At 50.0% G+C, this 72,089-nt stretch overlaps 1 protein-coding gene across 1 annotated transcript; it reads left to right on the top strand.

Moving 5' to 3' along the window:
- The first annotated feature begins 25,612 nt into the window (after positions 1 to 25,612).
- On the top strand, positions 25,613 to 67,094 carry LOC144736915 (myosin-7-like). The gene is made up of 40 exons (XM_078619600.1): positions 25,613 to 25,807; positions 25,914 to 26,057; positions 26,910 to 27,066; positions 27,630 to 27,657; positions 27,855 to 27,951; positions 28,683 to 28,775; positions 28,993 to 29,056; positions 29,304 to 29,402; positions 29,991 to 30,094; positions 30,406 to 30,544; positions 32,771 to 32,889; positions 33,374 to 33,523; positions 33,818 to 33,988; positions 34,679 to 34,988; positions 35,633 to 35,703; positions 37,137 to 37,224; positions 37,399 to 37,516; positions 37,794 to 37,917; positions 38,939 to 39,075; positions 39,416 to 39,671; positions 40,431 to 40,673; positions 41,044 to 41,220; positions 42,419 to 42,564; positions 42,823 to 42,913; positions 43,094 to 43,237; positions 43,941 to 44,186; positions 44,690 to 44,816; positions 45,675 to 45,793; positions 47,090 to 47,286; positions 50,724 to 50,907; positions 52,860 to 53,025; positions 54,696 to 54,820; positions 55,893 to 56,201; positions 57,342 to 57,545; positions 59,064 to 59,189; positions 60,163 to 60,333; positions 60,997 to 61,101; positions 61,363 to 61,458; positions 62,154 to 62,288; positions 66,993 to 67,094. Exons 1-40 carry the CDS (start codon positions 25,613 to 25,615, stop codon positions 67,002 to 67,004), a joined length of 5,787 nt encoding a protein of 1,928 aa, XP_078475726.1. The 3' UTR covers positions 67,005 to 67,094.
- The last annotated feature ends 4,995 nt before the right edge of the window (positions 67,095 to 72,089 follow it).

Here is a 72,089-nt window from a genome sequence, read left to right as displayed (position 1 = left end):
TGTTGTTGATGATGATGATGATGATCGTTGCTTGGTGTTTTCTGTGTCGGTTTGTTTCCATTGCTGGTGCCGGTGTTGGCGGTGTTTTGATAGGTTACGCGCAGAGCGCGCGCGCGTTGTATCTGTGCGTGTGTGTCTGTGTACGTGTTTGTGTGTCTGTCTGCGTGTGTGTGTACGTGTGTGTGTGTGTGTGCGTGTGTGTGTACATATGTGTGTATGTGTGTCTGTCTGCGTGTGTGTGTGTGTACGTGTGTGTGTAGGTGTGTGCGTGCGTGTCTGTGTGTGTGTACGTGTGCGTGTGTGTGTGCGTGTGTATGTGTCTTCGCCGGTTGGAAACATTGAGGCTGGCCTGCCTACGATCCATCCTGGGTTTAACCAGACTGGATTGTGTGAGGAGCTCACAAATCCTTGAAAGATCTGGACAAAGTCCCATCGGTGAGCTCCTCCGGCAGGCAAGGCTGCGTTGGCTGGGTCATGTAGCCTGCATGCCCAGCCACCGCATGCCTAAACAGCTTTTGTTCAGCCGGATCGAGGGGGCTAAGCGGGCGCGACACGGGCTAGAGAAGAGATGTAGTGATGTGGTACAGGAGGACGTGGAGCTGAGTGGACTTGCCGATGACTGGTACCAGCGGTGTCAAGATCGGCATCTGTGGAGGAGGCTCGTGAAGGACGCTACTGGGCAGTTGGAGGCAGTCGCCCTCCAGCAACAACGGAGGGCGGAGGAGCGACGCTCACAACAACGAGCACAGTAGGGGGCACAGGTGGTGCATCAGCCAGTCATCTCGGTCATCTCAGTCAGTCGACCTGTGGCACCTGCTGGGTCTGCCCCGTGACCTCCTGCCAGCGGGCGTTCGACACTTCACGTGGTGGCCTCAAGATGCACCTAGCCTGGCACAAGCGTCGTTGTGACGTCACCGCCACTTAGTGGCGAATGGCGGTTGTGTTGTTGTTGTACGTGTGTGGGTACGTGTGTGTGTATGTGTGTGCGTGTGTGGGAGCGGTGGTGTAGCGGTTAGCGCTACGCTGCGCTACGAATCTGGCGACTCGAGTTCGATTCCCGCTCACGACAAAGACCGGTGACGATTATCTGAACCGGTCCTGGGCCTTCCCTAGGTCGACTCAGCCTCAAATGAGTACCCTCTGCGGTGTGTAAAAAGCATCGCGACTGGGGAGACAAAGGCGGCCGGGCGTGGTGTTGGCAACCCACCCCCTCGTGTGCCGTTCCGGCCTTCATAGGTGCTGCTCGCTAACAGCACTTGCCCCAACAGTCTGTTAAGGCTATACGGGGGATCTTTGCCTTTTTTTGGTGTTTGTACCGCTAACTCGATGTATGGACGGGGGGTGTGGGGGGGAATGGGGGGGGTATGGGGGATGGTGTTTAATTATTTATTTCCTATGGGTCGTCATCGGTTTTTTTTTCGTTCCCCGTTCACGCGGCCGCGGTCAATCGAATTGCCCAGCGAGCGAGCGAGAGAGCGAGAGATTTGTGTTGTATTATTGGGCCCTGGCAGTGCCGGACGAAGCCACTGCGGGGCTTGTAGCATGATGTTATAAAGGGGAACTAAATAAAATAACATATAAATATTAAAACACACATTTTTTCACTCGCACTGCAAAATAATTGAATTTTTTTATTTGCTATACCGCCCAGATAATACGACAAATCGCTAACTTTAAACACCCGTCGTTCGTAAAAGTGGAAGGCGGTATCGTACTATATTGATAGAGCAAGTGCAGAATCACTGAACCGGAGTTGATAGCTTGAAAGCATTTAGCCCGGGGCTCCTTGAAAGTGCGGGGCCCGTAGCTACTACATATGTAGTAGCTTCTACTTGTGTAGCTACTACATGTGTAGCTACTACTTGTGTAGCTACTACTTGTGTAGCTACTACATGTGTAGCTACTACTTGTGTAGTAGCTACTACATGTGTAGCTACTACTTGTGTAGCTACTACATGTGTAGCTACTACTTGTGTAGCTACACATGTTGTGGTTGTGGTGGTGGTTGTGGTGGTGGTGGTTGTGGTGGTGGTTGTGGTGGTGGTTGTGGTTGTTGTGGTGGTGGTGGTTGTGGTGGTGGTGGTGGTTGTGGTAGTGGTGGTGGTTGTGGTGGTTGTGGTGGTTGTGGTAGTGGTGGTTGTGGTTGTGGTGGTTGTGGTAGTGGTTGTGGTAGTGGTTGTGGTGGTGGTTGTTGTGGTAGTGGTGGTTGTGGTGGTGGTGGTGGTTGTAAGTAAGTCGCAGGACCGCGAGAAGAAGCTCCACACGCCTGTCCGTCAATCGCTCGCTCGGGCAACAGCGTCGCCTGAATGACGGAGCTTGCTGAGAATCACCGTCAGTAACTCTCGGGGCGCGTTGCGACGATGCGATGTTTTGGGGGCGTTTTAAAAACGGTGGCAAGTTTGGTCTCGGGCCTATTATTTCGAGACGGTGACTCGGTTTCAGAGAACGCAATTAATCCCCCCGGAGATTAATGTTCCTAATTTGCGACAGTTATTTCCTTTATCTTCAAATTATAAAAATGTTTTGTGTGCGCGTGCGCGTGTGTGTGTGCGCGCGTGTGTGTGCGCGTGTGTGTGCGCGTGCGTGCGCGCGTGTGTGTGTGTGTGTGCGTGTGCGTGTGTGTGTAACTCGGCCTCCGACTGCGTTACCACTCGTGCCAAAGCGACACCACAAATAGAATCGAGGTGATGATGATGATGATTCGATGGGTTGGGGGAGCAGGATGCCCGCCCCCCCCTCCATCCCCCGCTTACCCCCCCACCTCCCCGCCCCCCCCTCCATCCCCCGCTTACCCCCCCCCACCTCCCCGCCGCCCCCCCCCCTCCACTCGGCCCCCCTCCCCTCCCTTGAAAGGAAACTGAAACATGACGCATCTGTTGTTCCACGAGACGAAATTATCACGCCGGATCAGAACAATAGCACGCGCTCACAATAGCGCGCGTCTGCGTGGGGGGCAAAGTGGGGCGAGGAGGGGGGGGGCGAAATGGGGGGGGGTGGTGGAAGTGGGGGGGGGCGAAGTGGGGGGGGGTGGTGGAAGTGGGGGGGGGTGGAAGTGGGGGGGGTGGAAGTGGGGGGGGGGTGGAAGTGGGGGGGGGGGGTGGAAGTGGGGGGGTAGCAGACGTACCCCTCGAAGCATGCATACGTCCACGTACGCACAAGACAACGATCCCCGTGTTATTGTAGCTCTAGACAAGCTGTCAGCGAGCGCCTATTAAGGCCGGAGGGGCACGCGAGACAAGGCGGTGGATGGCCGGCAGCAACCACGCCCGGCCGCCTTTGTCTCCCGAGTGACGATGTGTACTACGCACCGCACCAGGTACTCATTCGAGGCTGAGTCGACCCAGGGGGAGACCTAGGACCGGTTCAGATAACACTGGTCAACAAAAAAAAAAAATTCTGGCCTGGACTTTTGCAGCTGTTCTAGACTAATTTCAGGGTGCTGATTCCAAATCTGATCTCAGATTTGCTCTATCACATCGATTTTTATGCTATCGGCTTATCCCATTTTCATTGATTTTACCCGAAATTAACTCTGTCACTTATGATTGCAAGTTGTTGCGAGTCAGTGACTGCTTAAGTATTAAAATATGGTGCTGTATTTTTTAGGATAGTGTGTTTATAATATCATGTTATGTAGATACCCACATTTATTTAATATTTTTCTTTTGCAATTTTTTTTGAAAATGCAATATTTAACATCTCAAAAACCTGATGTGATAGACAAAAACTGATGCCAGATTTGGAATCAGCACCCCAAAATTACCTTAAAACCGTTGGAATACCTTTTGCCAGAAAAAGTGTGTTGACCAGTGCAATCGTCACCGGGTTTCTAGCGCAGCGCGCTAACCGCCCCATTCCCCGCAAAGATAAAGAGCCCCCGTGTACCCTTCACAGACTGCTGGGGCAAGTGCTGCTAGCGAGTAGCAGCTATGAAGGCCGGCACGGCACACGAGGGGGTTGGGTGGCCAGCACCACGCCCGGCCGCCTTTGTCTCCCCAGTGGCGATGTTTCTACACACCGCTCCGAGTACTCATTTAAGGCTGAGTCGACCTAGGGGACGCGCAGGAGCGGTTTAAATATTCGCAACCGTTCTTGGTCCATGTGATGTGTGCCCGCATGCACACACATGCTGGTGCATCAACCCACAACCAGCCACATGCACACGCATGCTGGTGCATCAACCCACAACCAGCCGCATGCACACGCATGCTGGTGCATCAACCCACAACCAGCCGCATGCACACGCATGCTGGTGCATCAACCCACAACCAGCCGCATGCACACGCATGCTGGTGCATCAACCCACAACCAGCCACATGCACACGCATGCTGGTGCATCAACCCACAACCAGCCGCATGCACACGCATGCTGGTGCATCAACCCACAACCAGCCACATGCACACGCATGCTGGTGCATCAACCCACAACCAGCCGCATGCACACGCATGCTGGTGCATCAACCCACAACCAGCCACATGCACACGCATGCTGGTGCATCAACCCACAACCAGCCGCATGCACACGCATGCTGGTGCATCAACCCACAACCAGCCACATGCACACGCATGCTGGTGCATCAACCCACAACCAGCCGCATGCACACGCATGCTGGTGCATCAACCCACAACCAGCCACATGCACACGCATGCTGGTGCATCAACCCACAACCAGCCGCATGCACACGCATGCTGGTGCATCAACCCACAACCAGCCGCATGCACACGCATGCTGGTGCATCAACCCACAACCAGCCGCATGCACACGCATGCTGGTGCATCAACCCACAACCAGCCGCATGCACACGCATGCTGGTGCATCAACCCACAACCAGCCGCATGCACACGCATGCTGGTGCATCAACCCACAACCAGCCGCATGCACACGCATGCTGGTGCATCAACCCACAACCAGCCACATGCACACGCATGCTGGTGCATCAACCCACAACCAGCCGCATGCACACGCATGCTGGTGCATCAACCCACAACCAGCCGCATGCACACGCATGCTGGTGCATCAACCCACAACCAGCCGCATGCACACGCATGCTGGTGCATCAACCCACAACCAGCCGCATGCACACGCATGCTGGTGCATCAACCCACAACCAGCCGCATGCACACGCATGCTGGTGCATCAACCCACAACCAGCCACATGCACACGCATGCTGGTGCATCAACCCACAACCAGCCGCATGCACACGCATGCTGGTGCATCAACCCACAACCAGCCACATGCACACGCATGCTGGTGCATCAACCCACAACCAGCCGCATGCACACGCATGCTGGTGCATCAACCCACAACCAGCCACATGCACACGCATGCTGGTGCATCAACCCACAACCAGCCGCATGCACACGCATGCTGGTGCATCAACCCACAACCAGCCGCATGCACACGCATGCTGGTGCATCAACCCACAACCAGCCGCATGCACACGCATGCTGGTGCATCAACCCACAACCAGCCGCATGCTACTCGTAACAAACCGCCATTCGCCACCAGCTGGCTTTGCCACGGCGTTAGTGCCAGGCTAGGTGCACTTTGAGGCTCACTGCTGGCAGGAAGAGGTCACGGGACAGACCAAGGCGCCGTGGGTTTTGCTGACCGAGATGACTTGCTGCGTTTTATACCGCCCGGCGGTCCGCTCGTTGTTGTGAGCGTGGCTGCCTCTGCCCTCCGTTGTTGTTGGAGGGCGACTGCCTCCAACTGCCCAGCAGCAGCAGCAGCAGCGTCCTTCGCGAGCCTCATTCGTCAACACACGCGCAGAGAATCGATCCCGATATGTCTCGCCTCTGATGAGGATCCGTGACCGAGTGTCAACCCAGGTGACCACCTTGCCTGGTATGCATGAGGTTGTGGGTTTGAGCCTGACCCTGACGCCTGCTGTATCGTGCCGGATAAAGCAAGTGCGGAGCCTCTAGCATGATGTTATAAAGGGGCACTAAATAAAATAAAATAAAAACACCTTAAATAGTCAAACACACATTTTTTTACTTGCATAGTAAAGTAATTGTTTACGCAGATTTCCAATCGGGGGCATCAAACAACAACACAAATAACAACAACAAACAAAAACAACAAACAACAACAGACTGTGGAAAAGCTGAACCACGGCGCTCTTTCAAAACTCAGGTCTCCGTTGTCTCACGCATCCAATGCGATGAGTTCGTTGCGGTGGAGACAAAAACGACAAAGAAAAAAGGTCCCCCGTGTAGCCTGTAACAGACTGTCGGGGCAAGTGCTGTTAGCGAGTAGCGCCTATGAAGGCCGGCACAGCATAGGAGGGGGTGGGTGGACAGCACCACGCCCGGCCGCCTTTGTCTCCCCAGTGGCGATGTTTACTACACACCGCACCAGGTGCTCATTTAAGGCTAAGTCGACCTAGGGAGGAGGCCCAGGACCGGTTCAGATAATCGTCACTAATTTTGGCCGTGAGCGGGAATCGAACTCCGGTCGCCAGGTTCGTAGCTCAGAGTAGCGCTAACCGCTGCACCACCACTCCCTACCGCGGTAGAGACACACACGCACATACAGCCACACACACACAGACGCACAAACGCACACAGACACACACACAGGCACATACACACGCACACACGCACACACAGACAGACACACAGCTCACACACCCACAGACACATACACGCATACACAAACACAGACAGACACACACATACACAGACCACACACAGACACACAGAGACACACACAGACACACGTACACACACACACAAACACACACACACAGACAGACACACACACGTCACCACCCACAGACACATACACACAGACACACACACAGACACACTCACACACAGACACACACCACACAGACACACACAGACACACACACGTAGACACCACACCCACACGTAGACCGCGGTGACGACCCGGTGGTTACTGCGAGACAGGAACCACGCAGACAGCGGCGTGACGAGTCGAGACGTCTCCAGACGCCACCGATTGTTGTGGCTGCTGCCGCTATATTTAGTTGAGTGGATGTGGGGTGGTGGGGGGGTGGTGGAGGGGGGGTGGAGGGGGGGTGGTGGGGGGTGGTGGGGGTGGAGGGGGGTGGAGGGGGGGTGGAGGGGGTGGAGGGGGGGTGGTGGGGGGGTGGAGGGGGGGGGGGTGGAGGGGGGATGGAGGGGGGATGGAGGGGGGTGGAGGGGGGGGTGGAGGGGGGTGGTGGTGTGGGGGTGGTGGTGGGGGTGGAGGGGGGAGTGGTGGGGGGGTGGAGGGGGGATGGAGGGGGGTGGAGGGGGGGTGGTGGGGGGTGGAGGGGGGGGTGGAGGGGGGTGGAGGGGGGGTGGGGGGGGGTGGTGGGGGGGTGGTGGGGGGGGGTGGAGGGGGGGAGTGGTGGGGGGGTGGAGGGGGGATGGAGGGGGGGTGGTGGGGGTGGTGGGGGTGGAGGGGGGTGGAGGGGGGGGTGGTGGGGGGGTGGAGGGGGGGGGGGGGGTGGAGGGGGGTGGAGGGGGGTGGAGGGGGGATGGAGGGGGGGTGGGGGGGGGGGGGTGGAGGGGGGGTGGTGGGGGGGTGGTGGGGGGGTGGTGGGGGGGTGGAGGGGGGGTGGAGGGGGGGTGGTGGGGGGGTGGAGGGGGGGTTGAGGGAGGGTGGAGGGGGGTGGAGGGGGGGGGTGGAGGGGGGGTGGAGGGGGGGGTGGAGGGGGGTGGAGGGGGGGGTGTCACCTTGGTGGTGGTGAACGCTCTCAGGCGCGTCATGTTGGAATTTCTCACTCGAGGTCCCCTCTGCAAGACCCTTAACAGCGGGGGGGGGGGGGGGGGGTTGTAGTGGGGAGGGGGTTAGTGTGGGGGCAGTGGGGGGGGGGCAGTGGGGAGAGGGTGAACAACTCTTTGACTTCATCTGAATGTTCGTCTCCCGCTCAACGCCCCCCTCCCCCACCCTCCACTTGCCCCCCCCCTCTCACTCTCCACTCACTTGTCACTTCATAGTGGTCCATAAGTGCTATGAAGAAGGGCCATTTTCCGAAACGTCGCCGATTACATCTATTTTTGTATTTTAAGGACTCAGCGTGTGATTGACGAATTGCGTTGCGTGTTTAGCAATGAATTGGACTCACTGAATGGCCGATTGCGTGCTTGTGTTATATTTTTATTTTCCAAACGGACTGAATGGCTGAATGAATGCGTGTACGATTCATTCAGTGACTGCCTATTTAGACGAGTGACGGAGCGATCGAATCACGATCAGGTCGACCACATTGGGCCACGACCTCGCTCACGAACCGCACCGCAGATCAACAGAGACGGCGGCCACCGCATCGTCGTCATCGTCGTCGTCATCGTCATCATCGTCATCATCTTTGTCATCATCGTCATCAGTATCGTCATCATTGTCATCGTCGTCATCAGCGTCATCATCAGCGTCGTCATCATCGTCATCATCATCGTCATCATCATCGTCGTCATCATTGTCATCGTCGTCTTCATCGTCGTCGTCATCATCGTCATCATCATCGTCATCATCATCTTTGTCATCATCGTCATCAGCATCGTCATCATTGTCATCGTCGTCATCAGCGTCATCATCAGCGTCGTCATCATCGTCATCATCATCGTCATCATCATCGTCGTCATCATCGTCATCATTGTCATCGTCGTCATCATCGTCGTCGTCATCATCGTCATCATCATCGTCATCATCATCTTTGTCATCATCGTCATCAGCATCGTCATCATTGTCATCGTCGTCATCAGCGTCATCATCAGCGTCGTCATCATCGTCGTCATCATCATCGTCGTCATCGTCGTCACCATCGTCATCATCGTCATCATCATCGTCATAATCGTCATCATCATCGTCATCATCATCATCGTCATCGTCGTCATCATCGTCATCATCGTCGTCATCATCGTCATAATCGTCATCATCATCGTCATCATCATCATCGTCATCATCATCGTCATCGTCGTCATCATCGTCGTCATCGTCGTCGTCGTCGCGCGGCGCTCCCAGACGCGCTGCGTCTGCGGCCGTCTGGAACGCTCTCTCCTCCTTCACGACGTTGAGTAGGCCACTGGGAGCTGTGGCACCATCTAGAATCGAGATCGACGAACTCGTTTCTTTACAACTGATTTTCGTGTCTAGTTTGTTGTCCTTCCCCCGCACCTCCGATTAGCACGGTTGGCTACGTACGGCGCGAAAGAAGTTCAACACACGCACACACACACTGACTGGTGTCACATCTCTCCTTCACGTAGCGCATTCATTCGCGCCCGAGTCTATTCGAATATACGAGGTGGGGGGATGATGTTGGTGGTGGTGGATGGAGAGAGGCTCCCCATTCGGAATGGAGCCCCCCACTCCACTCCACGTTGCTCCAGCAGGGTCACGAGGGGGGGGGTCACGGGGGGTGGGGGGGGTCCGCGTCCTCGACAGCTTCTGCTCGCTGAAGGCGACGGATTCGTTATCGGCGGCGCGATAATCCGCCTCTGGAATACCACGTGGTGAGGGGTCGAGAGGAGGTCGAGACTGGGGTTGAGGTGGGGGGGTGATAAAGACCTCCCCCCCACCATCACACCCCCCACCACACCCCCCACCACACTCTCCCACCATCACACCCCCCACCACCATCACACCCCCCCACTACACCCCCCACCACACCCCCCCACCATCACACCCCCCCCACCACACCCCCCTCCACACCCCCCACCACACCCCCCACGACACTCCCCACCACACCCCCCCACACTATCACACCCACCACACCCCCCCCACCACACCCCCACCATCACACCCCCCCACCACACCCCGCCCCACCACACCCCGCCCCACCTGCCACTCAACCCCACCCCTGCCAGATCGCCTTCTTCACCAGACTGTTGTGGTGGGAGCGCTGTTAGAGGGTCACCTGTTGAGGCCTCGCCCAGACGGCTGTGTGGTGGTGTGGTGTTGTGGTGTGGTGTTGTGGTGGTGTGATGGTGTAGTGGTGTGGTGGTGTGGTGGTCCGAACTCACTCCGGCCCAGTCTCTATCGCCCCCATCGTCCCCCCCACCCCCCACACCCCCCTACCAGCAGCGCTGGTCAGAATCAAGACGTTGTATTTAGACTCAGAGCTGTCAACCCATCACGGTTTAGCCCCCGGATTGTTGTACAGGGAAATCTAACGCCCAGGTCCATACGGCGTAACAGCCGTGCCAATACGGGCAACAAATACATGTGTGTGTCTATTTGTTGGAGTTTCTCCCCCTTGTGATGGGACTTTGTAGGATGAACGTTGAGATTTATAAGCGGCACGGGGTGACCAGCAAGATCTGAATTGATCTGTACTAAGGTAGGGCACTGACAAGGGGTTGACAGGTATGCATACTGGAGGAATCCTATTAGCTATAAAGCTCTTTTTGGGTATATGTGTCGCTATGAGTCTCTGTGTGTTTCTATGAGTCTCTGTGTGTCTCTACGAGTCTCTGTGTATCTCTATGGGTCTCTGTGTGTCTCTACGAGTCTCTGTGTATCTCTATGGGTCTCTGTGTATCTCTATGGGTCTCTGTGTGTCGCTATGAGTCTCTGTGTGTCTCTATGAGTCTCTGTGTGTCTCTACGAGTCTCTGTGTATCTCTATGGGTCTCTGTGTATCTCTATGGGTCTCTGTGTGTCGCTATGAGTCTCTGTGCATCTCTATGATTCTCTGTGTATCTCTATGAGTCTCTGTGTGTCGCTATGAGTCTCTGTGTATCTCTATGGGTCTCTGTGTGTCGCTATGAGTCTCTGTGTATCTCTATGGGTCTCTGTGTGTCGCTATGAGTCTCTGTGTATCTCTATGGGTCTCTGTGTGTCGCTATGAGTCTCTGTGTATCTCTATGGGTATCTGTGTGTCGCTATGAGTCTCTGTGTATCTCTATGGGTCTCTGTGTGTCGCTATGAGTCTCTGTGTATCTCTATGGGTCTCTGTGTGTCGCTATGAGTCTCTGTGTGTCGCTATGAGTCTCCGTGTATCTCTATGGGTCTCTGTGTGTCGCTATGAGTCTCTGTGTATCTCTATGGGTCTCTGTGTGTCGCTATGAGTCTCTGTGTGTCGCTATGAGTCTCCGTGTATCTCTATCGGTCTCTGTGTGTCGCTATGAGTCTCTGTGTGTCGCTATGAGTCTCTGTGTATCTCTATGGGTCTCTGTGTGTCGCTATGAGTCTCTGTGTGTCGCTATGAGTCTCCGTGTATCTCTATGGGTCTCTGTGTGTCGCTATGAGTCTCTGTGTGTCGCTATGAGTCTCTGTGTATCTCTATGGGTCTCTGTGTGTCGCTATGAGTCTCTGTGTGTCACAATGGGCTGGACGGATCGAGTGTCGAGCGGATGATATTTCAAACACACATTCTGTCCTTGGGGGGGGGGGGCGGGGGGGTAAGAAGGACGGGGAGGGGGGGTCAGGATCGGGATAAAAGGGGTCCTGTGGGGAGAGGGTCAATAACTCGCGTTCCTCGCCACTGTCGCCACCCGCTCTGTCCTTTAACGGGAATTGGCCGATACAATGGAGAAGGGCACGTTATATATATTTAATTCTAATCGTATACACATGTTTCCACTGGGGGGGGGTGGGGTGGGGCGAGGGAGGGAGGGAGGGGGAGGCGGGGGAGAGAAGTTGGGGGGGGGGGCATCGGGGTGAGCGGAGAGTCGGGGAGAGGGTGGGGGTCGTGTGGGGAGAGGTGAGGGGTGGGGAGAGGGTGGGGGTCGTGTGGGGTGAGGGGTGGGGAGAGGTGGGGGTCGTGTGGGGAGAGGTGAGGTGTGGGGGAGCGCGGTGTGGGGGGGGGAGAGAGGCGAGGGGTGCAACGGCCGGTTGAGGCTGGGAAAGTGATGGGATGGCGAGGCGCGTGTGTGGGGGAGATGTGGGGTGTGTGGGTGGCGGTGAGGGATGGTGGTGGTGTGTGTGGGGGGAGGGGAGAGATGGTGGTGGTGTGTGTGGGGGAGATGTGGTGTGTGTGGCTGGCGGTGAGTGGTGTGTGTGGGGGGAAGGGCAGAGAGGTTGAGTGGTGTGTGTGGATGGCGGTGAGGGATGGTGAGTGGTGTGTGGGTGGCGGTGAGTGGTGTGTGTGGATGGCGGCGAGGGATAGTGAGTGGTGTGTGGGGGAAAGGGCAGAGATGGTGAGTGGTGTGTGTGTGTGGGTGGGGGTGAGGGATGGTGAGTGGTGTGTGTGGCTGGCGGTGAGTGGTGTGTGTGGGGGGAAGGGCAGAGATGGTGAGTGGTGTGTGTATGTGGATGGCGGTGAGGGATGGTGAGCGGTGTGTGTGGGGGAGGTTGCAGGAATCCAGCACTCATGCCGATTTGGCACGGAGTCCACGTGGCCTCGTGTTGCAGTCATACATTAATATTAGTACGACTCTACCCACCTGCTCTCGCTCGCCCCACGTCTCCCGCACCACAGAACAATTGCTCCACTCACGCCCCCTCCATCACACACCCCCCCACCACCACCACCACCAACCCCCACGCCCACGAAATACAATTGCGGCTCGGAAAATATGAACGGAACGCAGACACGAAGCTCAACACAAACACACGGAGAGTGACACGTACGGCCACACATCGACATTTACGCAAAGACAACGATCCCCCCGTGTAGCACGAACAAACCGCAGGGGCAAGTGCTGTTAGCGAGCACCTATTGAAGGTCGGCACGGCACACGAGGGGGTGGGTGGCCAGCAGCAACCACGCCCGGCCGCCTTTGTCTCCCTAGTGGCGATGTTTTTTTTTGCTACACATCGCACCAGGTACTCATTTGAGGCTGAGTCGACCAAGGGAATCGAACTCGGGTCCGCCGGGTTCGTAGCGCGGCGTAGCGCTGACCGCTGCACCACCGCTCCCCCGACATGCACAAACACCCAGAGACGGCACGGGGCATGCACACAAGACAAAGACGAGGCAGAGACGGCCCAAGTGTAGCCTTCGCAGACTGTTGGGGCAAGTGCCGCTAGCGAGCAGCACCTGCGAAGGCCGGGACAGCGCACCACGGGGTGGGTGGCCTGCACCGCACCTGCGATGAACACGATCGGCTCCGTACGGTGCAAATGAAGTTCAACATACATACGACGCCCGGCCGCCTTTGTCTCCTGAGTGGCGAAGTTTACACACTGCACCAGGTTCTATCACTGGTCAACATACTTTTTCTGGCATAAGGTATTCCAACGGTTGTAAGGTTTTTGAGATATCAAATATTTCATTTTCAATAAAAATTGCAGAAGAAAAATATTAAATAAATGTGGATATCTACATCAAATGATATTATAAACACACTATCCTAAAAATACAGCACCATATTTTAACACTAAAGCAGTCACTGACTCGCAACAACTTGCAATCATAAGTGACAGAGTTAATTTCGGGTAAAATCAATGAAAATGGGGTATGCCGATAGCATAAAAATGAGATGTGATAGAACAAATCTGAGATCAGATTTGGAATCAGCACCCTGAAATTAGTCTAAAACAGCTGCAAAAGTCCAGGCCAGATAAAAAGCTTTTTTTTTGTTGACCAGTGTATTTAGCACGAGTCGACCTCGTTAGTGGAGACACGTGACCGGTTCAGATAAATCGTCGGGCCGCTGAAGTTCGTAACTCAGCGCGCTGATACACACAACCCAACCCAACCGCTCGCCGCAATGCACACACGCATATCCTCACAGAGACACACACACATACAGGCGAGCACGGCGAGGCATGCGGGAATGACCGATAACGTTCCAAAAGGAGCGCGTGAAGATAACGCGGCAAAAAGGGTCTCCTTCAATGGATGTGGCGGTGACCGGCACATCACCACGAAGACGACCACATCCGGCTCGAGCGAGTGTTTCTCCCGCACGGGTCCCGTGAGCACGGTGGGCTACGTGCGGTGCGAAAGAAGTTTGACGTGTGCGTAGAGAGCTCTGTGGCGGTGAGCGGGGCTCGATTAAGACCGCTCTTACGCAGGCGCGCACGCAGATTATCGCCTTGTCAAGGGGCCGCGCTCGCTGACCCTGTTTATGACATCGCCCCACGAAGGGTAATGGCCATGGATGGTAATGGTAAGGAACGCGCATGAAGACTTGCGTATGATGATGCACCCAGAGACATGATGATGATGATGATGATGATACATCCTGATACATGATGAGCATACGTCCAGAGAGATAATGATGATACATCCTGATACACGATGATGATACATCCAGGGATGATTACAATGATGATACACCCAGAGGCATGATAATGCACCCAGAGATGATGTTACATCCCTGTATATGATACACACCCAGATATATGATGAAGCCAGACATGGTACATCTAGAGAGATGATGATGATGCACCCAGGGATATGATGGTTTTACTGGTAGGAACCTCCTGGTTACACCAGCCCACAGGGGATTATTGTGTCCGTCCGTCCTGCAGGGATGGGCTGGGTAGGGGGAGAGGGGCTGGGTGGGGAGGGTGGGGAGGGGCTCGGTGGGGAGGTGAGGGGCTGGGTGGGGAGGGTTGGGGCTGGGTGGGAAGGGGCTGGTCACCCCGTGGTGCCCTTATAAAACTCAACGTTTAACCTACTCACGCCGGCTTGCGCCCGCCCTCACAGTCGGACATATTTGCGGAATACACCACGCCACCGTTGACCCTGGCCATTGACTGAGCAACCCAACGTTCCTACCAGCTCCCTCCGCAGGAATGTGTACAGTAACTGGACACAGGGGGGCCCAAAGACCCAAGAGGCCAAGCAGCCAGCAACGAACAGCACTATTGAGCGTGTAATACACGGGTTAATGCGTTCCTTGATTCGAGCGAGGTCGTGAGGAAACCGAACGAGAAGCGTTGTGACCAGGGCCCGAGTAACCCTTAGGCCCCCGATGTTTTGGAGGCCCTCCTTTAGGCCCCGCGTTTCCTTGTTGAAGTAAACAGCTGAGCGACGCGAGCAAAACCACGTGGACATTTATTTCGTCTTTGAATTACGATGACATCGATCGGGACTCCGCCGCAGCTGAATATAGGAACAAAACACGTTTGAATGAATGGAGTGTTGCGAGTTATTTAACGTTTGATGAATGTTATCTTGAGTGGAATACATTTGTTCATTTTTCCATAGGTCAATACATACATATATTTGATGACTTCATGTAAAGTTTGCAGTATGTAATACATATGTAATGACGACTTGATGCACTTCTCTTGAGATGGCACTTTATTGAAGACGCGTTCGCTTGACATCAGGCGGAGACCCCCACTGCAACAGCCCCGAGTCTCCCGCACATCTCCCTTTTATATACCGACACGAGGCCACGCCCCCTTTCTCGATCATTCTCGCCGACTCTGGATGCTCGCTCCACCGGCAGACTCCACCGTCCTCTTCTGTCGCCTGACCACGCCCCCTTCTCGAACATTCCCGTGGCCACCAGTCCCTTCGCACTCGCAGCTGACTCCCCTGTCATTACCTCCCGTGGCCACTAGTCCCTTCGCACTCGCAGCTGACTCCCCTGTCATTACCTCCCGTGGCCACCAGTCCCTTCACACTCACAGCTGACTCCCCTGTCATTACCTCCCGTGGCCACCAGTCCCTTCACACTCACAGCTGACTCCCCTGTCATTACCTCCCGTGGCCACCAGTCCCTTCACACTCACAGCTGACTCCCCTGTCATTACCTCCCGTGGCCACTAGTCCCTTCGCACTCGCAGCTGACTCCCCTGTCATTACCTCCCGTGGCCACTAGTCCCTTCGCACTCACAGCTGACTCCCCTGTCATTACCTCCCGTGGCCACCAGTCCCTTCACACTCACAGCTGACTCCCCTGTCATTACCTCCCGTAGCCACCATTCCCTTCACATTCACAGCTGACTCCCCTGTCATTACCTCCCGTGGCCACCAGTCCCTTCACACTCACAGCTGACTCCCCTGTCATTACCTCCCGTGGCCACCAGTCCCTTCACACTCACAGCTGACTCCACTGTCATTACCTCCCGTAGCCACCATTCCCTTCACATTCACAGCTGACTCCCCTGTCATTACCTCCCGTAGCCACCATTCCCTTCACACTCACAGCTGACTCCCCCTGTCATTACCTCCCGTGGCCACCAGTCCCTTCGCACTCACAGCTGACTCCCCTGTCATTACCTCCCGTGGCCACCAGTCCCTTCGCACTCACAACTGACTCCCTTGTCATTACCTCCCCGTAGCCACCAGTCCCTTCACACTCACAGCTGACTCCCCTGTCATTACCTCCCGTAGCCACCAGTCGCTTCGCACTCACAGCTGACTCCCCTGTCATTACCTCCCGTGGCCACCAGTCCCTTCGCACTCACAACTGACTCCCCTGTCATTACCTCCCCGTAGCCACCAGTCCCTTCACACTCACAGCTGACTCCCCTGTCATTACCTCCCGTAGCCACCATTCCCTTCACACTCACAGCTGACTCCACTGTCATTACCTCCCGTAGCCACCATTCCCTTCACACTCACAGCTGACTCCCCTGTCATTACCTCCCGTGGCCACCAGTCCCTTCGCACTCACAGCTGACTCCCCTGTCATTACCTCCCGTGGCCACCAGTCCCTTCGCACTCACAGCTGACTCCCCTGTCATTACCTCCCGTGGCCACCAGTCCCTTCGCACTCACAACTGACTCCCCTGTCATTACCTCCCGTGGCTACTGGTCCCTTCGCACTCACAGCTGACTCCCCTGCCATTACCTCCCATGGCCACTAGTCCACTCACACAGCATGTAGGTTCTATTGTCATTACTCATATGTAGGCACTTCCTTCCTATCAACCTTAATCAATGAAATGGATGTCATCAATAAAAATGTTGATCAAATGTTTAGAATGATGTCATTTGTAATATTAAATTGTTGTCTTTTTTTTCTGACTTTGGCTGATCTGATGCAACCGACCTCCTGCATAACAGAAACTGATATGCAGGAGGTCGTGGCTTCGATCCCGACCCTGACGCCTGCTGCTGTGTATTTGGAGTTTGCGTGTCTCTCTCTCCCATCATCATCACGGTGGCTAGGAGATGTTAACTACCTCGCCTGGTGTGCAGGAGGTCGTGGCTTCGATCCCGACCCTGACGCCTACTGTTGTATATTTGGAGTTTGCGTGTCTCTCTCATCATAATCATCACGGTGGCTAGGAGATGTTAACTACCTCGCCTGGTATGCAGGAGGTCGTGGCTTCGATCCCGACCCTGACGCCTGCTGTTGTATATTTGGAGTTTGCGTGTCTCTCTCATCATAATCATCACGGTGGCTAGGAGATGTTAACTACCTCGCCTGGTGTGCAGGAGGTCGTGGCTTCGATCCCGACCCTGACGCCTGCTGTTGTATATTTGGAGTTTGCGTGTCTCTCTAAGTGGTCGCATGGATTTGTTTCCCGGCCCTCCGGTTTTCCCCTTCACATTTAGAAACACGCGTTTAGATTCTTTGGCTGCTATAAAGTTCCACACGATAAGCCAATTATTTGAGCGATCATTTGCGGCCAGGTCACTTCTGAAAAAGAGCCATATGGCTCAGTGGGTCTTAACTGGTGACATAAAAATAGATGGGCATGTGGGCTCATAAATGTATTGTAATAAACGATGATAAAAGTGTTTTAATAAGCGTGTGGTAGGGTTTAGTAGCGAATTATAGATTTGAAATTTTCGTGACTGCAAGGATCCATACTCTTTGGTTCTTTCGGTTGTCCCACCTGATGATGATTGCTTGTGTTGCAATCGAAACGTAGTGATTTAATTTTATTTATTTGTATTTTTTCACCTACGTGGCTTTACCGAAAGATTCTAGATTTCAAGTTTTCGTGACTAGTTTTTTCGGTAAAGTCACGTAGATGATAAACTTTAATAAGAAAAAATAATAAAACAATTATTTTATAGAGTTATTTTCATTTTATTTATTTATATTTATTTATTTTTCACCTACGTGACTTTACCGAAAGAACCAAAGAGTGTGGTTTAGTAGCCAAATTATCTTTAAATTGCGGGTGACAATCACCTCTTAGGCAGAGAATGTAAGAGATCACACATGTCCTGGATAGCTGTAACAGGAGCCCGCGGAGGATGGTAGCAGACAGCTCAATGGAAACAGTCGTTGCATGACAGCTGGACCTTGATCATTATTATTAATTCTAAATCCTTTGGATGCGATGTGTATTTAGCCACTGAACAACTGTAATTGGGGTTAGTGTATTTCAGGATATCAACTGATGGAGTGAGCCTGTTATTTCTGAAGACGTTAAATCCATCAATTTAAATGTCATGGTCAGGATTCGTTGAAGTTCTTATTAGCCGCTGCAGAAATCCTTAGAAAGTCGGAGTTAAGCACAGACATATCTAATTCGAGTACATTTTAGGTCTCGGATTTCTTACATTTAAATGCAATATGCCGACTCCTTTACAATAAGTAAACTAATTATCATCTTAGAAATTATATTCGTGGTTCTTTCGGTAAAGTCACGTAGAAGGGAAACAATAAAATAATAAAAATATAAAACAATAAAATTCTCATGACGTTTCGACTGCAACACAAGCAATCACCATCAGCTGTAAACAAAAACCTGATGATTGAAATAGAGACTGGGTACTTCACCCCAGATATAACAGAACGTGTGCGGTGTGTGTACTAGGAAGAGGTGTTCAGTGTTAAATAATGCTTTGGTCGGGCAAAGACTGCTACTGCTAATACTGATAGTAGGAACGATACCGCTAATGATAACGGCGATGCTGCTAATGGCGACACTGATCATTACGAGCAAAGCAAAAAATGATTAAATAAGGGAGGAATGAGAGATTAGGGTGAGATTACTGATGCATCCTCCTTCTCCCACACATACATTTGACCCCTCCCCCTCGCTCATTTGTCCACATCATGAATCTTGTTTAAAATTAACAACCAATCATTCTCTCCCAGGAGGGCAGACAGGATCAGTGGAGGGGGGGGGTGAGGAATTGAGGGAGAGGGGTGGGCTCCTAATAAAATATAGACCTAGGCCAGACGCCAAACCAGGATGATTGTATTAACATGTGAAAGGCTGTGCCAAGTGTCACAGATAAACAAAGCCCTGCTCGTCAACTCATAAGGCAACAAAAGGCAGTGGAACCTCGCTTGCCCCCCACCCTCTCCCTTCCTTCATCCATCCCTTCCTCCTTCAATCCATTCCTCATTCCCTCCTTCGCTCCCTCCCTCCCTCCATGCATCCCACTCTCCTTCCCTTACTACTATCATCTAACCCTCCCTACCTCTGGGGAGCCGGAAAAGCCCTCTGTACCAGCGTGGACGGCACCCTCGTGTTCACATTCTGAAGCGCTCGCTCGTCACCGCGGCGTGCGCGATGACAACCACCACCACCACGTGACTTTTCTTCCGTGTTGTGCGCGGTGCTTTTAGCGCCACAGCGCGTGGATTTGTAGCGTTTATCTTCATTTGTTTGCTGGTGACTTTGTGTGTTTCACATCGAAATCGCCTCCAGTGCTTTTGCTGCTGGCGGCAATAAAAGTTGTTTAAAAAGTCAAAAAGTCTGTCCATCCTCCCCTCGCTCCATCCCTCCCTTCTTTCCTGCCCTCACTCCCTACCTCGAGCCCTCTCTCTCCCTACATCCATTCCTGCAACCATTCCACTCTCTCCCGTGACCTCCGCTGTTGGGAGTAAAGGTTAAGATCACTGCCGTAATGGAGATGAGTCACGTTGCCCAGAATGACTCCTGTCCAACCCCCCCCCACCACGAATACCTAACCCCCACCCAGCCGCACTCTCTACCCCGAACCTCCCACCCACCCAACACTCCCCACCCCCCCACAGCCGACAGAACGATAGAGACAACAAAAACAATGGCACTGGGAGCAGGGGCAAGGGGAGGTGACATTTGGAGGACAGTGGGAGGGGTTATTGGGTGGGAGGATGGAGGAAGGAGCATTTGGAAAGTGCCGCATGTTTACTTTTGCATGACATCTGATTTCTGAAGAGTGATACGACATTGTGCGTGCCCAAGTTTTGGTAATCAGTTCGTTGGTGGGCATCGGGCGTTCTTAGAATCTTTACTTATCTAACAATAAACTCAAAGTGTAGTGTCCGTGCCTCCAGTGTATGATGGGCATTTGGTCAGTTAGTTACGTGATGAACAGATTGCACACTTACAATAGTCGATTTAAAGCTTTCGTGACTGCAGGGATTCATCTTCTTGGTTCTTTCGGTAAAATCACGTAGAAGGGAAATAATAAAATAATATAAAATAAAACACAATAAAGTCACGTAGAAGGGAATTAATAAAATAATAAAAATAAAACATCATAAAATATTATGTTTTCTTTTTATTATTTTATTATTGTCATGCTAAAGAAAACAAAATATTATGTTTTATTTTTAATCTTTTATTATTTCCCTTCTACGTGACTTTACCGAAAGAACCAAGAAGACTCACAATAGTGTTAATCTTTAATTTCCCCATTTGCGAAGGACATATTCGGCAGCTGCTGTGCATCGTTCGAACACACGATTGAGTGCAGCCCATTCATTGGCTTCTATGCGTGCTGAAGCCGGCTCTCGTTCCTGCGTCGGAACTTGGAGGAGTTCCTTGTTCAGGACGTCGCAAGCCACCCAGTTTTGCCACCCACCGATTGCTTTATCGTCCTTATTTGCCATCAGGGGTCTTTCCACACGAGATCAGAAGGGTTTGCTGAGACTTCTTAGTCCACGAGCCCAGACCAGATGTTTAACTTCTTGGTTAACCACCACCTGGGGTGGCAAGACTTTAGCGGTTGAAAATTATCGAGATGGAGTGAGCCATCAAACAATTCAGTCTAATTAGCCGTATAAAAACATTGGTACGAGTAAAGTTATGATATTTAGGTTGTACAAATCGCTGCTCTGGCCCAGTGACTATTCATCTGGCTTGGCAGTGCAGATTGTATCTCTTGCTGCATTGGTTGGGGACAATTTGAGGAAGGGAGGGGGCATTGAGTGGAGAGCATTTGGAGGAGAGCAATGGGAAGGCAGATTGTGGTGGGGGGGGTGGGGGGCATTTGAGGACCCGCGAGAGGGCATTGGAAGAGAATTGGGAGAGCAATGCAGGCAATGGGAGGACACAGGGGAGGGGCATGGGAGGACAGGGGGGAGGGGGCATTGGGAGGCGAACAGGGGGGGAGGGTTATTGAGAGGACACGAGGGAAAGGGCATTCGAAGGAGGACACGGGGAGGGGGCATTAGTAGGAGGACACGGGGGAGGGGCATTGGGAGGAGGAAACGGGGGGGGAGGAGGAGGAGAGGGCATTAGGGTCATTGAGAGGGGAGGGGGGGGGTATTTTGCTTAAAAACCGCGCTGCAGGGAGGATCACGCATTCTCAGTTCTGCCTACCTATCAGAGTGAGCGAGTTTGTGGCGTTGTGTGTGGGCGAGTGTGGGATGGGTTGAGTGTACACGGCCGCCCAGAGGTTTCGAGGGGCCTGGGGCAATACAATGTGCCACCCCCCCCCCCCCCCCCAATTTCATTATCGACGAATACATCAACAGGCCCATTGTGGGACTCTATTTTGTGTGAGGGCCGGGACAAATTGCACCCCTTTGTCCCCCCCCGCCACACTTCCCCCCTCCCCTCCCCCCTCTGGGCGGCCCCCTGATTGTGTGTGGGGGTGTGTATTTGGTGAGTGTGTATTTGGTGAGTGTGTAGGGGGGGGGTGAGTGTGTGAGCGTGGTGCGTTTGGGCTGAGCGTGCGGGCTACATCGGTGTCGAGTGCGGTGCGTGTGATGGGGAAGAAGTTAGTGGGGTCGGGTGTGTGGTGGTGGTGAGTGCTTGCTTGCAGCACTTGTTAATTTGGCCAAAGTGGCATAGTTATTGATTTTAAGCTTTCGTGACTGCAGGAATCCATACTCTTTGGTTCTTTCGGTAAAGTCACGTAGGTAGAAATAACCAAATAGCATGGCATAGTTATCTTTCTATGTAAATACGCGTGTGTGCGTGTGTCCATATATTTAAAGTATATTAAGGGCGAGTTTTTTAAAATGTACTTTTTAAATCGCGTTTTCGAGGACTTTTTCAAATGTTCGGATCGTCTACACCGCGTACTAATTTAAATCGTCTGAGCGCTAACAACAGTGACACGATACAATACAATGCAACGTCACGCCACTTTTTTTCGTGACAAAAAGTGACGCAATTTTAGCGACGTCACGCTTTTAGGCCCAATTGTTCGATGCATTTATTGGAATGATTCCAAATTTTGGAACATTCCCTGACGTGTATGTTTATTATGTATGTGTTATATTCATGTGTATACATGCGCACGCGTGCGTTTGTGTATCATCACGTAACGTTGAACGATGACGACGGGCTTTCGGGAGACATTCATCGAGTCGTGGATCGAGCATAGCTCCCAGGATGATGACGATGATGATGCGTTGTCTGCGCAGGCTGTTCTGGCCACGTGCCCCTCCGCTGCACATCACCTGTGACCTCATCACCAAAGAGGAAGGTAAGAACGGCCAGCGTCACAATCATCATAACTCATGATCACAGACATGCTGATGATGATGATATTGACGCCACTGATGATAACTGCTGCGGTTTTTGCTCCACTGTTGCTCTGATGCTGATATTGACTCCGCTGCTGTTGATAACAGCTGTTATTTCCAGCCTACCGATAGTAGGATCAGTCATCAGTTAGACTGATGATGAAATTAGTGCTGCTGCTATTGCTGCTGTGGGAGACGGTACTGATGACGCTGTTGAGTCTGTTGTGGCTGCTGTTGATGGTTAAGAGGTTGATGCTATTTCTGTTCTGATGCTGCTGATGACACCGATGCTGCTTTGTACCGTACGTAACTTAAACATTTATAGCACTTTGTAAATCCACGCCGTATCAATCATAAGTGTTGTTTGACTCGTATTTCAACACGCTGGCCCAGTGCGAGTTGGTGAAGAGGTGGGGAAAGAGCCACAGACACCTGTGGAAACAAGAGCTTCATGGCTCATCGGATTTCTCCAGGATAAATAACGATTCTGATTCTGAGGATCGGTTCAGATATTCTTTAGAGCGGCCTTTTGCGTTGAGTTTGATGTTCTTCCCCCGCACCTCTGATTAGCGCGGTTGGACACGTGAGGTGCGAAAGACGTCCAACATGCATACTGATGATGATGCTGATACTCGTTGGTTCTTTCGGTACAGTCACGTAGGTATAAAATAAAATAATGATTTTTTTTAATTTTATTTATTTTATTTTATACCCACGTTACTTTACCGAAAGAACCAAAGAGTATGGATCCCTGCAGTCACAAAAACTTCACATCTAAAATTGATGCTGCTGATGCTTTTAATGATACTGATGCTCATCATGATGATGCTGGTTCTGCTCATGATTCTGATGATAATTTTACTGATGATCCTACTTATGATGATGACAAGAGGGTAGCCCGTCCTACAAGCGGGGTTATCTTTCCCCATCGACTCAATCCCCTTCTCACAACTATCCCCCCCCCTTCCTAGTAATGTCTCCACCATTGGCTCTGCCCCTCCTCTGTGAGCCACTCTCAATACTCACCAGACATGTGACAATACTCACCTGCCACTGCCACTAGATACCACTCAGTGGGTATCAACGCCTGTCACACACCACACTCACCTGACCCCTGACCCTCACCAGACTCACCTTCCCCCAATCCCACGACATCACCACCTGACCCTCACCAGACAGACCTTCCCCCAATCCCACGACATAACCACCTGACCCTCACCAGACTCACCTTCCCCCAATCCCACGACATCACCACCTGACCCTCACCAGACTCACCTTCCCCCAATCCCACGACATCACCACCTGACCCTCACCAGACTCACCTTCCCCCAATCCCACAACATCACCACTTAGAAGTCGTCCACGTGACCCTCAGCAGATACACCTGGCACCTCAACCACTCAGGAGACACTCAACACACGCCGCTCTGCTGACACTACTCTCACCACACCGGTCTGTTGAAACTCCGCGCAGACATCGAACCCACCGCACATCTTGACACCGGCCACATAGTTCACACACAACCTCGACAGACCAACTGAAAGAAACACTCACCGACACCTACAGCACGACACACACTCAACACAGTACCTCAGGACACCACACCAGTAAACTACACCCTCAAATAGAACTACACAAAACTGCGCTCTGCTACACCATTGCACTGCACCACAGTACATCACACATCACAACTACACTACGCCACTACATTAATGCATTGCACCACTGCACTACACTGCACACCCCTACACTACACCCTTACACCACATCACTACACCACTTAATTCCACTACTACACCATTTCATTACTCCACTTAACGTCACTGCACACAACACCTCTCCACCAAACCGCACAATCACGTGCGACCTTAGTTCACACTCAATCACTCACTTATCCCTCATTCACTCGTTCATTTCTCAGTCACTAATTCCAATCATTCACTTAAATCCTCGCATTCATCTCACCAAATTAATCATTCCTACCTCATTCATTTATCTCATTCATTCTCACATTATTCATTCAGTCATTCCACTAATTCATTCACTCTCTCAGTCATATCATTCCTTTCATAAACTCATTTATCCCTCATTTTCTCACTCACTGTCTCATCTATGTATTCTTTCCTAATCTTTTCACACGTGCCCCAATGCATTCTCTAATTCCTTCCTCATTCAGTAACTCATTTCACTCATCCATTCACTCCCTCAATCCTCTCATTCGTCCCTCATTTTCAGTTGCACCATGCGCTGTTCTGGCGAAGAGCAGCAAAAACCTTGGCACCGTACGTACATAAGCACTTTAGATGAAGGGTGTTGGATTTCACAGCACATATAATCAGAATTGTAACGGACTTTGACAAAAGCTTTTGAGATTAAATTTGTTTCATTCCTCAATTCTCATTCTTACCTCATTCAATCACCGGGCTCCCTGATGCTTGCTCTCCCATGACTTCCTGCAGGACCAGCTGTTACTAGGGATACCTGTTGCTAGGCTAATGCTTGATCCTTGCTGCCAGCAGAGCATTACATTTTGTCGTAACAATTTAGCGTTACGGGGGTTTGAATTTTATATTCCCATGAGCGTCTTTTTTTTCCACACCCGATAACTCGGCAGGGTCGTGGAGAAAACGTGTTTTGCTTGCACATCTACAGACGGGCTTTCCATCAATACCACATTTGTACACGTAACTTGAAAATTAAGTATGTGTACACAGTTTGTTCAAAGTGGTACATACACATAAAGGCAAAACATCTCGATACAGTATATAGATGATTTTGGTGCTGCTCATGATGATGATGTTTGTGATACTGATGCTGCTTATACCGATGACGCTGATGATGCCATTGCCCCTGTATGATTATACCACTGTGTATGATGCTTCTGCTGATGTGTATGATTATACTGCTGTGTATGATGCTGCTTCTGCTGATATGTATGATGCTTCTGCTACTGCTTAATATGATGCTTCTGCTGCTATGTATGATGATGCTTCTGCTGATGCTCATGAAGCTGCTGTTGATGGTTACGTTGCTTGCAATTATGCTCAGTTTGGAGTATCACGATGATTGCTTCTGCTGACGATACTGATAACAGCGATGCTTACGATGCTGACAACGCTGCCGCGTATGATTCTGCACATTCTAAAGGATGGCTGACCTGTCGGAGTTCGGAGAGGCGGCGCCCTTCCTGCGCAAGTCGGATAAGGAGCGTCTGGAGGCCCAGACGCGGCCCTTCGACATGAAGAAGAACGTCTACGTCCCTCACCCCAAGTGCGAGTTTGTCAAGGCCCTCGTGCAGAGCGTGGAGGGCGGCAAGTACACCGTGGAGACGGAGGAGGGCCAAGTGAGCTCTGCACAACGCGCGCACACACACCAGCGGACGTCCGCTCACACCGCTCGTGGACACGCAAAACATTCGCTTGCCCCGTCTCTGATTTGTGCGCGCGCAGACGGTCACCGTGAAAGACGCGGACGTGATGCAAATGAATCCGCCCAAGTTCGACAAGATCGAGGACATGGCCATGCTGACCTTCCTCAACGAGCCGTCCGTGCTGTTCAACCTCAAAGAGCGTTACGCGGCATGGATGATCTACGTGAGTGCCTCGATATTGGCCGTATCGTTCGTACTAGCAGAGGCACCGGAAAGTAAAACGCGCACACACAGCAAGGCTGGTGTCAAGAAGGTAACACAATTCTGGTCTCACGTAGAAACACGGCCACGCCTCCCGGATGAGCGATAAGACGACATTTCCACCAGACGTTTGCTTTAAAATAGAGGCACATTCACCTAAACCAGGGGTCGGCAACCAAAATAACAAGAAGAGCCATTTCTTTCCAATTCGGTACAAAATTCAGTATTTCAAGAGCCGCAATGCATCTATGTACATACGTACATATCGTCAAGAAGCAGCCCGTAAAGAGCCGCATGCGGCTCCGGAGCCGCATGCGGCTCCGGAGCCGTAGGTTGCCGACCCATGACCTAAACGGTGCATCATAATCGGTAAGACTAGGGTACTCATTGAATATTTCAACACTCCACTCCGTTAAGAAATGGAGCCATCGCTTCTGCAAAATTAATTCAGCTGCTGAGAAGAGGTAAGTAAGGGGGTCATACGATGTAGCAAGTTAGCGATACGGATCTGCATGGTGCTCGGTAATAGAACTTGCCCAAACGGCCTGTGCAGGCTACAAGGGGGATCTTAGTCATCGTTGCGTGTGTGTAGTTGGTGCATCTGCCAGTCATCTCAGTCAGTCAACCCATGGCACCTGGGTCTCTTTCGCACCTCCGATTAGCACGGATGGCTACGTACAGCGCAAAATGAGTTCAACACACATACATACACGACCCTCCTGTCAGCGGGCCTTCGACACATCAAGGTGCACAGGTGCCGTGGTGAGGTCACCGCCACTTCGTGGTGAACAGCTGTTGTTGTTGTTGTGTGCAGACGTACTCGGGGCTGTTCTGTGTCACGGTGAACCCCTACAAGTGGCTGCCCGTGTACAGCTCGCAGTGCGTAAACGCGTACCGGGGCAAGAAGCGTGCAGAGGCCCCTCCACACATCTTCTCCATCTCCGACAACGCGTACCAGTACATGCTCACGGGTACGTGTACACACAACAACAACAACCGCCATTCGCCACTAAGTGGCAGTGACGTCACCACGACGCTTGTGCCAGGCCATGTGCACCTTGAGGCCACGTGAAGTGTCGAATGCCCGCTGGCAGGAGGTCACGGGGCAGACCCAGGTGCCACGGGACGACTGACTGAGATGACTGGCTGATGCACCACCTGTGCCCCCTACTGTGTCAACTTGCTGTGCTTTAGCCACCCGGCGCTCCGCTCGTTGTTGTGAGTGTTGCTCCTCCGCCCTCCGTTGTTGTTGGTGGGCGACTGCCTCTAACTGCCCAGTAGCGTCCTTCACGAGATTCCTCCACAGAGGCCGATCTTGACACCGCTGGTACCAGTCATCGGCAAGTCCACTCAGCTCCACGTCCTCCTGTACCACATCGATCCATCTCTTCTCTAGCTCGTGCCGCGCCCGTTTACACATACTCTACACATACTTGTACACAAACACCGTTTGCCTTCCTGTCTGCATACCTGCCTTACTAGCTGCATATCTGCCTTACTGACTGTCTATATATCTCTGATTTACATTCCGCAGACAGAGAAAATCAGTCCATCCTTATCACGTGAGTTTGAATCTAGCACAAAGGGCATGCTTCGAGTTCCTGACAAGTATGGGGATGCGATAAATGTCTGTCTGTATGTCTCTGCTTAACGTGTCCGATTGCCATTGTGTTTTTCTGTCGGTCTGCCTGCTTGCGCGTCTGAGTGTGTGACTGAGTGTCTGCGTCCATCTCGCTGTGTCCGTCTCTGTGATGGACAGTGGCGAGTCCGGCGCGGGGAAAACGGTGAACACGAAACGTGTCATCCAGTACTTCGCGTCCATCGCCGCGGCGGGAACCAAGCGCGACGCCAGCAAGGTGGGGGGACGCGGGGAGAAACGGAGAGACACAGGGGACACGCAGCAGGGGCATGGGGAGAGACACAGAGACGCCGAGAGACAAGAAGGGATACCAGAAGACACAGAGAGACAAGGGGAGACATAAGAGACATGGAGGGACCTGTGGAGTCATGGGGGAAAGTTGGAGGATACATGGAGGAACACCGGCTGACACGGGGAAACATGGAGAGACACGGAGGAATACTGAGACACGGGAGGACATGGGGAGACACGGGGGCCTAGAGACATACGACGAGACATGAGGTGACAAGATGGATATTGAAGACTGCCCTTTGGAAAGGAGCCTTGGGGGTAAAATCAAGTGCAGGTAGAACTCTAGTCTAGAAAAGCCTCATTGAGTCTCAATAATAATTCAGGAAGGTCCTGCTCCACTAGGATACTTGGACAATTCCAGGAACGAGAGTTGGGCTTTGTTACGGTGGGGAAACTGGAGAACATGGAGAAGAACCTGCCAGACATACAAAGGGTGAAAACTCAGAAGGTCAAAACCGGTCCAAAGTTCTCTAGGTTAATAATGGGCTACTGGATAATATTGTATAGAAAGCAAACAGGTCGAAGGACTAAACACACTTATAAGCTTTCATCCATAATTCTCCACAGCAATGCATGCGTTTTTACACATAAAAATTCCATACAGATGGATTTAATAATCCACTGCGATGAGTGCGTGAACTCGTGTGATCTTCGCAGGGAACCCTGGAGGATCAAATCGTCTCGGCCAATCCCGCGCTGGAAGCCTTCGGCAACGCGAAGACACTCAGGAACGACAACTCCTCACGCTTCGTGAGTCTCTCCGAGAGGGTTGCCACTTACCGTGACCCTTGAGTCTGACCTTGATCGTGACCTCGACTCCCGACCTCTTCCCCTCCCTGTGTCACCGTGCAACGCGTGGATGCGTCGTTTCAGCCTTCGTAGGTGCACGCTAACAGCACTTGCCCCAACAGCATGTGAAAGGCTATACGGGGGATCTTTATATTTGTCTTCGTGTGTGCGTGTCCAGGGAAAATTTATCCGCATTCACTTCGGAACGACCGGAAAACTGGCGTCCGCCGACATTGAAACCTGTGAGTCCACGCAGTTCCGTTGAAGATCGTTCTCATACTGGGTCGGGCTCAGATCTATTGATGGTGCCCAGCCATTAGGGGCATCGTTTATACCCGTTTGCCGGTTTACTTATCTGTATACCAAGACTGCCTGTCTGTATACATATCTGTATACCTGCCTATCTACCTATCTGTATCTCCACTTGTCTGTCCGTCTGTATTACCTGTTGGTCTGTGTGTATTACCTGTCTGTCTGTGTGTCCATCAGATCTGTTGGAGAAGTCTCGGGTTACGTTCCAGCTCAAGGCTGAACGCAACTACCACATCTTCTACCAGATCCTGAGCCAGAGGAAACCTGAGCTCCTGGGTACAAATGACAAGAACACCACTACCACCATCATCATCATTGTCATCATCATCATCACCATCATCAGTACCACACCACCATCATTCATAATTCCTTTATTTTGGGTTGTGTCGTGTAGGTATAATGCCCTTTTTAACTATAACCCTCCACCACCTGACAAAGCCAACCAAATGAAGTTGTCACGTGGGGAAATATGCGCATTGACTTACCATCAAGCAAATTTGTTCACTGTATATTCCACGCATCACTGGAGATCACGTTCATTATTGCCGGGCGTTAACAAGAGCACAGATTTTGACTTAAAGCTTTAGTGACTGCAGGGATTCATATTCTCTGGTTCTTTCGGTAAAGTCACGTAGATAGGTTCAAAGAAAATAACAAAAAATAACCTATCTACGTGACTTTACCGAAACACCCAAGAATACTGTACGAGTAATTCCTGCACTATATGGACGTGTTAGTATTTTCAACGTTTGTTTTATTACATTATAAAATTGACCACTACCATCATTGTTATAATTCTATCTCACCTCTCACCACCCATCTCCCCTCTCCATTTCCTTCTCTCCCTTCTCTCCCCTTGCCCAGAAATGCTACTGGTGACCTCCAACCCGTACGACTATGCGTTCATCAGCCAGGGCCAAGTCACCGTGGCTGGATTGGATGATGGAGACGAGCTCATGGCTACAGATGTGAGCTTCCTCCCATTTCTACATTTTATCCACCTGACAGAGAGGATGATGAGTTGCTCGATCTGTTCATCTGTCAGTGCTCCACCCCCTAAAATGCTTTTCCAATCTACCCAGCTCCTCCCCTCCTGCTCCTCCTGCTGATGCCTAGACGGCGCTGGTGATAATGGTCATGATGGTTGTAATGGTGTACATATTGGTGATGGCGGTGATGTCATTGATGGTGACAGTTTGGCTTTCGGTCACCGTTCTGATGGTTGTTGAGGGCGGTGATGGCGGTGTTGATGGTGGCGATGGTTGCGACCTCTCCGCAGAGTGCCTACGACATCCTGGGCTTCGTTCCAGAGGAGAAAGCGAGCGTGTACAAGCTGACGGGCGCCATCATGCACTTCGGCAACATGCACTTCAAGCAGAAGCAGCGAGAGGAGCAGGCGGAGGCAGACGGCACTGAGGGTACGGCGACGCAGAGCGATACGCGAGATGCGTGGATACATGTGGAGACACACCGAGACATATAGAAACACTGGGAGACACAGCAGCACTCATTACACACAGAGTGCTTGCCACAAATGAACCAAAATACCTTGCTGATCTCATCAAGGAGCATAAACCATCACGCAAACTCTGGTCATCCTAACGGCAGCGGCTTTTGGCTAGCCATCGAACAAAGACGGTCACTGCATCTCGCACTTTCAGATGCGCTTCTGCGGCCGTCTGGAACGCTCTAACTTCCGATATTATGGAGTGACTTGAGCTATGCACTTTTAAATCTATAGTGAAAACGAATTTCTTTAAAACCTTTTGTGTTTAGTTAGTTGTCCTTCCCCCGCACCTCCGATTAGCACCGTTGGCTACATGCGGTGCGAAAGAAGTTCAACACACATACCATAGCGATCGTCTTCTCAACTACTTTTTAGGTGGTTGAGAAGACTATAAACTGGCGTTTCTGACTTACAAAAGCAGCTCACCCGGAAATCCACCATGCCTAAGTGAAAGGTACGTATTCAGAGTCGTGTGCAGCGTTCGTGTGCCGCGCCAACCCTGGAAGTGATTTTTAAAAAACACCGTCACAGCTGAGTGGCGTTTCAGTTAATCTGCGCCAGTCGTCCGGAACTCACTAAGACTGGGGGCTACCGCCTTCAAGTGGACAGGTCCACCACAGCTCCAAGTAGTCTCAAGAAACACATTCCTGCGGAGGGAGCTGGTAGGAACGTTGGGTTGCTCAGTCAATGGCCAGGGTCAACGGCGGCGTGGTGTATTCCGCAAATATGGCCGACTGTGAGGGCGGGCACAAGCTGGCGTGAGTAGGTTAAACGTTGAGTTTTATAAGGGCACCACGGGGTGACCAGACCCTCCCCACCCCTCCCACCTCCCACCCTCCCCACCCAGCCCCCCCCTCCCCACCCTCCCCACCCAGCCCCTCCCCACCCTCCCCTCTCCACCCAGCCCCACCCCTCCCATTTTTGATGCACGACGGACGGACACAATAATCCCCTGTGGGCTGGTGGAACCAGGTTCCTACCAGTAAAACCTTTCGGAAGTGTCATTTTAAAAAATGAAATGACCAACGTGCGCCTTATAATCTCTGGAAATTATGGCCATATATACATGCAGATTATTAATTTTACTATTCCTGCAAAGGAAAATAAAAGACAGCTGTCGTGTTCACACTCTTCTCAGAATCCTCCCGTAATCGGAGCACCAACAGTAATATGCTTTTTTATGTAATAATAAAGTAGCAAGACGATATGTATTATGATGTTTTTTTTCATGTTCTATATGATATAAATAATGGTATGATGGATTAATTACATCGATAGGAAGAGAAATTGAAATTTCAGAGCTATTTTAATTTAACGGTGTCAGTCTTCTGTATTCGTTAGTCCCACCTCTTTGGTGTCGCTATTATGCATCTTCCAAACTTCTTCTGCCGTTTATATTCACCATTTATTTGTTACACTGAAAAATCCCATGTAGGCAGTTACCCTGCTAGTTTTGATGGCAACGGCTCGCAGCAGCAGCCACCAACAAAAGAGTTTTCGTTGGGGTGGAGAGGAACCCAGCCAGCAGCCAGCCAGGAAACTTGAGCCGTAGATTTATTGTTAAAGTAGCTGCGATAATTATTAATGGGGGAAATGCGAGGATACGCTGGGGCATGTGGTGACATGCACATCGAGACACACTGGGACGTTTTTTTGGGACAAATCGAGACATGAGGACATGCGAAGGCACATGTATATACTGGGAGACATTTGGACATGTGGGAAAGCATGGTAGGGACAAACAGGGCTACATGTCGGGCACTAAAGGACAAGTCAAATTGGCAAGCAGTCAATATTTAGAAATGTTATGATACAAGTCCAGTTTAGGAACACCCAAGTCCAGTGAAGTCACCGGACAACTTCAAACTTGGCCGATTTTCTCTCGGGTAAGTCCCTAACAGCAATACAAATGTATTTTTTTTAAGTTAATATTATATCATGTTGACTAGCGTTATTACAACCCTCCATTACAAACAGATATAATGTTAATAGCACGATTGGGATAAAAAAAAACGGGCAGCGTCCAACAGATATGAGCTATGGGGAGTGGTGGCGCAGACAGATGGACAGGGCTAATGTACCAACGTTGGAACTTGTCAATAAAAAACGACGTGGGGGGGATCTTTGCCGTTGACAGACGCCGATAAAGCGTCGTACCTCATGGGCCTCAACTCGGCCGACCTCATCAAGGGCCTGTGCCACCCCAGGGTCAAGGTCGGCAACGAGTACGTGACCAAGGGTCAGAACGTGCAACAGGTGGGCGGCTCCTGGTGGCGACTTCCAAAGAGAGCGAAACCCCCATTCACTGTACACACCGACTGTGACATCACCATTGCCACCATTATCAGTAATCTTCGTGATCATATCCATCATCTGTTTCATAGTAATAATGTAATCGTGAAGTTCTAAATACGTATCATCTTCATCACCTGCTTTACACCATCATTGCACTCATCTTAATTATTCATCATATTTTCTTTAATTACTGCATTGGTTCATTTACATGCAGTACAATATCTGCACTACGGAACCTGTTTTTCTAGCTCATGCATTATTTTTCAATGGAAATCAATCTAACAGGGGTGTAACAGTCGAACCCGGACCCCTGCTCTGCCATACTGCGCATTCACGCATCCACACTTGTCAATTACTACACCCACCTCACAACCCCATCCTCACCTCCATGGACTTCCGTGCCCCACCAATATATTTACCCACCGGCCACCGCTGCGTCTGCCAGGTGTCCTATTCTATCGGTGCACTGGCAAAGTCCGTGTACGAGAAGATGTTCAACTGGATGGTCGTGCGCATCAACCAGTCGCTGGAGACCAAGGCCCCGCGACAGCACTTCATCGGTGTGCTGGACATCGCCGGCTTCGAGATCTTCGACGTGAGGACACCACCGTCAACAATGCCACCTGCCAGCACCGCATTCATCACCACGACCACCACCTTTAACATTCACCACCTGCCAGAACCACCCATCACCGCCACTGTAAATGCCAACACAATCACCACCATCGCCACCACTACCACCCACAAATGACATCAGCACCACATTTAGCATTGCCACCACCAACACCATCACCACTACCATCACCTGCCTGTCCGTCCATCTGTCCATCCATCCACTCACCCATCCGTCTGTTTGTCCGTACGTGTGTCCCTCTCCCGGTGTGCGCAGTTCAACTCATTTGAGCAGCTCTGCATCAACTTCACCAACGAGAAGTTGCAGCAGTTCTTCAACCACCACATGTTCGTGCTGGAGCAGGAGGAGTACAAGAAGGAGGGCATCGAGTGGACCTTCATTGACTTCGGCATGGACCTGCAGGCCTGCATTGAGCTCATCGAGAAGGTGGCTGCCGCCGATGATGATGCCACTGCTGATGATGCTGCTACTATTGATGCTTGTTATACTGATGACAATAATAATGATCGTGGTGATGGCGATCTTCATCATCTACGACAATGGCGATAATAATGCCAATGCAAAAGTGGACAATGCTGCTCAGTTTAACACATATGCTTTCCTGACCAATATCATCCATAAGAGGTTTTTTTTTTGGGTTAGATCGCGTAAATATTTAAATGCGTCATTAAACCCGCCACAACCAAACACAGTCAGCTAGTAAGGGTTGTCACGTAAACAGAACATGCCAATTCGTCACTAGTACAGTGACAGCCCAATATCTCCACAAATCTGGCTGTCGCCTGATGAAGCTGGTTGTAATTACTGGCGAAACATCGTACTCAGATTGTAAATGTTGTGGCTTGGCTCTCCAACACATCGGTGTGCTGCACGAGTGACGAGTTCTGTTTACGTGACAACCCATACTAGTTGGCTGTGCCGGGTGGTGACGGGTTTAACGACACATTTATATATTTACGCGATTTAGCAAAACAAACTCTATTATGGACAATGCTGCTGCTGGTAATAATCGCAACGCTGCTCTTCATTCTGCCACTGCTGCCGCTTCTGTTACCGCTGCTGACGACAATTGGCGACAATATCGATGACCACACCGTTTGCCTGCGTGCTCCGCAGCCCATGGGCATCATGTCCATCCTGGAAGAGGAGTGCATGTTCCCCAAGGCGTCCGACCAGAGCTTCAAGGCAAAGCTGTACGACAACCACCTGGGCAAGTCCAACAACTTCCAGAAGCCGCGCATCGTCAAGGGTAGGCCGGAGGCGCACTTTGCACTGGTGCACTACGCCGGCGTGGTGGACTACAACATCACTGGCTGGCTCGTGAAGAACAAGGACCCGCTCAACGAGACCGTGGTGGGGCTCTATCAGAAGTCCTCGCTCAAGCTGCTCTCCTTGCTGTTCGCGAACTACGCCGGCGCAGATTCCGGTGAGCAAGTCACGAATCGCTGTAATGTTTCAATCGCTCGCTCGCTCGGATCGAGCACGCCAACCGGCTCGATTCATCCACTTTAAATTTCGATGTAAAGCTTTCGTGACTGCAGGGATTCATCTTCTTGGTTCTTTCGGTAAAGTCACGTAGAAGGCGGTGTTCATTGGGACGCTGTCTTTCCGACAGCTCTGTTTCTTCACCTGAGGACGGGTACTTGCGTTGTGGCCGAAACGTCGTGAGAATTTTTATTTTATTATGTTTTATTTTTATTATTTTATTATTTCCCTTCTATGTGACTTTACCGAAAGAACCAAGAAGAACAATTATAGGTCATTAAAACACTTTTTTTTTATCGTCGAACATTATTTTGTATTCTTGGACCTTTCCATAAAGTCACGTAGAATGGGAAAAGATCCAAGAATACGAATCCCTGCAGTCACGAAAGCTTTAAATCGAAACATTCTTTTGGCAGAAGAATTACACTAATAATATCAGCAATTTAAAATGAACCGCGGTCAGTCTTTTGCATTCGTTACTCCCTCCCCGTCGGTGTCGCGAGCTATTACATGACTGCAACTACAGGTTTCCAAGGGAAGGAAGCGAGCGATGTGACCACCTCCCCCTTCCCCCCCTGTCCCTAGCCGCGGACACTTCCAAGAAGGGCGCCAAGAAGAAGGGATCTTCTTTCCAGACCGTGTCAGCTCTGCACAGGGTGAGCAAATCAACGGGGCATACGACTGCGTAGGTACTCATACTCGTAGGTTTTTTTCTGTAAAGTCACGTAGGTAAAAAAATAATAAAATAAAATAATAATACATTAAAATAAATCAATTAAATCACGGACGTTTCGGAGGCAACACAAGTCTCTCCGTCTTCAGGTGGGACCGTCACAGCTAAATTTACTGTATCAAGTAAAGGAGAAATCCAAGAGACAAGATCTTATATACTGGTTAAGAGGAGAGGGGAGGGGCTTATCTAAATGTGGTAGTCAGGGAACGGTGGGGGGTGGCTAGAAGGAAGGGTACAATTAGAGAAGCTGTGACTTCTTGTCTCGTTGTCTGTTAAAAAACTCTAACAGATAGGTGAAATTCCTCCCCGTAGAGGGCATTCATTCTAGATTTGAAGCTTTCGTGACTGCAAGGATTCATACTCTCAGGTTTTTTTGGTAAAGTCACGTAGGTAAAAAGTAATAAAATAAAATAATAATGAATCTATTATTATAAATAAATATATGTGCTACACCGATTGCCGCTCTATTCTCTGAACTTGGCAACCCATGTTCGATTCACGGGCAGGCAAACATGAGTGGCAAGTGATATAAAGACGAGATCTACCTTCATTCCTTCCCCCCAACCGCCACCTTTACCAAACCACAAATGACCACAAGTGGTCTTAATTGCATTTTTTACGTTAGATTTTTTTAAGGATGTGGGGGTCATTCTTAATTTCATTTCCAAGTCTGCTTAATTTCATCTTTGTAAGATACCCGACTTCTGAAATTTTCTTTCATATTCTGCCACTGATACAAATCAGTGATGCCTTCACAACTTCCAGGCTTTATTTTTGGCAATAACAGTCGTTTGTATGTGGTCTTTAATAGCCATACATACAACTGGCCCCTGCTTATCTAGACATATTAATCGAGCCAAAACAAGCTGTCGGAGGACGAGCATTTAGATCTAGAGCTCCCACGGGGTGAAGCACACTCCCACTGCACGTGGGACAGATTTCGTTCCAAATGTTTAATTCCTGATGACGTTTGTTTTGGCTTTTCATTTGGTTTAATGGGCCGTAGTCGATTGACACTCTCCAATGTGTGACCACTCCCTCCTATGGAGGGACCCTGGCTTCTGTACGGAGCTGGGAGTGCATTCTGGCGCACTGTTGCTCTTGGCTCATGTAAGGAGCTGAGAGGTCGACCTGGTTTACACTATGTATGTTAAACTTCTTTCGCACTGTACGTAGCAAACCCAGCCTTTTAGATGTAAGTTTGTTGACTTCTGCACTTAAGGGCCCGAGGCTTTTACTTAGTTCGCTTATGCCTTGCGCCGCCACTGACCGCTTACAACATCATCAACTGTTGATCAAAGTTGCGCTGTGAATGGTGACAAACTCACGCACGCTCGCTCGCTCTCACCATCACAGGAGAACCTGAACAAGCTGATGACCAACTTGAGGTCCACGCATCCTCACTTTGTGCGCTGCCTCATCCCCAACGAGGAGAAGAAACCAGGTGAGCACACACACCTGTACAGAGATTACCGGTGTAGCCTACGTAGACTTGCCGGGGCAAATGCTAGCACCTATTACACACACTGCCTTGCTGTGTACACCTGGGCTCTCCCAGTCACTCACCTGCTTCTCATTCACACCCCGTGTCCCACCCCCCATTGCCGTGCCCCCCCAGGTGCGATGGACAACGCCCTGGTGATGCACCAGCTGCGATGTAACGGCGTGCTGGAGGGAATCCGTATCTGCAGGAAGGGATTCCCCAACAGGATCCTCTACGGCGACTTCAAGCAGCGGCAAGTCATCGTCATCATTAGATGCATCATCATCACCATTGTTGTTTTATGTAATATCATCGTTATCATTGTCATTATCAGCTGAAGTATCGTAATCATCCTCGTCATCTTGTTCAGATGAAGTATCATCGTAATTATCACCATCACTGGCAACTCCTACAACATCCCCACTACCACCATCGCTGTCATGACCATTCATTGTAATGACGATGATGTCTCTGACCCAACCACCCCCCCACCCCGCACCCCATACCCCACCCCCTCCACCACCGCACAGGTACCGTATCCTGAATCCGAATGCCGTGCCTGAGGGACAGTTCATGGACAGCCGAAAATCGGCTGAGAAGCTCCTGTCCACCCTCGACATCGACCACACGCAGTACAAGTTCGGACACACCAAGGTGCGAGAGGGCGCCTCCTCAAATGATGATGATATGATGATCAAGATGATGATGGTCATCATGATCATGACGATCACAAATGCGTGCCTGAGTGAGTCAGCGACCATGTAATCGAGTGAGCAATTATTCGCTCGTTGGTGTACAGACTTTCTGGTTGCATAAAGCATTTTTTTAAAGCGTCAAACATTGGAGTATTTCTTTCACTTGTGCCACTTAAACTGACAAGCCACGGGGAAAAAAATCCACTTTCATTTCCAGAGGCAGGCCACAATATTGTACAACCAAGCCACGCCAGAGCCATGCCAAATCAGCCCGGTGCGGGTTCAGGAGGCACCAGGTATTTTTCCACCGCAAAACCTGAGCCGCGATGCTAAAGTCAGCGTCACGCATGCGAGTGATGCAACAAATGAAATATATCAATAAACCCGCTCCTGGCCCTGCTTGGCCCTAAGCCATGTTCAGATGTCTTGTGAGGCCAGCGTTTGATGATTTGGCTCCGACTCGGCTCAGTCAACAGAACTGGCTCATTTAGGATGTGATAGTGGAAAAGGGAGGACAAGAATCTACAACACGACTACTGTGGGATCTGGCAGACGGAAGGAATCGAAGGCCACGTGTGGAATCGGAAGTTGAGTGTTTCCCTTACCCGACCCTTGGAAGGGACGCCACGTTCCTAGGTTGCCAAGGCGACGACCCCTCACCACCGGGTGGTGATGCGATCGGGCGATGGTACGCGTGCCGCTCCTGTGTGTCACAGTGGACGTTAAACATCCCGTGACATTGCTTTGAAAATGAAAAGACCACGTGTGCCGGCATCACAGTCAAAATTACATACAATTCTCACCAAAAAAAATGGTAAGTCGTATATATAAAGATCGCCCCCCTACCGGCAGGGAAATGCCCACTAACAGGCCGGTGCTGCGTACATCTTATGCCTCTCAGGGACCTGATGCGATGAGAGGTGCGGTATAAATATGACCCCACCACTCTCCTCCCCTCCCTCACCTTTAACCCCGTGCAGGTGTTCTTCAAGGCCGGTCTGCTGGGCACGCTGGAAGAGATGCGTGACGACCGCCTCTCAAAGATCATCACCCTCCTGCAGGCGCGATGCCGGGGGTTACTGTCACGCAAAGAGTTCGCTAAGATCATTGAGCGCAGGTGAGGGGTTTCGTCGAACAACATTATTTTGTATTCTTGGATCTTTCGGTAAAGTCACGTAGAAGGGAAAAGATCAAAGAATATGAATCCCTGCAGTCACGAAAGCTTTAAATCGAAACATTATTTTGGCAGAAGAATTACACTAATAATATAAGCAATTTAAAATGAACCGCGGTCAGTCTTTTGCATTCGTTACTCCCTCCCCGTCGGTGTCGCGAGCTATTACATGACTGCAACTACAGGTTATTCGAGGGTAGATCTATGATTGTGGTGGTGGATGATTGATGTGTGATGACGACGATGGTGAGTCACCTTCTTGTATCCGTCGCCGTCGTTACAGGGACGCGCTGCTCGTCATCCAGTACAACATCCGCGCATTCATGGGCGTCAAGAACTGGCCGTGGATGAAGCTCTTCTTCAAGATCAAGCCGCTGCTCAAGAGCGCCGAGACCGAGAAGGAGATGCAGAACATGAAGGAGGACTTCCTGAAGCTGAAGGAGGCCTACGCCAAGTCGGAGGCACGCCGCAAGGAGCTGGAGGAGAAGTCGGTTTCGCTCCTGCAGGAGAAGAACGACCTCGCCATGCAAGTGCAGGCGGTGCGTGAGACAGGCCGGCCTGACCGGGACAACGATGATAAGGATGTTGATGATAATGGTGATAATGATGGTGAATGACTCATATACAAGACTAGTTTTCGCACAATTTCCATGGAAGTCGTAATATTCTATAAAGTCTGTGAAATCTTGGGAAAATAGCTGTAGAAACATTACATGGGGTGCTTTGTTTTCTTTCAAAAATCCTGTATATTGCCCTACGTGCCAAAATCATAGCCCTAATGATGACTATGGTGACGATTATTATGGTCACGATAACGAAGATGATGCTCTATGGGAACCTCATTTGCCAGTAAAAATATGATAATTGGTTTTTTACCCTTCTATCTCGCAACAAAACTGACACCTTTTTACAAGGAGTCATGTTTGCATAGACCGCAATACCTGTGCGCCGTTTGGCGTCATCTGGTCCAACCCATGTGAGACTAGGCTCTAAGGAAAGCTGTCTCGGGTGTGGACCAATCAACTTCAAGGACAGTGCACATTATCAGAGTTATGTCTTTTGTTTGTATTATGACTGCAGGTATTGCGGTCTATGCAAACATGACTCCTTGTAAAAAGGTGTCAGTTTTGTTGCCAGATAGAAGGGTAAAAAACCAATTATCGAAGATGACGCTGTTCACTGCAGGCCCTCAGCTCAGCTCAACTCACAAAAACAACTTTCCTTCCACCACTGCGCCTGCCCTCACCACCATGACATTCATCTCCACCTTCCACCCCCCTCCTACCACACACACACAGGAGCAAGATAACATCGCGGACGCCGAGGAGCGCTGCGAGCAGCTCATCAAGAGCAAGATCTCTCAGGAGGGGAAGATCAAGGAGCTGACGGAGCGACTGGAGGAGGAAGAGGAGATGAACGCCGAGATGACGGCCAAGAAGCGCAAGCTGGAGGACGAGTGCAGCGAGCTCAAGAAGGACATTGACGACCTGGAGCTCACGCTCGCCAAGGTGGAGAAGGAGAAACACGCCACGGAGAACAAGGTGAGTGGCGGACCGTGCGTTCGACACTGTACTACCAACTCATCCAAGAAATCTAGAGCGGCTCGCTGCAACTATTTCACATTTAGTTATTTGTATCCAAAGCGAAAATAACATTTGTTCATTAGCGGTCGGGCTGGTTAAGCCAATGCTGCTGGGTTACGAGATGTTATTGCCAAAAGCAAGCGATCTCCACGAATGTCTCCACTCCCACCACCTTACCACGCCCGCTCACCCACCCACCCACCCGCTTACCCAAACATCTGACTCCGTTAATGTCTCCACGCCGTTCACCCGAGCGAGCCTGCTCACCCACGACCTGCTCACCCACCCACCCGCTCACCCACCCACCCTCCCTCTCACCGACCCACAGGTGAAGAACCTGACGGAGGAGATGGCCGCTCTGGATGACATCATCGCGAAGCTGACCAAGGAGAAGAAGGCCCTCCAGGAGGCTCACCAGCAAACGCTGGACGACCTGCAGGCTGAGGAGGACAAGGTCAACTCGCTCACCAAGAGCAAGGCCAAGCTGGAGCAGCAAGTGGACGACGTGAGTGGTCCACCAGTGCACTTCACTAGGGGCCTCATGGTTCCACCAATCAATGATGGTTTTTCTTTAACATACCAAAGCCTTCTTCAACTCAGACCAATTATCACTCCTACACACACCATTGGAACCTCATTTGCCAGTAGAAAAATATGATAATTGTTTTTTTACCCTTTTATCTGGCAACAAAACTGACACTTTTTTTTTTACAAGGAGTCATGTTTGCATAGACCACAATACCTGCAGTCATAATGCAAACAAAAAACACAACTCTGATAATGTATGCACTGTCCTTGAAGTTGATTGGTCCACACCCGAGACAGCTTTCCTTAGAGCCTAATCTCACATGGTGTTGGACCAGATGACGCCAAAAGGCGCACAACTCAAAGACAATGCACCATCAGAGTATGAGAGCTCCTTGTAAAAAAGGTGTCAGTTTTGTTGCCAGATAAAAGGGTAAAAAAAACAATTATCACTCCTACACACAGCGCGAAATTGGCTAAAGTTGAAATCCTGTTGTCATATTTGGAATGGAGCACCCATATTCTACCTTTATCTACCTGAGAGAGTTGAACGTTAAGCAGGCAGGCTGATTGATGATCCAGCAATAATCGATTCACTCCAGTGACCGTCAGTCAGTAACCTCGTTATCACTTTTCTATCACTGCTACTATGAATGCCTCCATGGTAGGACTTGGTCTACGAAACTGTTTAACATCATTCATACTTTGTTCAACCACCACACTGCAGGTGAAAACAACACACTCACCCACTCACTCACCCAATTACTCACCCACCACACTGCAGGTAAAAACAATACACTCACCCACCACACATCAGGTTAAAACACCTCTTTCTCATTGCTTGAATTCCTGCACATTTTCTCCCATTCCCAAGTTCTTAGAACTTTGCTCAATTCAAGAATGCTTTTAACTCTATAATATTAACATATATGTTTGTTGATGGACACTCGGCATTTCGGTCCTGTGCTCCATAATAATAACAACCGTGATGATAATAATAACTTTAAAAAATCCCCACCAATCCAGATTATTGTCCCAATGATCAAAACGTTACATCGAACCGCAGGACCCAACCTGTCCACTCGCAACCTTTAACGAGCCCACCGAGAACCCAGAGAGTCACTGTGGTCGATGTTATTTTATATAAGCACGCGTGTGTCTGCACGTACGTTCCACAGCTGGAGGGCTCACTGGAGCAGGAGAAGAAGGTGCGCATGGATCTGGAGCGCGCCAAGAGGAAGCTGGAGGGAGACCTCAAGCTGACCCAGGAGACCATCATGGACCTGGAGAACGACAAGCAGCAGCTGGAGGAGAAGTCCAAGAAGTAGGGTGCTCGTCATCATTGTCAATATCGTCATCATTGTCCATGACCTGTGATTGGTTGAAACATGGCTAGGTGGTTCTAGGTTTGATGGAAATTACTTAATAACCATGTGTGCGTACGCGTGTGCTAACGTCTGTGCACGTTTGTTTATACGTGAGCGCTTGCGTATGTGTATGCACGTTTGTGTTTGTACGCATGTGTGAGGTGAGTGTGTGTGTTTATACATGCGTGTGTGCGTGTACACGTGCGTGTGTGCAGGAGGGAGTTTGAGATGAACACCCTGAACAGCCGAATTGAGGATGAACAGGCACTGGCTGCTCAGCTTCAGAAGAAGATCAAGGAACTGCAGGTGATGCGCACTGATGATGCTGCTGCTGCTGACGATGATGGTAACAATGATGAAGATGACGACGATGAATGTGATAACACCTATGCTGCTGATTCCGTTTCTGCTGCTTTTGACGACGATGATCACAGCCACATCCATGCAGCTGGTGAAGATGCTGATGATGATCTCGCCCCTCCCCAGGCGCGCATTGAGGAGCTGGAGGAGGAGCTCGAGGCTGAGCGCGCGGCGCGCGCCAAGGTGGAGAAGCAGCGAGCGGACGTGGCGCGCGAGCTGGAGGAGATCAGCGAGAGGCTGGAGGAGGCGGGAGGAGCCACGGCGGCGCAGGTGACCCCCTCTCCTCCCCAACCCCCAGACACAGAAAAAGACAAATGTCACCCGTGTAGTCTACACGTTAGAGAGCACGTATGAAGGCCAGAACGTCGCATGAGAGGGCGATGTTGGCAAGCACCACGATCAGCCACTTTTTGCCACCCCCAGTGCTGATGCTTGCCCATCGCACCAGAAACTTATTAACAGCTGAGTTGACCTCGGAGAGATCCAGCACCAGCTTAGATAATCGTCACTGATGTTATTCATCATCGAAGAATCGAACTCCACTCATCGGGTTCATAGCGCAGTGCGCTAACCACTATCCAATCACAAAATAGCCGCACAGACACGCAGATACACGCATAAGCACACACACACTTATTTCCGCGTATGGCTTGATTTTGGAATTCTCACCCATCGTCACTTTATCCCAACTATTCATAACGTTGCTCAGCTCAAGTAACATTCACTCTTGTTGTTGATTACACCATCAGCAGTGCCGTTTGTTGAGCGCGGCTTTTCCCAGAAATAAACGGCCTCTGGGCCTGTGTTCGGAGATCACAATTTAAAAAAGCAAAAGGAGACGGTGTGTGTTTATGCACTCTATGCTTATTTTTTGTATGGAATTCGGTGAACCGGCGTCCTTGGATGTGCTCCGACAGGGTTGTCTCTTGTATTTGAAACGCATTTTTATATTCACTTCTCCCCCGCAACGCAGATCGAGTTCAACAAGAAGCGTGAGGCCGAGTTCCAGAAGCTGCGTCGCGACCTGGAGGAGTCGACGCTGCAGCACGAGGCCACGGCGTCGGCGCTGCGCAAGAAGCACGCGGACAGCGTCGCCGAGCTGGGCGAGCAGCTGGACAACCTCCAGCGCGTCAAGCAGAAGCTGGAGAAGGAGAAGAGCGAGTTCAAGATGGAACTGGACGACGTCCTCTCCAACATGGAGTCCGTCGTCAAGACCAAGGTGAGCGCGTGGCGGGAGGCGTCGGATGCGGCTCGGGCCCATAGGCGTCCTGGTTTTCCAAGCACGTACAACGGAAACAGGAGTGCTGTGGCAGCAGCGCTCAGATGCTGGATTGAAAACTGGGTTTCAGCCGCACTACCATGTGAGACTAGGCTCTAAGAAAAGCTGTCTCGGGTGTGGACCAATCAATTTCAAGGACAATGCATACATTATCAGAGTTGTGTTTTTTGTTTGCATTCCGACCTCAGGTATTGTGGTCTATGCAAAGATGACTCCTTGTAAAAAAAAGGTGTCAGTTTGGTTGCCAGATAAAAGGGGAAAAAACTATTATCAGCCCAGAGCTTGCGTGTCCTTGAGTTAAGGACCTGTGTCTAACTGGCGATGATGTTGATTCTGTGGACGATTTTCATGTTTACGGTGCCCACTTTGTTGTTGATGTTGACAAAATTGTTCTTGCCGTCACTTACGTCACCGTTTCTCCTCCCCTACATCGTGGGTGCCAGTCGAACCTGGAGAAGATGTGCCGCAGCTATGAGGATCAGCTCAACGAGCTCAAGGTGTCGTCGGATGAGAACCAGCGAGCACTCAGCGACTTCACGGCGCAGAAAGCCAAACTGCAAACCGAAAACGGTGCTCCTTCCAGCATACACGCACGCCACATTGATTATCATCATCAGCATCATCGGCCGTGGTCAATCCACTGCTGGATGATGGCCTCCCCAAGCCACCACCAATACTCATGATCCTGCCATTTCATAACCCACCTATCACCCCCACACAAACAAAGGCCGTGTGTTGTGAGTAACAATGGTCCACACTCTTTGGTCCTTTCGGTAAAGTCACGTAGGTGAAAAGCAAAAAAATAAATAAACACCTAAATCACGACGTTTCGGAGGCAACACAAGCTTCCGTCATCAGGTGGAACAACCACAGCAAAATTAATTTTTACTGTCGTGGGCAAAAATAAATATTTTTGCTGTGGTTGTCCCACCTGATGACGGAAGCTTATGTTGCCTCCGAAACGTCGTGATTTTTTTTGTTTTTTACCTACGTGACTTTACCGAAAGAACCAAAGAGTATGGATCCTTGCAGTCACGAAAACTTCAAATCTAGAAGTAACAATGGTCACCACATCGCTGCATTACAATAGCAACAATAATGATGATGTAAAGGCGCCTTTTGGCATTCTCTGGTCTCATACTGGTCAGACCAGGCCCTAGAGAAAGCTGTCTCTGGTGTAGACCAATCAGTTGCAAGCACAATACAGAGATTATCAGAGCATGTTTTTGTTTGCATGTTGCCAGAAAGCATAAAACCTATTCTTATTTTTTCATACTTTGATACTGCCAAAAAAAGGTCCCAATAATGATGGATGGATACAGGCACATTAATATGGCAGATGCCTTACTGAAATATTAACTATGAACAAAAGCACATTACTCTGATGATGATGATAATAATCTGGCGCACCTCCCTCACCCCGTGTAGGCGAGCTGTTACGGCAGATGGAGGAGAAGCAGGCGCTCATCACGCAGCTGACGCGCGGGAAGCAGTCGTTCACTCAGCAGGTGGAGGAGCTGCGACGACAGCTTGATGAGGAGCTCAAGGTAAGAGAGCAGAGAAGATGAACCTTGCACCGTCACTCGAGCTGGCCTGGTGGCGCAAAGGTTAGAGCGTTGAGCCAGCACCACTGAGATCTGAATACCGATAGGGCAGATCTTGGAGGTCGCGTATCTATTAAACTATTTAAACTCGACTGTTTTTTTTTTTACCAGGTAAGGCCCACTCAGCTACATAGATATTTTGCAGGGGCGACCTGGCCACACAACGAAGTGGCTTATCACGTGGACATTTATAGCAGCCAAATACTCTTCAACGCATGTTTCTAAACGTGGAGGGTAATACCGGAGGACCCGGAGAAAAATCCACACGACCCCATGGGCGAGAATATGCAAACTCCGTATATACAGGCGTCAGGGTAGGGGTTGAACCAACGACCTCCTACATACAAAACGAGGTAGTTTACATATTGCCACTGTGGTGGCTATTGTACAGCAACTGCGAGATCTGGTGGAGGGGTATAAAGCGTTGGCGAGGTCTGTTGGCATCAGTGGCTTTGGCCATAATGACATATCGATACTAATAGTCAATGACAAAATCATAACCATTTGTCAATAATATTTCCATATATAGGAAAGAAGATATAAGTGCAATGTTGCAAAATATGTCCCGTCTTCATAGTGGAATGGACCATTGTTATTTGTGCTTGTGCACTACTCTCAATGCAGAATCACAAGATGTTTCTGTAATGTAGATGTCCTGCGTAGTTTAACATTTTTTAAAAGTGTGAAATACCAAATATACTACTCATTCGGAGTGCCAACTCTTGCTAAGCAGCAAGTGTATTTGGTTGTTTTAACCAGGTGACACTTTTGATTTAGAGCTTTCGTGATTGCAGGGATTCATATTTTTGGTTCTTTCGGTAAAGTCACGTAGAAGGGAAACAATAAAATAATACAAATATAAAGCAATATAATTCTCACGACGTTTCGACTGCAACACAAGCAATCATCATCGGATGTGAAATCCACAGCAAGAAAATTTCTTGCTGTCGAAACGTCGTGAGAATTTTATTTTCTATTTTTATCATTTTATTGTTTCCCTTCTACGTGACAGGTGACACTTGTCACAAAAATGACAAATGCAATCAAATAATGTACAGCAATGAAGTAAATAGAAATCAGAGCAAAAGTTACTTCATAGAAATCAGTGCAAAAGCAACCAAATAAAATTGAGAGCAAAAAACAACGCGAGTTACAGGAGGAATTGAAACTCCACCGCGACCACCACAACTGACCTGGCGCACCTCCCCCACCACCGCCACCACCCCTCGGCCCCCACAGGCGAAGAGCGCGCTGGCGCACGCGGTGCAGGCGGCGCGGCACGACTGCGACCTGCTGCGCGAGCAGTACGAGGAGGAGCAGGAGGCCAAGGCGGAGCTCCAGCGAGCGCTGTCTCGCGCCAACGCCGAGGTGGCGCAGTGGAGGACCAAGTACGAGACGGACGCCATCCAGAGGACCGAGGAGCTGGAGGAGGCCAAGTACGGACGGCGCTTTCCACCACCACTATGACCACCACCATGACCACCACCATCACCACCACCATCACCACCACCATCACCACCACCACCACCATCACCACCATCACCACCACAATCACCACCATCACCACCACCACCATCACCACCACCACTATCACCACCACCACCATCACCACCACCACCATCACCATCACCACCATCACCACCACCATCATCACCACCACCACCACCATCACCACCACCATCACCACCATCACCATGACCACCACCATCACCACCACCATCCTTTCCATTGTCTTCATGCAATCAGTAGCCTATCAATACGTTTTATAAAGGCCCGTGATATTAAACCACGGGCAATTTCTTTTTTTCATCACAACTACTGAGCACAGGGCCCAAAGGATGTAATATGCCAAGCAACCAGCAACAAACAGCACTCTTGAAAGTGCCGTAGATGAGATAATTAATTTCTTGAATTGAGGAAAAATGTCGGAACTTGGGGAAATAAATTATTAGAGGAAATGCTAAAGTTGAGCAGCGTGAGGAGAGAAGCACTAAGCAGTGTTTTGACCTGCAGTGTGGTGGTTGAACACAGACTGGATGAGACAAAACAGAGTGGGTCCTCAACATGGGCAGATGAGGTAATAGATGGGAACAGTAACCATGATAGTAGCGGTAGAATAGTGATTAACCAGGAGAGTTTTCAGCAGTGTGGTTCGTGGGTGAGAGCGTCGAGGTGGTGGACCTCTTGCAGAGGTCGCAACCGGGTACCCTACCCGTACCCGGGTACCCGTTTGCGACCCTGGTGCGGCCGGGTACGGGTACGGGTAGGCCGTGAGTCACTGGTGAGTAACCGTTTGTCACTCATTTCCCAACGTCTTGTCTCTTCTCACAATTCAAGTTCCTAGAATGAATCCACCCGCGCCTGCAACATGGCTTAATCCCAGAGGTCGCAATCAGGTACCCGATACCCGTAATCTACGCGTACCCGGCCGGGTACGGGTAGGGTACGGGTATGGCCGGGTACGGGTACGGGTACCCATTTGCGACCCTGGTGCGGCCAGGTACGGGTACCCGTTTGCGACCCTGGTGCGGCCGGGTACGGGTACGGGTAAGGAATCAAAGCCCGTTTGCGACCTCTGACCTCTTGGCGTTTGACGTGGCACGGCTCCCGCTGGGAAAGTGGCGCACGGGCGTGCTCCTCGCTCGTTTTATTTTGGAATCAAAAGTTAAAGATAAGACGAGCAAGTAGTGGGTCCGAGCGCCGCACGCACGCAAACTCACGCGGTGGACACGAGGATGCACAGAGACATGCACGCAGAAATGGACACGTACGCACACACACACAGGTACAGACGTACTCACATGTGTGTGTGCACACATACGTACACACAACAGCCTATATTCGCCACTAAGTGGTGGTGATGTCACCACGGCATTTGTGCCAGGCTAGGTGCACTTTGAGGGCACGTAAAGTGCCAAGGGATAGCTGACAGGTCACAGGATAAACCCAGGTGCCATGGGTTGACTGACCAAGACGATTGACAGATGCACCACCTGTGCTCCCTAATGTGCCAACTTGCTACTTTTTAGCTGCCTGGTGCTCCGCCCATTGCTGTCAGCGTCGCTCCTCTCCCCTCCATTGTTGCTGGAGAGAAACTGCCTCCAACTGCCCAGTAGTTGGAGGCACATTATCCAGCCACTCACAGGGGGTGGCTACTTCTTCCAATATTTGAGATACAACAGCCCCGGTAAGGTCATCCCCACTTTGCTCCATGATGTAATCTGGGCTGAGGGATTTCCCCTCCTCCAAGTCCTCACAGAAATGCTCAGTAAATCTGCAGACCTGTTCTTGGGGGTCACAGATTGGATGGTAATAGGTGTGGCGCTCTAAGTAATTTTTTTATGTAAATAAAGTGATTTGTGATTGCGAGCTACTGAGCATTTTCCATCTCTGCAGCAACCTGCGACCACCACTCATCCTTGCAGCGCAGCAAGGTTCTCTCAACCTCCGAGCGAAGGCTGCGCTAAGCCTCCTCATTCTTCGACGTAGGATGTTGTGTATGGTGGTAATGGACCTGTCGCTTTCTCTCAGCTCGCCGGAATACCTCCTCCGTCAGCTAGGGTCTCTGGGGAGATCTGGACTGCATGCCCAATGAAGCCATTGCCAATAGATGAGCCAGCGTTCTGAACCTCACCCATTTCCCCCCAGCATCTGGAGGAGGGAGGGAGGGAGGGGGGCCATGCCAACACCGATGAAAGCGATGATGAAATTCTCACCTACAACATTCACCAGCTAGCCGAGACCAGGCCATAGATACAGACATGCAAACATTTTTTTTCTATCTACGTGACTTTACCGAAAGAACCATAGAATATTAATTCTTGCAGTCATGAAAGTTTTAAGTAAAAAAAAAACAAAGATAAGATTCCCCGTGTAGCCTTAACAGACTGTTGGGGCAAGTGCTGTTAGCGAGTAGCGCCTGTGAAGGCCGGTACGGCACACGAGGGGGTGGGCATCCAGAACCACGCCCGACCGCCCTTGTCTCCTGAGTGGCGCTATTTAAACATGCACACACATTCATTCAGACACACAAAGACGTGCACGCACACACCTACACAGTCATGCACGCACACAAAGATGCTCACACGGTGAACGTGAGGATGCATGCGTATACATACGCAGGTAAAATACAGACGCCCCTTATAGCCTTTTTAAGATACAGTGGTAGCTCGGTATACGTCGTTAATTCGTTCCAGAAGGTAGGACTTATACCGAAAATGACGTCTACCAAACTAATTTTTCCCATAAGGAATAAAGGAAAAAATCCGTTCCAAAGTCTAAGAGATGATATTTTATATGGCATTATACATTAATGGGGTTGTATGAAATAATTTAGACACTACTTATTACTAAAATGCATACGTAAATTAAAATAAATGCATAAATAAATTGAAATAAATTGAAATAAAAATAAAACGTAACGTTACTTTACCTTGCTGAGAGGAGTTGATAGCCTACGAGGATGGTGGTGAGGAAGGGGGGGAGTCGTGAACGGGGCCTACGCGGTTACGCGGTGACTCATCCCGACCCATACAAGTTCTAGCAAGCGCGTCGTATCCCAAGCAAGACGTCGTATCCCAAGACATTTTTTTCTCGTCAAAACACGACGTATACCAAATTCGACGTATTCCAAAGCGGTCGTATACCGAGGTATGACTGTATTGGGGAAAGTGCTGGTTGCGAGCACCTACGAAGGTCGGCATGGAACTCTCGCTGTTGTTAGTCTCCACCGTGCTGATGATTATATATCACACCTGGTACTTAATTACGACTGAGCTCACCTATGGGAGGCCCAGGACCGGTTTAGATATGTCACTCCGTCTTCCTCCTCCACTTTTCCCACTTCCTCCATGTCATGCCCGTGACCACGCAGGAAGAAGCTGGTGCAGAGGCTGCAGGAGGCGGAGGAGTCTGTGGAGGCCGCCAATGCCAAGTGCTCCTCGCTGGAGAAGACCAAGCAGCGTCTGCAGAGCGAACTCGAGGACATGATGGTGGACGTGGAGCGTGCCAACGCCGCGGCCGCCGCCCTCGACAAGAAGCAGAGGACGTTCGACAAGGCACGGGTCACACGGGGTCACACAGGTCACATGGGGACACACGGGTTACAGAGATCGCTGGGGTCCCACACACAATCCGTGTGTGTATGGCAGAGGTCGCAACCGGGTACCCGATACCCGTACCCTACCCGATACCCGGCTACTCGTACCCGGCCGGGTACGGGTACCCGTTTGCAACCCTGGTGCGGCCGGGTACGGGTACGGGTAGGCCGTGAGTCACTGGTGAGTCACCGTTTGTCACTCATTTCCCAACGTCTTGTCTCTTCTCACAATTCAAGTTCCTAGAATCAACCCACCCGCGCCTGCAACATGGCTTCATCCCAGAGGTCGCAATCGGTTACCCGTATGCAACCCTGGTGCGGCCGGGTACGGGTAAGGAATCAAAACCTGTTTGCGACCTCTGGTGTATGGATGTATGTATGGTATCGGTGTATGTACCAGTGGGGAGTGGTGGCGCAGCAGTTAACGCGCTGCTCTACAAACCCGGGCGACCCGGGTTCGATTTACGCTCACGGTCGATACTAGTGACGATTATCTGAACCGGTCCTGGGCCTTCCATAGGTCGACTCAGCATCAACCGAGTACCTGGCCTGGTGTGTAAACATCGCCACTGGGGAGACAAAGGCGGCCGAGCGTGGCTTTGGCCACCCGCCGCCTGGTGTGCCGTGCCGGCCTTCATAGGTGCTCGCTAGCAGCATGTGCTCTTACAGTGTATTAGGGCTATATGGGGGATCTTTGTCTTTGTGTATGTGTCTAACATGTGTGTGCATGCATTTATGGCCATTCAAGCTTATTTCATTTAAACCATGTATCTATGCACACGGTGCTGAGCTCACCATCCGTTTGTGATCACTAGCAACACCTGCCTCAGCAGCTTGTGTGGCTAAACGGGCGATCTTTGTGTACCTATGTACTAGTCATCTCAGCCAACCCATAAAACCTGGGTCTGTTCAGTGACCTCCTACCAAATGAGTCGCAAACGTTTGATATGGCCTCAAAGTGCAGCCAACCTGACGCAAGTGCTGTGGGGACATTACCGTCATTAAGTGGCAAATGGTGGCATGTATTCTGATATGTACCTAATGTGGGGAGCGATCGCGTAGTGGTTAGCGCATAGCACCATGAACCTGGTGATCTGACTCGTGTGCGCCTCTAACTCCTGTAAAGTAGGGTCAAATGCGTGGAAGAGTTTGGCGAATATACCTTCTAGAAGGCCTATCTAGAGCTTTCTTCAGCAGTGGCCAGAGAAGGTAATTGCAGGGCTGCACCTGTGGCTGCACATTTCCTTTTTTGCCTCTCCACTCTGTGGGAAAGTTTTATCGTCTCCACTGCTGCCCCCATCATTTGCAATTCCCTTTTCCCTTCCCTCAGACATTCTAGATTTGAAGCGTTCGTGACTGCAAGGATTCATATTCTTAGGTTTTTTCGGTAAAGTCACGTAGGAAAATTTTTTTTAATTTTATAAAAGTAAAATAAAATAAAAATCACGACGTTTCGGAGATAACACAAGCTTCCGTATTCTTAGGTTTTTTCGGTAAAGTCACGTAGGAAAAAAATTAAAATTAATAAAAGTAAAATAAAAAAAAAATCACGACGTTTCGGAGGCAACACAAGCTTCCGTCTTCAGGTGGAACCGTCACAGCACGATAGCTGTATCAAGTAAATGAGAGATTTCAAGAGATACCACTCCGTATATATAATGGTTGAGGGGGGGGATGGGCCAGGAACGGCCCACTTTTTATGATTATGGTAAGGTGCGGCTTGAGACTATGGCTAGACTACATAACAAAATGCTGCAAATGAGACCGAGCCTCTGCTTTTATAAATTTAAATTTTTTACCTACGTGACTTTACCGAAACAACCTAAGAATATGATTCCCTCAGACACCCTGACTCTCAACTCCCTGCCCCTCCAGCCCTTTTAAACATCTCGGCGCCGTCATCTTGCGCAGGTCCTGGCCGAGTGGAAGCAGAAATACGAGGAGTCGCAGGCGGAGCTGGAGGGGGCGCAGAAGGAGGCGCGCTCACTCAGCACGGAGCTCTTCAAGCTGAAGAACGCGTACGAGGAGAGCCTCGACCACCTGGAGACCATGAAGAGGGAGAACAAGAACCTGCAGGGTGAGTAGTGAGTGTGTGTGCGTCAGAGAGTGGGGAGTGGTAATGTCGCGGTTAGCGCGCAGTGCTACGAACCCTGAGGTCCATGCCCGCTCGCGGCCAACACCAGTGACAATTATCTGAACCGGTCATGGGCCTCCCCTAGATCGACTCAGCCTCAAATGAGTACCTAATTTGGTAAGCATCGCGACTGGGGAGACAAAGGCGGTCGGGCGTGGTGCTGGCCACCCACCCCCTCACGTACCGTTCTGGCCTCGCTAACAACACTTGCCCCTACAGTCTGTTAAAGGCTATAGGGGGGATCTTTGTCTTTGTGTGAGAGTGGGTGAGTGCGAGTATACAATGACGCACTTGTGAAAAGAGTGGAGGGGTTCCCATACCTGAGCAGTTTGCTCATTGGCAGCTCCGGTTTGGCAGCAGATCAGTCGAACGGCATTATCGTTTCATTGTCTGCGTAACTCTGAGCCACTCGATATAAAAATGCAGATTTTCTTCGCCACGATTATGCCCTCTTATCTCCATGCTTGCAAAATGTAGACCCCTTTACAGGAACACCTGTGCCGGCTTAACAATTTCAGGCTGGCCTTCCCACAATACATCCTGCATTTAACCTTGCTGGATTTTCGTGGAGGTCACTACTCCTTTAAAGACGTGGTCCCATCAATGAGCTCCACCACGTGAGTTGGTTGGGTTATATAAGCCAGAATGCCCAGCCACCGCTTGAGCAAGTAACTTCTGTTTGACCACATAGAAGATAAACAAGCATGGCACAGGCTAGAGAAGACATGGGCTGATGTGGTACAATAAAATTCGGAGCTGAATGAAATTGCTGATGATAGAAGCGGTGTCAAGATTGGCCCCTGTGGAGAGGCTCGTGAAGAAAGCTACCGGGCAGTCTGGGGCAGTCTCCCTCCAGTAATAAAGGAAAATGGATGAGTGACGCTCATAACAACAGAGTTTCAGGTGACTAAAACACAGCAAATTGGCACAATGGAGAGCACAGTCGGTGCATCTTCCATTCATCTCTGTCAGTTAACCAATAACACTAAGGTCTATCACGTGACCTCCTGCCAGTGATAATTTTACACATCACGTGATAGCCTCGAAGTACACCTAGCCTGGCAATGTGGTGAAATCGCTGGTACTTAGTTGCAAATGAGAGCTTTGAATGTTTTTGTGAACGTGTGAAAAAGTGTTGAATGGAAGTAGAAGCGAGCTGCCCTATGAACCCCAATAGCTGGAGTTCAATTCGCGCCTGACTATGACTAACATCTGTGGTGATTATCTGAAATCATGAGGATGGATCATGGCGAATTCAGATTCTGACGAGGTGGGTGTGCATGTGTGTGTGTCTGTGTGGGGAGTGGTAGTGTAGCGGTTAGCGCGCTGCGCTATGAACCTGGCGACCCGGGTCCGATTCCCGCTCACGGCAAACACCAGTGACGATTATCTGAACCGGTCCCGGGCCTCCCCTAGGTCGACTCAGCCTCAAATGAGTACCTGGTGCAGTGTGTAAACATCGCCACTAGGGAGACAAAGGCGGTCGGGCGTGGTGCTGGCCACCCACCCCCTCGTGTACCGTTCCGCCTTCATAGGTGCTCGCTAACAGCACTTGCCCCTACAGTCTGTTAAGGCTAAACAGGGGATCTTTGTCTTTGTGTCTGCGCGCACAGAGGAGATCTCCGATCTGACGGAGCAGATGAGCGAGGGAGCCAAGACGGTGCACGAGCTGGAGAAGCTGCGCAAGCAGCTGGAGCAGGAGAAGGTCGACCTGCAGGCGGCGCTGGAAGAGGCAGAGGTGACGTGGGGCAGGGGACAAACACAAAGAACCTACACGGGCCGTTGGGGAAAGTTCTGTTAGCTAGCGCCCTAGTGAGGCAATGACGGCACACGAGAGGGTGGTGGTGTGGCCAGTGTCACTGCCAGCCACATGTCTTCCCTGCACTGATGTTTTTACACACCGCACGGGGTACCCGTGTAAGGCCGAGTCGACATAGGAGAGACACAGGACAAGTTCTAATATCACTTCCCAATTACGGTAGCATTAATTCTAAATTTGAAGCTTTGGTGACTGCAAGGTAAAGTCACGTAGGTAAAAAATAAAATCAATGAAAACAACTAAATTCAATCACGACGTTTCGGGCGCAGCACAATTGTTGTCCTGATACACTCGGAATATCGTGACAGTCGTGACAGTCAGAGATGTCTTGGCACAGCAGGGCATCTGAGTGCAGGGATATTGTGGCATTCTCATCTGCCAGACCACAAGTTGTGCTTCAGCTGTGGTGGAGAGATACCAGACAAAATTGGGTAGGTTGGAGACTGATGTAGCCAGAAGGGAAACTATCAGTAATATGTATGAGAACGTTAATACTGGTAGGAACCTCCTGGTTACACCAGCCCACAGGGGATAATTGTGTCCGTCCGTCCGTCGTGCAGGGAGGGGCTGGGAGGGGAGGGAGGGGCTGGATGGGGAGGAGAGGGTGGGGAGGGTGGGGAGGGGCTTGGTGGGGAGGGTGGGGCTGGGTGGGGGGTGGGAGGGGTGGGGCTGGGTGTGGTCGAGGGGCTGGTCACCCCGTGGTGCCCTTATAAAACTCAACGTTTAACCTACTCACGCCGGCTTGTGCCCGCCCTCACAGTCGGGCATATTTGCGGAATACACCACGCCGCCGTTGACCCTGGCCATTGACCGAGCAACCCAACGTTCCTACCAGCTCCCTCCGCAGGACTATGTTGCAGACAAGATTACTTGGAAAAGGTTTCAATTTGGTGTTTTAACATCTTAACACCTGTTTGTTTGCCAGAAAGGGTAAAACCTATTATTTGATGTCGCTAATTTTGTGACCGAAACTCTCGCTGTCCCAACGCAGGCCTCCCTGGAGCACGAAGAAAGCAAGATCCTCCGCGCTCAGCTCGAGCTCAGCCAGATGAAGGCCGACATCGAACGCAAGCTCTCCGAGAAAGACGAGGAGCTGGAGCAGTCCAAACGGAACAACCAGCGCGCCGTCGAGACGCTGCAGACCGCCCTGGAGGCCGAGACGCGCTCAAGGAACGAGGCGCTGCGCATCAAGAAGAAGATGGAGGGCGACCTCAACGAGATGGAGATCCAGCTGAGCCACGCCAACCGCTCAGCCTCAGAGGCGCAGAAGCAGCTCAAGATGGTGCAGTCACAGTTCAAGGTGCGTGGACGGTGCAGTACAGACCAGGGGCCAGACTTAGTACAGAACTTACTCTTCAGATGTCTCTGTTCGACAGGCTACGATTCTAGCGTGATCATACATGTTGAAGAGAGCATTTTTAATTGCAAGTCAACGTTTCCGGGAGGAATCGCCCGTCAACATCATCATCGACCATGATCAATCCACTGCTTAAAGAAGGCATCCCAATGCAGTTGTGAATATATGCGTACGCATAGTAATGTTTCCTTTGAAAATAATGCTTAGACCACTGTGTCTGCACTACGAATCGGGCGACCCGGGTTCACGGCCAACACCTGTGACAATTATCTGAACCGGTCATGGGCCTCCCCTAGGTCGACTCAGCCTCAAATGAGTACATGGTGCTCTGTGTAAACATCACCACTGGGGAGACAAAGGCGGCCGGGCGTGGTGTTGACCACCCACCCCCTCATGTGCCGTGCCGGCCTACATAGGTGCTCGCTAACAGCACTTGCCCCAACAGTCTGCTAAAGCTATTTGGGGGATCTTTCTCTTCATATGCCTCTCGGTGACCTGCCCCGACCACTCACCATGTGCTGCCTTCGTTTTCCGTGACGATAGCCTGGCAACAACCACCCTGTACCACCACTGCCATCATGTGGCTCCACCACCACTGTGCGTCCCTCCATGTTCCTTGACCTCTCACCATGTATCACCACCACCACCAACAACAACAACCGCCGTTCGCCACTAAGTGGCGGTGACGTCACCGCAGCGCTTGTGCCAGGCTACGTGCACTTTAAAGTGTACCACCACCATCACCGCTGTAACATAGACAAAGATCCCCTGTATAGCCTTAACAGACTGTAGGGGCAAGTGCTGTTAGCGAGCACCTATAAAGCCCGGAACGGTACACGAGGGGGTGGGTGGCCAGCACCACGCCCGACCGCCTTTGTCTCCCCAGTGGCAATGTTTACACACCGCACCAGGTACTCATTTGAGGCTGAGTCGACCTAGGGGAGGCCCGGGACCGGTTCAAATACTCGTCATTGGTGTTGGCCGTGAGCGGGAACCGAACCCGTGTCGCCGGGTTCATAGCGCAGCGCGCTAACCGCTACACCACCGCTCCCCGCTGTCACACGCGCACTGACACACACACAGGAGGCCCAGCTGCAGCTGGACGACGCCCTGCGGCTGGGAGACGAGTACAAGGAGCAGGCGGCCATGGCGGAGCGGCGTAGCACGCTCATGCTGGCCGAGGTGGAGGAGCTGCGCTCGGCGCTCGAGCAGACGGAGCGTGCGCGCAAGCTCGCCGAGCAGGAGCTCATCGAGGCCAGCGAGCGCGTGCAGCTGCTGCACTCGCAGGTGCGTCCTCATCGGTGCCAGAGTCGTCATTATCACAACCATCGTTGTTGTTGTTGTTGTCATCTTGAGTTGTTCCACGTGAATTCTACGATCCAGGTGTTCAATATTGTAATTGCTCCATCCTGCTCCCTCCTCCCATCGCCATCTTTCTCCCTCCCTCATCGTCATCGCAGCCACCATTGTTGTTGTCGTCACATTTCAAGTTGAAATGTATTTCGTGCGACTAGGTGAGATCTCGAGGTTGCACTGCAGAGAATTGGTTATGGACAAAGTGCAAATGGCTCTGAGCCCTAGTGGAGTTGGGGCTCATAAAGTGACACATTTTGTCTGGTGTCTCCATTCATGTGGAATTTGCAAGCTATGAAATAGCTCTGAATGGTTGTAAAGTCATCTTGTAATATTAGTTTTACATTATCTAATGAATATCCTGGTGTATTTAGAATCATCATCGGTACAAAGTAGAATTAGGTAGATTTTACGCTATATTATTTATATACATTTTCTGAGTGAATTCAGAGGAAAGATTGCCCAATTGCCAAATTTTAGACATTGATTCTACCACCTGATAAATTACCAACCAATATGTTGCTCTTTCACTGAAGCCACAATCGAGTCATGTGGTTTGGAGGATGTGATGATCAACAATGACTTAGTCAGGTCTATGACTGCTAAGCAGATATTCATATTGATAAGGAATCTATTTATTTTGTCGAAGACTGTTTGTGAAAGGGATGGTGCTATGCTTATGTCTAAACCAAGATTGATGTTCGATTGATATTAACGTAACCCTCTAGAACGCCGATCAACTGTTTCTGAACTAGGTTTTCAGATTTGGCTTCATTATATTTGAGCAGTACACGTATTACATAGAATTTTGACATTTAGGGTAGCTTCAGGAGTTTTTGAATTCCTTGCTATGGCCCATGCTTTGTTTCTTTGGTCAGATATTGCATAGTTCAGAAGTGTACCAGGGGTTATTTTTTATCTTTAAGGGGAACATGGACATTTATAATATCTAGAAATTATCTCTTGAAAGCAGACCAGGTGGATTCTATAACATTTGAATTTAGAACTTAATACCAATCAATTAAATTGATGTCATCAATATGTTTCTAAGCGTCTAATATTTTAGAGACATTATTTGTATTATTATTGGTTTTTATTTTATGGACTTTGATTGATCTGACGTAAGCGACTAAGCAATGCTCACTGAGGTTGTTTCCTAAGATTTATACAGCAAATATTTTATCTGGGAAGTAACACATTATTATGTTGGGAGTTAATTGAAACGAATGAATGATGTTGAAAGTATTTAACACGCTTAGGAGAACCAATTCTGAGGCTGGATGATGGTAGCACACTCTGGTTCAAAATCCTTGGGACGAAATACAGATTTTTGGCAGAGAGCAGTTGAATAAGATGTAGGATACCTGATGATGGAGTGAGCCTTATCCTATGACTTTTTCCCCCTCCCACCTCCTTCCCACCTGCTCCCACCTGCTCCTTCGTGCTCCACAGAACACCAGCCTGATCAACCAGAAGAAGAAGCTGGAGGGAGACATGGGGACGCTGCAGAACGAGGTGGAGGAGGCAGTGCAGGAGTGCCGCAACGCCGAGGAAAAGGCAAAGAAGGCCATCACAGACGTGAGAAACCCCATGAGACACGGTCCATCCACCGCTGGATGAGCGAATCCCCACATCATCATTCACCATGATCTACTCAATGGTGGATGAAAGATTCTTCATGCCACTACCATTATCATCGCCATCAGCCATGGTATATCCACCGCTGGATGAGCGAATCCCCACATCATCATTCACTATTATCTACTCAATGGTGGATGAAGGATTCTTCATGCCACTACCATTATCATCGCCATCAGCCATGGTATATCCACCGCTGGATGAGCGAATCCCCACATCATCATTCACTATTATCTACTCAATGGTGGATGAAAGATTATTCATGCCACTACCATTATCATCGCCATCAGCCATGGTATATCCACTGCTGGATGAGCGAATCCCCACATCATCATTCACCATGATCTACTCAATGGTGGATGAAAGATTATTCATGCCACTACCATTATCATCGCCATCAGCCATGGTTCATCCACTGCTGGATGAGGGAATCCCCACCTCATCATTCACCATGATCTACTCAATGGTGGATGAAAGATTATTCATGCCACTACCATTATCATCGTCATCAGCCATGGTCCATCCACTGCTGGATGAGGGAATCCCCACATTGTTGTTAGCCATGATCTACTGAATGGTGGATGAAGGCCTCCTCATGCCACCACCATTATCACCATCGCCATCAGCCGTGGTATATCCACTGCTGGATGAGGGAATCCCGACATGATTGTTAGCCATGCTGTACTCAATGGTGGATGAAGGCCTCTTCATGCCCCCACCATTATAATCATTATCAGCCGTGGTCTATCAACTGCTGGATGAAGGCCTCTTGGTAGCATCACCATTATCATCATCATCTTGAACCATGATCTATCCACTGCAAGCTGAAGGCCTCCGCATGCCACAACCACCAGTGACCCGTCAGTCCGACCTCCTCGGTCGAGAGTCTAACCGAGGTGTCGTGACCTGGCAGGCGGCCATGATGGCCGAGGAGCTGAAGAAGGAGCAGGACACGAGCGCTCACCTGGAGCGCATGAAGAAGAACATGGAGCAGACGGTGAAGGACCTGCAGCACCGGCTGGATGAGGCCGAGCAGATCGCGCTCAAGGGCGGCAAGAAGCAGCTACAGAAGCTGGAGGCCAGGGTACGGAGAAGGGAGTGAGGGTATTGCGAGGGGGGTGAGCATAAAGGGTGAAGCAGTGATCTTACACTCACCCCCCTTCACCCTCACCCCAGCAGATATGCTAACCACTGCATCACGTAAACACAACAGCCGCCATTCACCACAAAGTGAAAGTAGTGCCATAACAGCACTTGTGCTATGCCGGATGCACTTTGAGGCCACGTGAAGTGTTGAAGGTTCACTGGAAAGTCACGGGACATTATGGGTTGATCAACATCACTGGCAGATAACAAAGATCCCCTCGGGTCGCATTTTCAAGCTGTTGAGGCCAATCCTGTTAGTGGGCACTCATGAAGGCCAGCACGACACACAGATGATATATGAAGGCCAGCACGACGCACAGGTGATACGGCCGACACTACACCAGGCTGATACTTTAACTCCATGCTGATGTATACACACTGCACCCGGTAGTCATTTATCATCGAGTAGACCTAGAGGAGGCCCACTGCCGGTTCAAATATTTGTAACTGATGTTGGCTATGGCCCGGGAATGAAACTTGGGCTGCTGGATTTGCAGCAGAGTGCACAAAGCACTCCAACCCATCAGATAGCGCACACACGCCTCCCTGCCCCAGCTCCCACACCACACCACTCACCTCCACCCCTGTGCTCCCCCCGCAGGTGAGAGAGCTGGAGAACGAGCTGGAGGCAGAACAGAGAAAGAACGCCGAGACGGTGAAGGGAGCACGCAAGTACGAGAGGCGTGCGAAGGAGCTCTCCTACCAGGTGATGCACCGCACCCATCCTCACGTGGACACACCTACACGTGTACATACACACATATACACACACATACACACTGACACGTGTACACACACATATACACACTGACACGTGGACACACATGCAACTAGTAGGTGCTGGGCCTGGCACTCATGATCCCTATCGCTTGTGAGAGTGCGTGTGTGAATGCGTGCATGCGTGTGTGGTGTGCTTGTGCACGTGTGTGTGTGTTCATGTGTGTGTTTGTGTGTGCACTGAGGGCAGACCGAGGAGGACAAGAAGAACCTGGTTCGCCTACAGGACCTGGTGGACAAACTTCAGCTGAAGGTCAAGGCCTACAAACGGCAGGCCGAGGAGGCGGTAAGAGTCGCGGTGTCCGCGCAGTGAAGGGAGCTCACGTCGATTTGATTTCATCTTTTTCTGCGTTGATTTTCCCAGTGTTTTTCCAATTAAAGCTAGGACATTATCCCCTTGTTCCCTTCTGTCCTTCCAATGCATCACGGATCAATATACCATCAACATTATTCAACAATTGCAATACTTCTGCCTATAATTACATCACCGCATCTGACCACTTCCCCATCAAACGCGACATCACCGCCACCATCGCACTGCCTAACCACAACACAACCACCGCACCACCTCACCTCACTCTAACTACCAACTCACCACCATACTATCTCACAAACTACCATTACACTGCCTCACACCACACATCACCACATCCTTACTACCCATCACCATCACCTAAACCATCACACCGCATCACTTCTTGACCACCATACTACCGCCACTTTTACAACGATCGCCACTTTTACCACCACACCACCAACACCAAAAAAATCACTACAACTACGACGACACCACCACACCACGTTCCACCACCACCACTTATGCCACCATCGCTCCTACAACCACCACCATGACCACAATCACCCCCCGTCGTGATCACCACCACTCCACTATCTAACATCGCTCCTACCAACACCACTCCAACATCCTCAATCGCTCCAAACACCACCGCTCCATCCCTGCTCCCACTTCCCCGCCGGCAGGAGGAGCAGGCGAACGGGAACCTGTCTCGCTACCGCAAGCTGCAGCACGAGCTGGAGGAGGCGGAGGAGCGTGCCGACATCGCCGAGTCGCAAGCGAACAAACTCCGCGCCAAGACACGCGACGCCGGTGGCAAGGTATAGTGTGGGGGTGTACAAGGGTCTAGATGGGGTTAGAGCAGAGGTCACGACCGGGTACCCGATACCCGTACCCTACCCGATACCCGGCTACCCGTACCCGGCCGGGTACGGGTACGGGTAGCCGTTTGCGACCCTGGTGCGGCTGGGTACGAGTACGGGTAGGCCGTGAGTCACTGGTAACTGTTTGTCACTCATTTCGGGTAGGGTACGGGTACGGGTAGGGAACGGGTACTCGTACCCGGCCGGGTACGGGTACCCATTTGCGACCCTGGTGCGGCCGGGTACGGGTATGGATAAGGAATCAAAATCCGTTTGCGACCTCTGGGTTAGAGCGGTCTGTCTCATAGGGGTTAACTAACTAAAACTTTATTTTATACAGCGCTATTCACAGCACTCTAATCGTAATAAACCCAACTCTTTACAACCCCTTGACAAATAAAACTAAAAACAATTAAAGAAAACTAAATAAAAGGGAAGAAAAAAATGGGGTTTTAAGGAAGTTCACTGCGTGTGAGTTAATACGGAGGTTATGAACCAAAGCACACAAACGCAAAACATGATCAACTGATTTACCCACAGCGTGGAGCTGGGGATCGGGGGAGCGTAGGGACAAGTGGTCTTGCTTGGGAGGGAGGGAGGGGAGCACAATACCAAAAAGATTATGATGGTGTAGGGTCAGGGGTGTTCAGATACAAGGGTTTAAGTTCCCATTTCAAGTTAGTTTGTTCATCTATAGGTGACAACGCAAGAGGACAGTATGAGTCTTATTTGCAAGGTCACCAAAATGTAAAAAAGGAAAAATGAAATACGGCAATGAAGGTAAAGAAAAATCAGAACAGAAACTACTCTCACATCATAAATCAAAAATATTTCACAAAAATTTATCAAATGTTCAATAATAACCAATAATATTTTTTAAACATTCGAATTTCAGGTAGCAATAATAATAAATTCACCTATAGGTTACAAGGTGCTGTATGGGGCTAAACAAACCAATATAAAACATAAAAAAACACAATAAGAACCTAATAAAAGCACACAGTTTATTGCGATAAGATCATCCCACCAAATAAAATAAATGAATATTCCCATATCAAAAAAACATTAAGGAAGTGAAAAGGCTGTTAAGAACAGATGTGTCTTAAGGCAAGATTTGAATAGGACGAAAGACTGCAGACCAAATATTTGGTGGAAATTAATTCCACAACCTAGGGCCCACATCGAAAAAATGTACCCGTAAAAACAAAGTTTTTCACTATAAATCCTTTATATGTGTGGCGGCTAGAGTCCTCTCGTCCTCTGGCTTGAGATGGCTGCCACCTATGGGTCAGATGATTGCCTGCCACCATTAAGCAATTGGTAATTAAATATAATTTATTTTTTCTTAAAAAGTGTCAAATTTTGGAAAAAAAATTTCACGAAAATAAATTGTCACGCACAACGAGTCTGTGTGCAAAATGTCAGCTCGATTGGATCACGGGAAGTGGGTTAAAAAACGACCCAAAGATTTGCACGGTCGTAAGCGCGCAAGCAAGTGTAGTAAGTATTCAGGAGGCTTGACGACGGGATCGGAGGCACACTTATTTATTAACACCAACTTGTGTACAGTAGCGGGTACACACAGTACTTAAGGGGTTAACGTCCCCTTTACTCAACTAACAGGGAGACACAACATCTAACCCCGCTAACCTAAGCCCAAGTCCTCCACTACGGAGCTAAGGGAGGCTACCTATCCCAGCCCTGGTCAAGCTGGGATCCCGGCACCCTGAGTATGGGCTCTCGGGGCCACACCACTGGCTTGCCCTGGTCGGCCCTGACAAGGACAGCGAGCCAGGGGAGCTCCGGGGCCTATGCTAGCTGGTCTTCAGTCTTCGCTGGTTAAAGCTGATACTCCGACCTCGAGCCCTCCGGCTCACCACCTTTTATTGTACTCGGCCCCCGGGAGGGGCCCGTGGGGGATGCAGGTGCGGACGTCGGTGTGAGCACCTCCTCTGTGTACGGCCCTAACCACGCCCCTTGTGTTTGTTAGCCATCCGCGCCCATACACAATTACACCTCTACACAAGCAAGCAAGTTAACTTAATATAAAGGATTTAAAAAGACCCAGTCGCTATTGGAGGTTCAACCTCGGCACGCATGGCAGGCTGGAATCAGACGACCGGAGGACTCTTGCTGGAACGTAGCGATGGAGAAGATCGCAAATATACGAGGGAGCGGCATCGCACGAGGGCATTGTTGGCGAGGAAGAGGATTTTGAGCTCCACCCGAAACGCGACTGGCAGCCAGCGTGACAAGCGTGGGGGTAGTGTGCTCAGTAACAGGAACTCTGGCGGCCACATTCTGCACGTACAGGAGCCAATTAAACAGCTTCATTGGGTTGCCATAAATCAGTGCACTACAAAAGTCGATGCAAGAGAAGACAAAGGCACGAACATGCTTCAGAAATGTAGCCAGCAACCTGGCTACATTTCTGCGATGAAAGAATTAATCTTTTGTAACCACGTTGTGCGCTTAAAAAGTTAGTGAGGGATCCAGGACAACGCCAAGACTGCGACTGCCTGAGCAGCACCAATAATGTGTCCATCGATCATCACGCAGACACAACCAGCCTTGGACAGCTGGTGTGAGGATCCAAAAAGCAGCACCTCAGTCTTGTCACCATTTAGCTGGAGGCAATTAGATTTCATCCAAGCCTTGATGGTCATGACGAGAGGGAGGCGCAGAGGGAAGATGTGGCATGAATGTAAATTTGAGTATCGTCAGCATCACAGTGGAAACTAAGACTGAGGTGGCATGAAACTATGCATCGCGCGCTTTCAGATGCGTTTCTGTAGCCGTCTGGAACGCTCTTCCTTCTGATGTTAGGAAGCCACTGGAGTTATGCACTTTGAAATCCAAATTGAAAACTAATTTCTTTAAAACTGCTTTGTGTTTAGTCTGTTGTCCTTCCCCCACATCTCCGATTAACACGGTTGGCTACGTACGGTGCGAAAGAAGTTCAACATACATACAGACATGTATATACAGAACAAAAATGGGTTGGGGACGGAACCCTGAGGGACACCACAAAAATAGAACATGTGTCAGAATTTCGCTCTCCAAGGCTGACAAAATGTATTTCTATCAGAAAGGCGAACCAGTTCAGGACAGAGCCAGAGACCCCCATCTATCCTTTCAGTCACTCGAGAAAAATGGAATGATCATAGTGTCCGAAGGCAGCACTTAGGTCTAAAAGGACAAGATGCTAGACAAACCTTCATCAGAATTTAACCTACAGGTCAGCGGCGGGGTGCCAGGATGTCGGGGCAAAGGCTCAAAAGGGCAGCGTGGGTGATGTCGTGGTGCATCAGGGCGCCGCAGTCAGAAGCTCCACCAGAAGCCAGGATTGGCGAAGAGCCTCAGCCAAGGCAAATCGCGTGAGGCACAGCAAGCCGGCCATGAACCAAGCCAGGCTGGCATCGCAGCAAAGCGGTCAGATGACCCAGATGCTGGGATCAGCCGGGACCAGGCCGAAAAGAGCCAACCTGTGACTAGAGGAGCCAACCTCCAACCGGAATGGGCAATGGACCGCGAAGGCCAGCGCTGGCGACTGGAAGGCAGACGGGGGGGCCCTCGATGCAAGGGAACAGCAGCAGCAGCAGGCAGGCGCGGTGGCCAAGCAGTGGCGAGGAGATGACCCAGGCACGAGCCAAGGCTAACCAGGAGCAGGCCGAGACAGGCCAAGAGCGACAGGCCACAAAGACCAGCAGTGAGGACATGACGGCGAGTGGAAGGTCGCGGGAGAGCTGAGCTCTGGGGCGGTAGCAAGCCCCAGTTGTAGACTTGTGCTGTGAGGGCGCTAGGAGTGGGCAGTACGGAGGGCCAAGATGAGCCAAGCCGCAGCTAGGAGAGACGGGCCAAGAAGGACAGCATGGCGGTGACTGAGAGACCGCTATAGGGGGCCACTCAATGCAGGAGGTTGGGTGATCTCCGGAGTGCTCGCAGGCCCCAGCAGGCCCAGCAGCATACGAGCAAAAAAGAAAGATGAACAAAATAACAAAAACAACACCAAGAACTGAAAAAAATAAAAGAAAAAGAAAGGAATGTTTAAACTTCTAAAATACAAATGGAATGCCAGCAAGAGCGGCAACAGACGCCTCCTGCATCCCCCATGGCATCCAGGAGGCGAAGTGATTTGGTCAGAAACTAAGTGAAAACCGATTAAAAGCTTTCGTGACTGCAGGGATTCATCTTCTTGGTTCTTTCGGTAAAGTCACGTGACTTTACCGAAAGAACCAAGAAGATAAGTGAAAACCATTGGAGCTTTGTTTCCCCCTCAGTACAGTGTAATTAAGACTTGTGGAGCTTCTATGACTTTGGGGGGTTTGGTACTAAATAAGACATTTGGATAGGTAAAGGACTCTATTGTGTGTGTATGCATTAAGGATGATCTTGGCCCAACGAATCTCCTTTTGAATTGAAAGAGGGTTGGAGTAAAGATCACAGTGATGCGTGGAATAGTTTGTAAAACAAAGTGTGAGACAGAATGAAAATTTGTATTCATCGAATCCAAGATAGTTTTCGATGTTTATTTATATATTTATGGTTGTGAAACCATACGGTATATTGCCTGTCCTGTGCATTCAACGTTTTGACCAGTGTATTGATGTCTGTATATAACCGCATGCCCGTCTTTGTTTTTTGTGTCCGTGTGCTCTGCAGAAGGAAGAGTAAAGTGCGGAACGTGTGTAACATGCGTAACCTTGAATGTATACAACCTTTTTATTGGACATACAATATGATTCAATAAAGAGCATTCTCCAAGCGCAGAACATCTCGTGTCTGTATTTTCACCCGTATATGTATTCCGTGGATGGCACACTATACAAACAATTCTGCACACGCGCACATACACTAATACAGAGAAAGACCCCCTGTGTAGCCTACATAGACTTGGGGGGCAAGGGCTGTTCGTGCGTGCCTATGAAGGCTGGCACAGCACACTACGGGGGTACTCATTTTAAGCCGAGGTGACCTAGGGTAGGCCCAGGAAGGATTCATATATCCTAGATTTGAAGCTTTCGTGACTGCAAGGATTCATATTCTTAGGTTTTTTCGGTAAAGTCACGTAGGTAAAAAATTTAAATTAATAAAAGTAAAATAAAATAAAAATCACGACGTTTCGGAGGCAACACAAGGGTCTGTCTTCAGGTGGAACCGTCACAGCACGTATATATATACAAGGTCGGGCGGGTCTCTTGGGATTTCTCTCACTTGATACAGCTATCGTGCTGTGACCGTTCCACCTGAAGACGGAAGCTTGTGTTGCCTCCGAAACGTCGTGATTTTTATTTTATTTTTATTTTACTTTTATTAATTTTAATTTTTTACCTACGTGACTTTACCTAAAAAACCTAAGAATATGATTCATATATCACTTGCCACTGATGTTGGTCATAGCCAGCAGTCGAACCCAGGTCACTTTGTTTATAGCACAGTGCGCTAAATACTATGACACCTACAATAACACACACGAGACACGAATTGATGCGTGTACACAATGATACATATACACACACATAGACATGTACACACTGATAGATGCACAAACAGCTACTAATGTTCTCAGGTGAGCGGTGGTGACATCACCACATTGTCTGTAACAGGATATGTTCATGCAGAGCAGTGAGGACTGACTGACAACCACCACAAGCCATTCAGAATAATCTTCCACAGTAATAATTAGTTTTATATAGCGTCATGTATGCAAATTACATCTCAAAACGCTTAACAATTTGCCTTATACAAACATTAAAAGAGATCCCACCAACAGCCTCGTTACAAAAACGAACAGTATCATAACTGATTCAGCTTCATTAATTGAACAGACCAAACGGTTTTCCTTAAAACCTTCTGCTGCTAGACCACCCAGATTATAGGGCTTACCAAAAATCCATAAAGAGGGTACACCCCTTCGTCCCATCGTCTTCACCATTGGCTCACCCACCTACAAACTGGCCCGATATACAGTATGTCTGAGACCTTGTAGCCATTCACTGGTAAGACCACCTCTTCTGTACTTAACTCAGCTCACCTGGTATCGTCAATTAAAGACATCTCACTGTCCCCTGGTGATTTTCTCGTTAGTTTCGATGTAGTTTCTTTGTTCACCAAAGTTCCTGTGCCCGATACTATTGCAATCATTGAAGATTTGTCTCTCACTGTTCAAATAAACCTACCATTAAAATTATAGACTGATCATTTCTTTGTCAGTGGGCAAACGTACAAAATCAGCAGGGGATCAAATACTTTTTCCCTTACTGTAGGTGAGAGATGTTCTAGGATGTGTGGGTACGAGTGTCAAAGATAGATGATAGGCAGGAGTTGAGGACATCGGTGCAGGTGAGAATGTACGAATGAATTCCCAGATTGTCGAGAGCTTGGAGCTGGAAAGGGCATCCATGAGGAGGGGTAAATCTTACCAGGGGCAGTAGGAGAGGTTGAGACAAGGAATTGGTCAGAGATCACTTTGTCGAGGAAATGGAGATGGGAGGTATCGAGGCCAAGTGTGATTAGGAGGGCAAGATGGTCATGGGCGTGGGTAGGAAAATCGATATGGAGGGTGAGGCTGCAGTAGGAAAGGAGAGCAGAGAAGTCAATGGGGGTGGAGGAGAAGAGAAGTCGATGTGCAAGTTGAAGTCTTGAGTGGAAAAGTGAAGGGAACATAGGAGAGAGAAAAAAAAGTAATGTCTAGGTGGATGATTGGTGACTTTTAGCAAAAGATGAGAGTGGTGCAAGATGACGAGGTACTGTTCATAGGAGGTGAGAGCACTCGAGGAGTAGGGTATTGGGTAATGTGGTGAGTGGTTTAACCGAAGGGGAAATGAGCCGCCAATGAAGATCCATGTCTCAGTGAGGCCTAGGAATTCGCTGCACTCCTGTCGGATACGATTGTGAATAGTTATGGTCTCATATAAGAGGAAGCATATGTTTTGAAGGGAGATGGGTAGGGAATGGGAGCCAATGAGTTGGGGAGTTGAAGAGGTACGCAGTGAAACACATTCCTGCAGAGAAAGCTGGTAGAAACGTTTGGTTGCTCAGTCAATGGCCAGGGTCAACGGCGGCGTGGTGTATTCCGAAAATATGGCCGACTGTGAGGGCGGGCACAAGCCGGAGTGAGTAGGTTAAACGTTGAGTTTTATAAGGGCACCACGCGGTGATCAGCCCCTCCCCACCCAGCCCCACCCAGCCCCTCCCCACCCTCCCCTCTCCACCCAGCCCCACCCTCCCCACCCAGCCCCTCCCCACCCAGCCCCTCCCTACACTCCCCACTCAGCCTCTCCCCACCCTCCCCACCCAGCCCCTCCCCACCCTCCCCTCTCCACCCAGCCCCACCCTCCCCACCCAGCCCCTCCCCACCAGCCCTTCCCTCCCCACCCAGCCCCTCCCTGCACGACGGACACAATAATCCCCTGTGGGCTGGTGTAACCAGGAGGTTCCTACCAGTATAAGTGGTTATAGGGGTCCGAGGTGGAGAGGTGATGAGGATACGAGTTTAGAAAAGTTGAAGCCATGGGAACCAGACGGTTTGGAGAAACGGCAAGAATTGAGGATGGGACAGGAAGGGTGGGAGCTGAGTATAAACTAGTGACGGTGTCCATGGTCCACGTGAAAACCCGGGGAGGAGGAGATGGCAGCTGTAACACACTAAAGTGATACGAACTCTACAGAGGTATAGTACAGACTGTGCGAAGCCTCTATTATATGCCCATATGGACGGGCATAGTATAAGAGCAATTGAGGAGAGGAGAGGGAGAAGGGGAGTTAAAAGCTTGGTCCAGGAAATACTCACTGATGCGTTCCATTCCTTGGCTGCCAGCCACCCTTGTCACTATTATTGACCACTGGCCATCATTCCTTGGAACAATGTGTCCTTCCGTGCCCACTTTATGACTAGTTTATATTGTCTTTAACATGTATATGTTCTCACATCCAGGAATTCATCCTGCTGTATCACACTGCAATAAAAAAAATCAATAACTTCATTATTAACACTGCCTTGAAAAATAAATATATGACTAACATTTTAGGTGAAACCTGATCTCACAACTAAGTTTTGAAGGCCCTCATAATTTTAAAGGGCAATCTTCTATTGTAAGCTGCTGAGGTCGCGATGGGTTTTCTCATTCCTCTTGCTGTATGCGTCTGTACCATTCCCGTTCTGCTGTAATGTGCACCGCTGCCTACTTTATTGTGAGCAATGTTGGCACACAAAATAAAGATTGAATCTATCTGCCCTCCCTACGCTGAATAAGGGGCATTGCCTGAAGCATCCACCTACTATGTATTCTTCTTTTATAAGGCAATATTATTCATGAATGCGGTTTTTAGTATTACCTTATATTCTAAAATTCCAAGAAATTTCTCTTACTTGATATAGCTATCGTGCTGTGACGGTTCCACCTGAAGACGGAAGCTTGTGTTGCCTCCGAAACGTCGTAATTTTTATTTTATTTTACTTTCATTAATTACATTTTTTTACCTACGTGACCTTAGAATATGAATCCTTGCAGTCACGAAAGCTTCAAATCTAGAATTGTATTACCTTATTATCTGGCTTTTGTAAGACTGTCTGGAAAGATGCAGCCCAAATGTGCCCAGAGGCAAAAGAGTCGTACAAATCTGTTCACACACACATAGCGCAGTATGCCAACCACTGTGCCAGACAAATACGCCATATAGCCATTCAGGTGTGGAGTGTGCTGTATGAACCTGGAAATTTGTGTTCAATTCTTGGTCATGCCTAACGTGATTTGTGAATATTGTATATAAATTTATACTGGTTGGGTCTCGCCTAGGGTGGCTCAGTTTTAAAGGAGCACCTGGTGCGATGAAATAATGCCAATAATCACGTTGATTATTTATCCAGGAAATCCCCACCGAGTTTCAAGACCTGTTGCACTCATATATATTTGGCGAATTCCATCCATGAGAGTTTAGCTTCATGTCTGAGGAAACTGGAGAACCCAAAGAAAACCCATCAAGCTCCACACAGACTCACTTAATAATTATATTCTCAGGTTTTTTCGGTAAAGTCACGTAGGTAAAACATTAAAAGTAATGAAAGTAAAATAAAACAAAACAAAAATAAAAATAGAATTTTATTTTTATTTTTGTTTTGTTTTATTTTACTTTCATTACTTTTAATGTTTTACCTACGTGACTTTACCGAAAAAACCTGAGAATATGAATCATTGCAGTCACGAAAGCTTCAAATCTAGAATTCACTTAATAATTATCAATTGATGTACAGGCATCTCACAGCCAACGTGCAACCTCATGCCTACAACACTTTGTATTCCAAAGCAGTCTCCCATACAATTGTAGTGGATCACATGGCAGAGATCGGTATGGGAGAGAGATGTGTAATGAGTTGGTAACTGAGTGAGGTGGCAATGTGGACTGTAACTCTAACTCAAGCCATCTGGAGACAGCGGAGGTGTTTTATGGAAAGTTCCAAAGATCTGGTCAATTAGGGATGAGATTGCAAAGGCAGTTCGCAACAACAGGGGTGAGGTAATCCGGCACGAGCCAATCGGATGATAGGTCGGTGATGTATGAGGGCGGAATTGGCACCATCAAGTCTGGTTGCAAACCGGGTAGAGCCAAGCATGTACCACCCATAGGCGTAGCCACTGGGGGGGGGGGGGTGGCACGTGTCCCCCCAATGACCGGATCGAAATCCCTAATTTCGATTGGATTATTGGGGTTTATTAGTAATAAACCGGCATTCTGCGACCCCCACTGCCACTTTGTAGC

The sequence above is a fragment of the Lampetra planeri genome, chromosome 63, assembly GCF_965212315.1.
Source record: "Lampetra planeri chromosome 63, kcLamPlan1.2.h2, whole genome shotgun sequence".
Classification (NCBI taxonomy): Eukaryota; Metazoa; Chordata; class Hyperoartia; order Petromyzontiformes; family Petromyzontidae; genus Lampetra; species Lampetra planeri.
The sequence above is the reverse complement of the archived record's forward strand: the minus strand, read 5'-3'. Positions and strand labels throughout refer to the sequence as shown.

Bases quoted from the DNA above. Each gene is read 5' to 3' on its own strand.
- LOC144736915 (XM_078619600.1), top strand. From the start codon at position 25,613: ATGGCTGACCTGTCGGAGTTCGGAGAGGCGGCGCCCTTCCTGCGCAAG. The intron at 27,658-27,854 runs GTGAGTTTGAAT...TGTGATGGACAG, and splicing joins AATCAGTCCATCCTTATCAC to TGGCGAGTCCGGCGCGGGGA. The intron at 32,890-33,373 runs GTGGGCGGCTCC...TGCGTCTGCCAG, and splicing joins AGGGTCAGAACGTGCAACAG to GTGTCCTATTCTATCGGTGC.